At 42.0% G+C, this 60,948-nt stretch overlaps 1 protein-coding gene across 1 annotated transcript; it reads right to left on the minus strand.

The window, feature by feature from the left end:
- Window positions 1-4,542: 4,542 nt before the first annotated feature.
- unm_sa1614 (un-named sa1614) lies at window positions 4,543-60,668 on the minus strand. Its single transcript, XM_039016621.1, has 23 exons — window positions 60,543-60,668; window positions 48,232-48,304; window positions 47,811-47,956; window positions 47,391-47,465; window positions 47,226-47,275; window positions 44,727-44,856; window positions 44,315-44,400; window positions 43,392-43,467; window positions 42,194-42,280; window positions 39,712-39,812; window positions 37,849-37,918; window positions 34,834-34,921; window positions 27,743-27,791; window positions 27,250-27,413; window positions 26,118-26,251; window positions 25,607-25,698; window positions 24,060-24,246; window positions 23,571-23,656; window positions 11,659-11,774; window positions 5,762-5,829; window positions 5,300-5,401; window positions 4,753-4,993; window positions 4,543-4,553 (listed from the first exon to the last, which is right to left on the minus strand). Exons 1-23 carry the CDS (start codon window positions 60,666-60,668, stop codon window positions 4,543-4,545), a joined length of 2,358 nt encoding a protein of 785 aa, XP_038872549.1.
- Between the last annotated feature and the right edge of the window lie 280 nt (window positions 60,669-60,948).

Raw genomic sequence — 60,948 nt, forward strand, 5'->3', positions numbered from 1 at the left:
TCCGTCGGACTGCCAGATGGTGAAGCGTCATTCATCACTCCAGATAACTTATTTCCACTGCTCCAGAGTCCAATGGCGGCGACCTTTACACCATTCCATACATTGTGCATGGTAATCCCAGGCTTGTGTGCGGCTGCTTTGCCATTGAAACCCATTTCATGAAACTCCCGACGAACAGTTCTTGTACCGACATTGCTTCCAAATGCAGTTTGGAACTCGGTAGTGAGTGTTGCAACGGAGCAACAAGATGGCGCCGACAGAGATGACTGTCTCGCTTTGAGTTCTTAGGAAACTATGCAGTATTTTGTTTATGTATTATTTCTTACATTCTTAACCTGTTTGGGCTGCAAGGGGCAGTATTGAGTAGCCAGATAAAAGGTGCCCATTTCAAACGGCCTCGTACTCAATTCTTGCTCGTACAATATGCATATTATTATTACTATTGGATAGAAAACACTCTCTAGTTTCTAAAACCGTTTGAATTATTTCTCTGAGTGAAACAGAAGTCATTCTGCAGCACACTTCCTGACCAGGAAGTGGAAAGTCTGAAACCGAGGCTCTCTTCTACTTCCTGCCTATAAATGGTCATGAGATCTATTAGTATACATGCACGTCATACACCTTCGCCTGGATGTCAAGAGGCTGTGAGAGAAGAAATGAGGTGATTATCTTGGTCTGAGATGGAACACATCATCTTGGAATGACTGTCCCCCATTTTCGGTACTCTGAAGAGCGCGACGTGGACAGTGGGATTGCCTTCTCTTTAGCTGCCGTAATAGGCAAGTACTATCTCCGGCTTTGATTTTATTTGATACATGTCACCATATCATCGTAAAGTATGTTTTTTCAATATAGTTTCATCAGATTATTGAACATTTTTCGGGAGTTTTGCCGTGTTCCGTTCTCTTCCGTTTGTTGACATGGAGAGATTCGCGCCACTTGGCTAGTGTGCATGCTAATTGAAGAGGGAAAGTTGCCGTTCTAAATCCAAACAACGACTGTTCTGGACAAAGGACACCTTGTCCAACATTCTGACGGAAGATCACCAAAAGTAAGAAACATTTTATGATGCTATTTCATATATCTGTCGTGCATGTGAACTGGTCGTCGGCGCCCAAGTGTTTCTGGCTATTGTGGCTACGCTAATATAACGCTACATTTTGTTTTCGCTGTAAAACACTTAATAAATCGGAAATATTGTCTGGAATCACAAGATGCCTGTCTTTCATTTGCTGTACACTATGTATTTTTCAGAAATGTTTTATGATGAGTAATTAGGTATTTGACGTTGGTGTCTGTAAATATTCTGTCTGCTTTCGGTGCAATTTCTGATTGTAGCTGCAATGTAAACTATGATTTATACCTGAAATATGCACATTTTTCTAACAAAACATATGCTATACAATAAATATGTTATCAGACTGTCATCTGATGAAGTTGTTTCTTGGTTAGTGGCTATTTATATCTTTATTTGGTCGAATTTGTGATAGCTACTGATGGAGTAAAAAACTGGTGGAGTAAAAAAAGTGGTGTCTTTTGCTAACGTGGTTAGCTAATAGATTTACATATTGTGTCTTCCCTGTAAAACATTTTAAAAATTGGACATGTTGGCTGGATTCACAAGATGTGTACCTTTCATATGCTGTATTGGACTTGTTAATGTGTGAAAGTTAAATATTTAAAAAATATATATTTTGAATTTCGCACCCTGCACTTGAGCTGGCTGTTGTCATAAGTGTACCGGCGTCGGGCTGCAGCCATAAGAAGTTAACCCAGGAAATCTTAAGTCTTATTACATACAGCCGGGAAGAACTATTGGATATAAGAGCGACATAAACTTAACAACATTATGACCATGAATACGACTTTCCCGAAGTGGATCCTCTGTTTGGACCACCACCAAGGACAATGGATCTAATCCAAGAAGCCGACCCAAAACAACAGCGCCGCAGAAGGGGCAGACGGAGCGGCCTTCTGGTCAGGCTCCGTAGACGTGCACATCGCTCACGAGTATACTACTTGCCAATGTCTAGTCTCTTGACAACAAGGTAGACAAAATTCGAGCAAGGGTTGCCTTCCAGAAGGACATCAGAGATTGTAAAATTCTGTTTCACGGAAACATGGCTCTCTCAGGATAGGTTGTCGGAATCGGTTCAGCCACCGGGTTTCTCCATGCATCGCGCCGACAGAGATAAACCCTCAACACTGGGGCTCCACAAGGGTGCGTGCTCAGCCACCTCCTGTACTCCCTGTTCACCCATGACTGTGTGGCCATGCACGCCTCCAACTCAATCCTCACGTTTGCAGACGACACAACAGTAGTGGGTTTGATTACCAACAACGACGGGACAGCCTACAGGGAGGTGAGGGCACTCTGAGTGTTGTGTCAGGAAAACAACCTCTCACTCAACGTCAACAAAACAAAGGAGATGATCGTGGACTTCAGGAAACAGCAGAGGGAGCACCCCCCTATCCACATTGAAGGGACTGCAGTGGAGAAGGTGGAAAGTTTTAAAGTTCCTCAGCGTACACATCACAGACAAACTGAAATGGTCCATCCACACAGACAGTGTGGTGAAGAAGGTGCAACAGCGCCTCTTCAAAGACAGGAGGCTGAAGAAATTTGGTTTGTCAGCCAAAACCTTTACAGATGCACAATTGAGAGTATCCTGTCGGGCTGTATCACAGCCTGGTACGGCAACTGCACCGCACTCAACCACAAGGCTCTCCAGAGGGTGGTGCGGTCTGCACAACGTATCACCCGGGGCCAAACTACCTGCCCTCCATGGCACCTACAGCACCCGATGTCACAGGAAGGCCAAAAAGATCATCAAGGACAACAAAGGACAACAACAACCCGATCCACTTGCTGTTCACACCGCTACCACCCAGAAGGCGAGGTCAGTACAGGTGTATCAAAGCTGGGACAGAGACTGAAAAACAGCTTCTATCTCAAGGCCATCAGACTGCTAAACAGCAATCACTAACTCAGAGGCTGCTACCTACACTGAGACCCAATCACTGGCCACTTTAATAAATGGATCACTAGTCACTTTAAACAATGCCACTTTAATAATGTTTACATATCTTACATTACTCATAAGAGAGAATACAGTAGACGGCAAACGTCAAAAAAGTGATTGAGTTATTTTATTTGTCACGTGGTTACGCCCATATACAGTGGGGAGAACAAGTATTTGATACACTGCCGATTTTGCAGGTTTTCCTACTACATGTAAGGGTCTGTAATTTAAAACAATCCAGAAAATCACATCTATTTGAGTCAATTGGAGGTGTACCTGTGGATGTATTTCAAGGCCTACCTTCAAACTCAGTGCCTCTTTGCTTGACATCTTGGGAAAATCAAAAGAAATCAGCCAAGACCTCAGAAAATAATTGTTGACCTCCACAAGTCTGGTTCATCCTTGGGAGCAATTTCCAAACGCCTGAAGGGACCACGTTCATCTGTACAAACAATAGAACATAAGTATAAACAGCATGGGACCACGCAGCCGTCATACCGCTCAGGAAGGAGACGCGTTATGTCTCCTAGAGATGAACGTACTTTGGTGCGAAAAGTGCAAATGAATCCCAGAACAACAGCAAAGGATCTTGTGAAGATGCTGAAAGAAACAGGTACAAATGTACCTATATCCACAGTAAAAACGAGTCTTATATCGACATAACCTGAAAGGCCACTCAGCAAGGAAGAAGCCACTGCTCCAAAACCACCATATAAAAGCCAGACTACGGTTTGCAACTGCACATGGGGACAAAGATCGTACTTTTTGGAGAAACGTCCTCTGGTCTGAAAAAAGAAAAATAGAACTGTTTGGCCACAATGACCATCGTTATGTTTGGAGGAAAAAGGGGTGGCTTGCAAGCCGAAGAACACCATTCCAACCGTGAAGCACAGGGGTGGTAACATTATGTTGTGGGGTGCTTTGCTGCAGGAGGGACTGGTGCACTTCACAAAATAAATGGCATCATGAGGAAGGAAAATGATGTGGATATATTGAAGCAACATCTCAAGACATCAGTCAGGAAGTTAAAGCTTGGTCGCAAATGGGTCTTCCAAATGGACAATGACCGGAGCATACTTCCAAAGTTGTGGCAAAATGGTTTAAGGAAAACAAAGTCAAGGTATTGGAGTGGCCATCACAAAGCCCTGACCTCAATCCTTGTGGGAAAAAGCTTGTGGAAGCTTGTGGAAGGCTGTCTGAAACATTTGACCCAAGTTAAACAATTTAAAGGCCATGCTACCAAAAACTAGTTGAGTGTATATGTAAACTTCTGACCCACTGGGAAAGCTGAAAAATAATTCTCTACTATTATTCTGACATTTCACATTCTTAAAATAAAGTGGTGATCCTAACTGACCTAAGACAGGGAATTTTTACTAGGATGAAATGTCAGGAATTGAGAAAAACTGAGTTTAAATGTATTTGGCTAAGGTGTATGTAAACATCCGACTTCAACTGTACTTAAAGGTTGAGACAACACAGTTCTCACACACCCTGGTAAAGGTTGAGTAAACACGGTTCACACCCACCCTGGTAAAAGGCAAACAGGTAGAATAAACTGGGAAAGCAGTCAGAGTTCGTCGAAAGCCATTCCAGCTCTATTTATGCATTTATCTCATCAGAGAGATAAATGCATACATAATTATTAATATGGGATAGATATAGTCCGGTTCTAAATCCTAGAAAACTACAGTCTGGGTTGAAGAAGAGAAGACGGCGTGGGACTCACCTTTGACTCTAGAAGGGAGAGACGGGGCAGGTGAGGAGAGTGGAGCGGGCGGGGGGCTGTCCAAGCTGCGCGTGTGAGAGCATGGACTGGCGTACACCTCCCGCTTCTGATTGTGGGCCAGTGCTAGCCTGCGACCCACACTGAAGAGTCGACCTCCTCCTCGGTCCAGGGTGGAGGAGCTGGTGTGGGTCTGGTACAGATTGAAGGGCCGAGAAGAGCGGCCCTTCTGTACTGGACCTGTCTAAGTAAGTAACAAACAAACCACACTCTCTCGGTCTCGCTCTCTATACTCAGCAGTTATAACAGACAGTAATAATAGACTGCTACAAATAATCTTTCTGACTAACTAACGCCTCAGAATCAGGATCGCAGCAGACAACATAGAGTTGTGAAGGACTGGGTCGTATTGATTAGGGCATGCAACTGAAAACATTTAAAAACATTTAATAACCAAAAAAAGTGTTAATTTACCAAATAGCTCCTCCCTGTTTTACTCAGTTTTTTTCTCCATTTGGTCCCAAATGAACACGACCATAATATTGCTGACCTTGTCATCCAGGTCATCATCACTCTCGTACAGATCATCCTGACGCAGTTGCCACTCGTATTCCACGTGCATGTTGAACTGGTTACTCTGGGACTGGTTGATCTGGTACGCAACACACAACAGGAGAATTGCCATGTGTCAATCATCATGTATCATACTATATAGAAACGCAGCCACTGCCTACCATATATATATATCACATTGGGAATAGCATGAACTTGGACTGTAACAGTCACTGCCTCTGCACTAAGCAATTTACACATTTTTTGTCTAAGCTATGGAAATCAATCTATCAATACAAAATAAATCAAGATTCCTTTGGTGTCCACAGACTAAGGAGAAAAAATATATATTGATAAGGAGGTGCTATGAATAACGAGTGAATTGGTTTAGTAAATTACTTAAAGCGCCTAGTCCTTGAACAGTGTAGCTGTGAGTCAGCTGTAGTCAGGGTGGACTCACCAGCTCCTCACAGTGCGTGTTCTTTAATCTGCTAGCAATATCCAGCCCAGTCTCGCCCACCTCATTCTCTGAGAAACAACAAAAAGCATAGCTGGGATCATCATCAAGCATTAATGGCTGGCACAACAACCACTTGTAGGCAGAGCCACAATATATGAAGCCTTCATTTTCATGTGGCACAACACAACAATGCAATACATTACAACTCCTTTTTATCTCAAATTAGTCCTTTTGGAAGTTTTTCTTGGTAAACCATTCTCGAGATTTTTGTCAGTTGTTGTTGAGCACCCCTCCTTTCTTTTGTTTGCTTAAGGCCCACCTGAACGCTTACCTATTTATTGGCATTTTGACAGTCTATCTGGCCTGACGCCGCTCACAATTTCTGACTAAACATAAAGGAGGATCTACCACTATTGTTGGAATATACTTTAATTAATGAAGAATGACTTAGTTTGCTGAAATCAGAGCTAATACGGCAGAACCTTTATCCTTTACGGATTAATAAGCACAAAACACTTTCCTACCGCACTCCCTGTTTAATGACCTGGCACAAGTACCTGAACGTGCAGAATCCACAAAAAAATATGAGTATTGAGCTCCTAGACATACTATTGACTTAGAAACACATTCAGAGGTGTTTACGGATTCACAAAGCACCAGCTTCTGGCAAAAATTATTAAGAGTTTTTGCGCAAATGAAAACATGTCTTGAATAAATGCTCTTTGGATTTGATGCTGCTCTTCATTGAGAAACCCAAGGCAGAAAAATAAAGAATCTCAATTGACCTCTCGAAATGAAAATCCAACAAAAAGTGGATATAGAGACTTAACACACTCCAATGAGATATCCATATCAAATCACATTTTATTTGTCACATGCGCCAAATACAGCAGGTAGACCTTACCATGAAATGCTTACTTACAAGCCCTTAACCAACAATGCAGTTCAAGAAATAGAGTTAAGAAAATATTTTCTAAGTAAACTAAAGTAAAATATTAAATAAAAAGTAACACAATAAGATTACATAACAATAACGAGGCTATACACAGGGGGTCAACGTAAATAGTCCGGTGGCAATTTTATTAATTGTTCAGCAGTCTTATGGCTTGGGTGTAGAAGCTGTTAAGGAGCTTTTTGGATCCGGCGCTCCGGTACCACTTGCCGTACAGTAGCAGAGAGAACAGTCTATGAATTGGGTGACTGGAGTCTGACAATTTTATGGGCCTTCCTCTGACACCGCCTAGTATATAGGTCCTGGATGGCAGGAAGCTTGGGCACAGTGATGTATTGGGTCGTATGCACTACCCTCTGTGGCGTCTTATGCTCGGATGCCGAGCAGTTGCCATTCCAGGAGGTGATGCAACCGGTCAGGATGTTCTTGATGGTGCAGCTGTAGAACCTTTTGAGGATCTGGGGACCCATGCCAAATCTTTTCAGTCTCCGCCCTCTTCACGACAGTCTTGGTGTGTTTGGACCATGATAGTTTGTTGGTGATGTGGACACCAAGGAACTTGAAAATCTTAACATCGATCGGGCTGTAGTGGAGCGGGTTAATGGGGGCCTGATTGACCCTCCTTTTCCTGTAATCCAAGATCATCTCCTTTGTCTTGCTGGGACAGACTGATATTCTGCAAAAGGTACAGGGATTGGACTGCTGAGGACTGGGGTAAAGTCATTTTCTCTGATTAATCCCCTTTCCCATTGTTTGAGGCATCCGGAAAAAAGCTTGTCCGGAGAAGACAAGGTGAGCGCTACCATCAGTCCTGTGTCATGCCAACAGTAAAGCATCCTAAGACCATTCATGTGTGGGGTTGCTTCTCAGCCAAGGAATAAAGAATGCCATGAATAAAGAATGGTACCAACACATCCTCCGAGAACAACTTCTCCCAACCATCCAGGAACAGTTTGGTGATGAACAATGCCTTTTCCAGCATGATGGAGCACCTTGCCATAAGGCAAAAGTGATAACTAAGTGGCTCGGGGGAACAAAACATTGATATTTTGGGTCCATGGCCAGGAAACTCCCCAGACCTTAATCGCATTGAGAACTTGTGGTCAATGCTCAAGAGGCGGGTGGACAAACAAAAACCCACAAATTCGGACTAACTCCAAGCATTGATTATGCAAGAATGGGCTGCCAGTCAGGATGTGGCCCAGAAGTTAATTGACAGCATGCCAGGGCGGATTGCAGGTCTTGAAAAAGAAGGGTCAACACTGCAAATATTGACTCTTTGCATCAACTTCATGTAATTGTCAATAAAAGCCTTAGAGATTTATGAAATGCTTGTAATTATACTTCAGTATTCCATAGTAACATCTGACAAAAATATCTAAAGACACTGAGGCAGCAGACGTTGTGAAAATGTATATTTGTGTCATTCTCAAAACTTTTGGCCACGGCTGTATTTTACAGTCCCTGGTGTCTCTCGAAGGAGATTCTCACCTTGAGCTTGTCTACTTTATTGTCCAGGGCCTGACCATTAGCGAGTAATATACTGGTAAGCGTTGGATGGGATGCACGCCTCCTGAATCAGAGTCTTAGAGCAGTCTCTGGGATAAGTGGAATTGCCTTGGGGGGTACGAATAAAGGGTCCAATTCAGGAAAGTCATATTTCTTGTAGAAATTCTGGGGAGTTACAGCCGCTCTCATCTCCAAAAGTTCTTTCTGGCTGTAAGTAATAGTGCAAAGGATGTTCTGAGCTGATAATGTGAGAAATAACACTTAGACATGGTCGCCCTGTTCATGTCTCCTATCAGTGCCATTTTGTTAGGTTCGGCCCTCTCAAGTCTCGTAGATCAATGCACTGCTCTCTTTTCGTTTATAAGGCCATCTTGTGCAAACTTCAGCCATACCAAACTCCATTGTTAAATTACAGATATACGAGTCACCAGACCCGATCACAGGGATGGCGAACGCTGGAGATCCCTTCGATTCCACTGACGGTAGATCTGCATTCAGTTTTTTTGCACCTTACGTGTGGAATGATCTCCAAATGCCTTAAGGGCATTTCAGACAGGGCATTTCATAGATAAGGAATTTCAGACACAGCCCAACATTAAAGATCCTTCAAAGTCAACTCTGATTTATCTTGTTTTAACGAATACACCAGAGAAATATGTTTCTACTGGTTTCTTCGCCCAAGATATTAGTGACCATTGACCAGTTGTTTGTGTCAGAGAGCCTTGTGTCATCACAAAGAGGAACTTTAAAAACTTTAGTGAACAGGATTTTTTTTACATTATCTTTTTTTAATGACCCGGATTGTATTTCAGCTATCCCTGAACCAGATTTAGCACTCAGCCTTTTTGCAGATGTTTTCTATGCTATTGTGGATAATTATGCTCCCTTCAAATAATGAAGGGTTAAAGGTAGATCAAATGCCTGGTACACTCCAGAATTATCAGAAGTCATTCATAAAAGAGATGATGCTTGGGTCAAGGCCAAGGCTAAATCTGATTATGTAACCGCTCTTTCGGATTGTAATGGGAACCCGGCAAAATTCTGGAAAACTGTCAAATCCCTAAAGGGTTCTACTTCTTCCTCTCTGCCACAAGACATTAATTCAGACACAAAAAATTGCTATCATTGATGTATTTAATCACCATTTTATTTCAGCGAGCTCTCTTTTTGAAATAACTTCTAAGTCTATTCACAATGATACCGGGCTGGATTTTGATAGGGGAAACTTGCTGAATGATAAGATAAAAGCTTTTCAAAGCTTCTTTTAGGCTATTTACAGAAGAAAAAAAGTCCTGGATGCTTTGCTAGCAATAGACAACAAGAAATCCACAGGGCTAACCAATTGGATCCATGTTCGCTGGATCCATTCATTGTGGGCTCAATAACCCTTTTGAAAATCTTTTGATACTGTTTAACATTTTATTAAATAAGTTGTCCTCGATAGGCCTGAGCTCCGACACATGTTCATGGTTATCTTAGTGGCAGAACTCAGGACATCGTGATTGATGGGGTTAAGTCAGAATTTCTTGAAGCACATAAAGGTGTTCCGCAGGGTTCGATACTAGAACATGTTCTTTTCATTATTTATATAAATGTTATTGGTCAATCTGTAAAAAAAATATATATAATCTAAATGCGGCTGATACTATTATGTACGTAATTGCCACATCTGCTCACCTGGCTGTGACAAGATCACAGTCCGATTTTGCAGTTGTGCAGGAAGTCCTTACTGATTTAAAAACTCGTACTTAATTCGGGCAAAATACATGTTGTTTTCAAGTTCTGTTAAGATTGTCTCAATTGCATTCTCTTTACTCATCGGATGGTTAAATAATCGAACAAGTTGCTGCAAACAAATACCTTGGTATTTTTCGTTTAAAAAAAACATACAACAGCTTGTTAATAAACTAAGATTTAACGTGGGCCTTCTTTTTTATAGAAACAGATCTGGTCTCTCTCTAGTCAGCAGGAAGCAGATTGTGCAGTCAACCTTTCTACCTGTTCTTGATTATGGTGATACTATTTCTAAAAGTGCAGCTGCCTCTACTTAAACCCTTGGATGCACTTTTTCATAGCGCCCTTCGTTTTATCACAGGAGACCGTTTTATTACTCGTCACTGTATTCTTTACCAAAAGGTTGGTTGGACCTCTGAAGTCACGTAGATTACAAAGCCCTGCTCCACAAACTTCTGACTTTAAAATGACAAGTTATCAAACCTGTTCACAGGGTTGGTTAACTCTGGAGACTCCTTTGGTGTCTACAGAGTGACACGGAACCCAAATCGGTCGTGCGCTATCCTGCATAAATGTATTGTGTCCCCCCACACCAAACACGATCATGACACACAGGTTAAAATATCAAAACAAACTCAACCAATAACATTAATTTGGGGACAGGTCGAAAAGCATTATACATTTATGGTAATTTAGCTAGCTAGCTTGCACTTGCAAGCTAATTTGTCCTATTTAGATAGCTTGCTGTTGCTAGCTAATTTGTCCTGGGATATAAACAATGAGTTGTTATTTTACCTGAAATGCACAAGGTCCTCTACTCCGACAATTAATCCACACATAACACGGTCAACCAAATCGTTTCTAGTTTTCTTCTCTGGACTTTATATTGCGATTGGCAACTTTCATAAATTAGGTTTATTACCGCCACCGACCTCGTTCGTCTTTCAGTCACCCACGTGGGTATAACCAATGAGGTGATGGCACGTGGGTACCTGCTTCTATAATCCAATGAGGAGATGGGAGAGGCGGGACTTGCAGCGCGATATGTGACACAAATAGAACTGACTTCTATTTTAGCCCTTGGCAACGCAGACGCTCGTTGGCGCGTGCGAGCAGTGTGGGTGCAATAATTGAATAATATAGATTTCTAAATGTATTTTGCAGCGCACGCGACGTGAGCGGTATAGTCAGCCTGTGAGGTAAATCAGCCTTTAAATTTCTTGCACCTTATGTGAGGAATGATCTACAATACACTTTAAAATTTGAAGAATTGGTGCCTCTAGGGCATTTCAGATGGTTGTTAGGGGACTTTTTTACTGAAGAATGTCTGTTTTTTATGATTGTGTTTTGCGTGTATTGTATATATGAATGTGTAGTTTGACGTGTATATTGTATTTTGATGTGTATTGTGTTATACAGGGCTCATCTAAAAGGGACCTTAAAATGTTAAATAAAATCCTTGAGGCTTTTTAAAAAGAAGATCAATTAAGAGAAGATTAATTCACAGTAAAAAAAAAAAAAATCACAGTCCCATTGACATCAATGCATGACATGGACTACAGTCAAAGTGAATTATGCCTCACACAGAGAAGCATAGATAGAACATGGATAGACATTGAATAGAGAAGGCATTTCTGATCTCAGGAGAGGACCACTAGGGTGCAAGCCTGGTCTTTAGCAAGGGACGACTCATAACACTCACTGTTATGTATGTTGGCCTTGGCTCGGAGAAGCAATTTAAGACACTCTGTTCTGTTGTGCAGACAACAGTAATGCAACGCACTGTTTCCCCTGGCAGTCTGGACATCCAGATTGTTGCTGTAATAAAATCAAAACACAACACAGTTATACTCATACAATACACTGGGATATAAACCTTTGACATGTTAGACTGACTAAGAAGAACACAGGAGCCACTGTCTGACAAATCCATGATGAATAACAACTATCTACTCGGCATGTTTGGCCAGCATCCTTGACATGGTACCATAACTTAGAAGACATGCAGTACATCTAATCTATGCGCCAGTCTTATCTGGTGTCCTGTGTGAACTTAAGTACTTCTCTCTCGCTCGCCCTGAGCCAATGCCTACCTGGCTACCTGACCTGATGACTCTTGTTCTGCCTGCGGCTATGGAACCCTGACCTGTTCACCGGACGTGATACCTGGTCCCGAACCTGCTGTTTTTGACCCACTCACTCCCTCTCCCTCCCCACCTGTTGTCTCAACCTCTAAATGCCAACTGACATTTACTCCTTGCAACCAATATAATGTTATATACTGTATATGGGGATACAACCAACCCATCTCTGCAGATTTAGCTGCGAAGAGACAATCATTAGATCACTTGTTTTGGTACTGCACATATGTTGCTTGTTTTTGGTCGCAGGTGGCAAAAAAATTGCAATATTTACTTGGATTTAACTCTGAAACTCTGAACTCAGAAGCACTGCCAGGTGAATTTGAAATGTCATAGTCAAATCGATCAATAATATAATAATACTCTTAACAAAAAATGTCTATCTTTAATTTACAATCTGTAGAAACTATGAGAATAGAAACGTTCAGAACTTTTGTGAAACATCACAGCACAGTTGAAAATACACTATATATACACACAAAAGTATGTGGACACCCCAGGAGAACGCTATCTGCCCGAATGCATAGTGCCAACTGTAAAGTTCGGTGGAGGAGGAATAATGGTCTGGGGCAGATTTTCATGGTTCGGGCTAGGCCCCTAAGTTCCAGTGAAGGGAAATCTTAATGCTACGGCATACAATGACCTTCTAGATGATTCTGTGCTTCCAACTTTGTGGCAACGGTTTGGGGAAGGCCCTTTCCCGTTTCAGCATGACAATGCCCCTGTGCACAAAGTGAGGTCCATACGGAAATTGTTTGTCGAGATCGGTGTGGAAGAATTTGGCTGGCCTGCACAGGGCCCTGACCTCAACCCCATTGAACACCTTTGGGATGAATTGGAACACCGACTGCGAGCCAGGCCTAATCGCCCAACATCAGTGCTCAACCTCACTAATGCTCTTGCGGCTGAATGGAAGCAAGTCCCCGCAGCAATGTTACAAAATCTAGTGGAAATCCTTACACCAGTTATAGCAAAGGGGGGGACCAACTCCATATTAATGCCCATGATTTTGAAATGAGATGTTCGATGAGTAGGTGTCCACATACTTTTGGTCATGTAGTCTATATGGCTGCTAGAAATCATAACTGGATGGTCTTCAGAGATAGATGGAGGCTGGGACAAAAACACAAACAAAAGATAACTAATATAAAATATACTGTCCTTAAAATGTATATAGTACGTATAAGCTGGAAGTAGACGCCTAAGTATTGTTGTCCATTAGTTTACTACAATTAGGGTTTGTGGTTGTTTTATGACAAAATTGCACAATTTAGTGGCTTTTTATTGTCCCTAGCACAAGGTGCACCTGTGTAATGATCATGCCGTTTAATCAGCTTCCTGATATGCCACACCTGTCATGTGAATGGATTATCTTGGCAAAGGAGAAATGCTCACTAACAGGGATGTAAACAAATGTGTACACAACATTTTTAAGAAATAATAATAACAATGGAACATTTCTGGGATTTTTTATTTCAGCTCATGAAACATGGGACCAACACTTTACATGTTGCGTTTATATTTTTGTTCAGTGTATATTTACAAAAAAATATGTAGTGTGTGTGTTGGGGTGTCAGTTAAGTATGTGTGAGTTTTTGCATAGAGTCCGGTGTGTGTGCATAGTCAGTGCAAGAGAAGTAGTTCAAAAAGGGTCAATGCAGGTAGTCTGGGTAGCCATTGGATTATCTATGGCAGTCTTATGGCTTGGGGGTAAAAGCTGTTCAGGGTCCTGTTGGTTCCAAACTTGGTGCACTGGTACTGCTTGCTGTGCGGTAGCAGAGAGAAAAGTCTATGGTTTGGGTGACTGGAATCTTTTACCATTTTTTATCTTTCCTCAGACACCGCCTGGTATAGAGGGGTCCAGTGATGTACTGAGCCACAATCACCACCCTCTGTAGTGGCTTGCAGTCGGGTGCGGTAATGGAGCCAGTCAAGATGCTCTCAATGGTGCAGCTGTAGAACTTTTTTAGGATCTGACGGTCCATGCCAAATCTTTTCAGCCTCCTGAGGGGGGAAGAAGCGCTGTCGTCCCCTCTTCACAACTGTGGGTGTGTGTGGACCAGGTTAATTCCTTAGTGATGTGAACACCAAGGAACTTGAAGCTCTCGACCCAATCCACTACAGCCCCATTGATGTGGATGGCGGCGTGCTCGCCCATCCATTTCCTGTAGTCCACAATCAGCTCCTTTGTCTTGCTGACGCTGAGGGCAAGGTTATGGCCTGGCACAACACGGTCAGGTCTCTGACCTCCTCCATATAGGCTGCCTCATTGTCATTGGTGATCAGTCCAACCACCGGCGTATCGTCAGCAAACTTGAGGATGGCGTTGAAGTCGTGCATGGCCACGCAGTCGTTGGTAAACAGGGAGTACAGGAGGGGACTAAGTACACACCCCTGAGGGCGGCCCGTAAGGAAGACCAGGATCTAGTTGCAGGGGAGGTGTTCACTCCCAGGTTTCTGAGCTTGGTGATGAGCTTGGAGGGGACTATGGTGTTGAATGCTGAGCTGTAGTCAATGAACAGCATTCTTACATAGATATTCATTTTGCCCAGGTGGGTGAGGGCAATGTGAAGTGCTATTAAGATTGCATCATCTGTGGTTCTGTTTGGGAGTTATGCAAATTGAAGTGGGTCCAGGGTGTCTGGGATGATGGTGTTGATGTGAGCCATGACCAGCCTTTCAAACCATTTCATGGCTATAGATGTGAGTTCTACGGGGCGATAGTCATTTAGGGAGGATACCTTGGTGTTTTGGGGCACGGAGACTATGCTTGAAACAAGTGAGCCAGCTCATGGCTGGGTCCCCCTTTGTAATCCGTGATAGTTTGCAAGCCCTGCCACATCCATCATGCGGCAGAGTAGGATTCAATCTTAGTCCTGTATTGACGCTTTGCCTGTTTGATGGTTCGACGGAGGTCGTAATGGGATTACTTATAAATATCCAGATTAGGGTCCTGACCTCAACCCCATTGAACACCTTTGGGATGAATTGGAAGTGAGGTTGAGCACTGAGATTGAGCACTGAGGCCTGGCCGAATGCGAGCCACTAATGCTCTTGCGGCTGAATGGAAGCAAGTCACCGCAGCAATGTTCCAACATCTAGTGGAAAGCCTTACCAGTTATAGCAACAAAGGGTAAAACGGATTTTATAAAATGTAGAGAAACGCCCCCTCTGAATGTGCATTTTCTTGTTTGCTTATGGCCTTACACAGCTCGTTGAGTGAGGGGGAGAGGTTTGTATGCGTCTCTGTGTGTGGAGTAAAGGTGGTCTAGATTTTTTTGGCCCCTCTGGTAGCACATTTAACATGCTGGCAGAAATGATGTAAAACAGATTTAAGTTTTTATGCATTAAAGTCCCCGGCCACTAGGAGCGCCGCCTCTGGATGAGCATTTTCTTGTTTGCTTATGGCTGTATACAGCTCATTGAGCGCGGTGTTAGTGCCAGCATCGGTTTGTGGTAGTAAATAGACAGCTACGAAGAATATGGATGAAAACTCTCTCGGTAAATAGTATGGTCTGCAGCTTATCATGAGATACTCTACCTCAGGCGAGCAAAACCTCGAGACTTCTTTAGATATCGTGCACCAGCTGTTGTTTACAAATATACATAGACTGCCACCCATTGTCTTACCAGAAGCTGCTGTTCTATCCTACCGATGCAGTGTATAGCACACCAGATGAATGTTATTCATGTCGTCGTTCAGGCACGACTCGGTGACACGTCAGATATTAAAGTTTTTAATGTCCATTTGTTAAGATATATGTGCTTGTAGTTCGTCTATTTTATTTTCCAATGATTGTATGTTGGTTAATAGGACTGATGATAAAGGCAAATTACCCACTCGCCGCCGGATCCTTTCATTCTTGAAGAAGATGGTGCCGACAGAGATGGTCGCTTCGCGTTCTTAGGAAACTACGCAGTATTTTGTTTTTTATGTATTATTTCTTACACTGTTACCCCAGGAAATCTTAAGTCTTATTACATACAGCCGGGAAGAACTATTGGATATAAGAGCAACGTCAAATTACCAACATTACGACCAGGAATACGTCTTTCCCGAAGCGGATCCTCTGTTTGGACCACCACCCAGGACAATGGATCGGATCGCAGTAGGCAACCCAAAACAACGGCGCCGCAGAAGGGGCAGACGTATACTACTATATACTACTCGCCAATGTTGACACGGTAGACGAAATTCGAGCAAGGGTTGCCTTCCAGAGAGACATCAGAGATTGGTAACATTCTCTGTTTCACGGAAACATGGCTCACTCGGGATATGTTATCATATCGGTACAGCCACCCGGTTTCTTCACGCATCGCGCCGACAGAAACAAACATCTCTCTGGTAAGAAGAAGGGCCGGGGTGATCATATGCCTTATGATTAGTGAGTTGTGGTGTGATCCTAACAACATACAATAACTCAAGTCCTTTTGTTCACCTGACCTAGAATTCCTTACAATCAAATGCCGACCACATTATCTACCAAGAGAATTCTCTTCGATTATAATCATAGCCCTGTATATCCCCCCCACCAAGCAGAGACCTCGACCGCCCTGAAAGAACTTCATTGGACTCTATGTAAACTGGAAACCATATATCCTGAGGCTGCATTTATTATAGCTGGGGATTTTAACAAAGCTAATCTGAAAACAAGGCTCCCTAAATTGTATCAGCATATCGAATGCGCGACCCGGGCTGGCAGCGTTCTGGATCATTGCTACTCTAACTTCCGCGACGCATACAAAGCCCTCCCTCGCCCTCCTTTCGGCAAATCTGACCACGACTCCATTTTGTTGATCCCAGCCTATAGACAGAAACTAAAACAGGAAATGCCTGTGCTCAGGTCTGTTCAACACTGGTCGTTCCACGCTTCAAGATTGCTTCAATCACGTGGACTGGGATATGTTCTGGATAGCCTCAGACAACATTGGCCGTGCTGCTGCTCCAGTTTCAACTGTTCTGCCTGCGGCTATGGAACCCTGACCTGTTCACTGTGATTACTATTATTTGACCATGCTGGTCATTTATGAACATTTGAACATCTTGGCCATGTTCTGTTATAATCTCCACTCGGCACAGCCAGAAGAGGACTGGCCACTCCTCATAGCCTGGTTCCTCTAGGTTTCTTCCTAGGTTTTGGCCTTTCTAGGGAGTTTTTCCTAGCCACCGTGCTTCTACACCTGCATTGCTTGCTGTTTGGGGTTTTAGGCTGGGTTTCTGTACAGCACTTTGATATATCAGCTGATGTAAGAAGGGCTATATAAATACATTTGATTTGATGTATACACTGATTCACAGACTACAGACTACAAAAAGAAAACCAGCCCCTTCGAGGACACCGACATCTTGCTCCCAGACAAATTAAACAACTTCTTTGCTCGCTTTGAGGACAATACAGTGCCACAGACACGGCCCGCTAACAAAACCTGCGGGCTCTCCTTCACCGTGGCCAATGTGAGTAAAACATTTAAACATATTAACCCTCGCAAGGCTGCAGGCCCAGACGGCATCCCTAGCCGCATCCTCAGAGCATGCCCAGACCAGCTGGCTGGTGTGTTTGCGGACATATTCCATCAATCCCTATACCAGTCTGCTGTTCCCACATGCTTCAAGAGGGCCACCATTGTTCCTGTTCCCAAAAAAGCTAAGGTAACTGAGCTAAACGACTATCGCCTCGTAGCACTCACTTCTGTCATCATGAAGTGCTTTGAGAGACTAGTCAAGGATCATATCACCTCCACCCTAACTGACACCCTAGAACCACTCCAATTTGCTTACCGCTCCAATAGGTCCACAGACGACGCAATTGCAATCACACTGCCCTAACCCATCTGGACAAGAGGAATACCTATGTAAGAATGCTGTTCATTGACTACAGTTCAGCATTTACCACCATAGTACCCTCCAAACTCGTCATTAAGCTCGAGACCCTGGGTCTCGACCCCGCCCTGTGCAACTGGGTCCTGGACTTCCTGACGGGCCGCCCCCAGGTGGAGAGGGTAGGAAACAACATCTCCACTTCACTGATCCTCAAAACAGGGGCCCCACAAGGGTGGGTGCTCAGACCCTTCCTGTACTCCCTGTTTACTGATGACTGCGCGGCCCTGCACGCCTCCAACTCAATCAAGTTTGCAGACGACACAACATTAGTAGGCTTGATTACCAACAACGACGAGACAGCCTATAGGGAGGAGGTGAGAGCCCTCGGAGTGTGGTGTCAGGAAAGCAACCTCCCACCCAACGTCAACAAAACAAAGGAGATGATCGTGGACTTCAGGAAACAGCAGAGGGAAAATGCAAATTAATTACTTAAAAATCATACAATGTGATTTTTTGGATTTTTGTTTTAGATTCCGTTTCACAGTTGAAGTGTATCTATGCTAAAAATTACAGACCTCTACATCCTTTGTAAGTAGGAAAACCTGCAAAATCGGCAGTGTATCAAATACTTGTTCTCCCCACTGTATATACTGTATTTTATACCATCTATTGCATCTTTCCTATGCTGCTCGGTCATTGCTCATCCATATATGCATGTGTGTACATATTCTTATTCCATTCCTTTACTTAGACTTGTGTGTATTAGGTAGTTGTTGTGGAATTGTTAGATTACCTGTTAGATATTGCTGCACTGTTGGAACTAGAAGCACAAGCATTTCGCTATCTTCGCAATAACGTCTGCTAACCATGTATGTGACCAATACATTTTTATTTGATTTGAGATGCCGGGAGATGACGCTGGTCGTAGTTCATGTGGGGTCGAACGACATCAGAAGGGCTAGCTCGGAACATCTGAAAATGTATTTTAAAGAACTGACTTTAGCATTTAAAGACTCCAAAAAACGGCCAATCATTTCAAGTTCAGTACCATCGTTGGGCCGAGGGTGTGAAAGATTCAGCAGGCTACTGCCATTACACATCTGGCTAACTGTACTGTAGCTCTGCTGGAATCACTTTAATAGATAACTTTGACACCTTCTGGAAACAGAAGGTACTCTACAGCAGGTACTCTACCAGGGGTACGCGCACAAGTTGTTCTGCTTCTACACAAGCATATCCAATGCTGGCATCAGTAATTCTACATTTGTTGTTAGCCCAGCTAGCATTGACACTGACAGTTGTGAATCTGATGCAGCCGAAGAGCTACTGCCCCCTTAAATGGGAAAGCACCGAACAACAGACAGGGACGATGGAACATCGAAGGGGCGCAAATATGATGAGAACTACATTGATTTGGGGTTCACTCATATTGGGAGTAGTGCCTTTCCTCAGCCACAGTGCGTTATATGTGCAAAAGTACTATCTCACAAGTCGATTAAACCTTCACTCTTGCGCAGACATTTAGAAACAAAACATGCCAATTTGAAAAATAAGCCACAGAAGTTTTTTGAGTGAGAATTAAGACGACTTTTGAGTAGTAAGACATTTATAAAAGCAACAGATTAATAAGAAGGGGCTAGAAGCGTCTTATATGGTGAGCTACCGAGTTGCTAGGACAGGCTAGCCCCATACTATTGTGGAGGACTTAATTCTTCCTGCTACCGCGGATATGGCTGGGACAATGCTAGGGGAAAAGGCCCCAAAAAAACACAGACAACGCCTTCGTCAAACAACACTGTTTCACGACGCATCAGTGACATGGCAGGAGATGTTTTGAAACAATTACTGCTTCGCATACAAGCCAGTGAATTCTATGCGTTACAGCTGGATGAGTCAGACGTGGTGGGCCTGGCACGTTTATGTGGGGTCAATTAAGGAAGACATCCTCTTCTGCAAACCACTGGAAAACAGGACAACAGGAGAGGATATTTTTTTAAAGTACTGGACATCTTTGTGACATTAAATGGACTTTGGTGGTCAAGATGTGTTGGTATCTGTACTGATTGTGCAAAAGCCATGACAGGGAAACATAGTGGAGTGGTAATGCGCGTGCGTGCAAGCAGTTGCTCCCGACGACACTTGGGTACACTGCAGCATCCACCGAGAGGCGCTTGCTGCCAAGGGAATACCTGACAACTTGAAAGACGTTTTGGACACTACAGTGAAAATGGTTAACTTTGTTAAAGCAGCGACCATGTAACGCTTTTACAACATACAGAAGTGCACTGGTTATCAAGGGGCAAAGTATTGACCTTTTTTTTTTTTTAATTGAGAGACGACCTTAAAGTTCTCTTTACTGACCATAATTTTCACTTGTCTGACCACTTGCATGATGACGAGTTTCTTACACGACTGGCCTATCTGTTTGATGTTTTTTATCACCTGAATGATCTGAATCTAGGATTACAGGGACTCTCCGCAACTATATTTATTCAATGTGTGGGACAAAATTGAGGCTATGATTAAGAAGTTGGAGCTCTACTCTGTCTGCATAGCGCACAGGTCTTTCCATCATTGTATGATTTTGTGTGTGAAAATGAACTCAAGCTTACGGACAATGTCAAATGTGATATAGCGAAGCACCTGAGTGAGTTGGGTGTGCAATTATGCAGGTACTTTCCCGAAATGGATGACACAAGCAACTGGATTCGTTTTCCCTTTCATGCCCTGCCTCTAGTCCACCTACCGATATCTGAACAAGAGCGCCTCATCGAAAATGCAACAAGGGGTTCTGTGAAAATTGAATTAAAATCAGAAGCCACTGGCAGATTTCTGGATTGGGCTGCGCTCAGAGTATCCTGCCTTGGCTATGTGAGAGTGGATTCTCAGCCCTCACTAGCATGAAAACTAAATACAGGCACAGACTGTGTGTGGGAAATGATTTGACTCAGACTCTCCAATACAACCCAACATTGCAGAGTTACGAGCATCCTTTCAAGCACACCCTACTCATTAACCTGTGGTGAGTTATTCACAATTTTCGATGAACAAATAAGGTTTTATATGTAAGATGGTTAAATAAAAGAGCAAAATTATTGATATTATTATTATATTATTTGTGCCCTGGTCCTATAAGAGCTCTGTCACTTCCCACAAGCCGGGTTGTGACAAAAACTCACACTCAATCTTGTGTTTAATAAATGTATCATATTGTGTGTGTGTGGCAGGCTTACAATGATGGCAAAAAACAACATTTATGAGTGCGCTGACCCTGGTGGTAGAGGGGGTATGCAGCTGGAGGTTGAATGTTTGAAGGGGTACGGGACTATAAAAAGTTTGGGATCCACTGCTCTACAGGAATGACGGAGTCCATCCTAATCATCTTGGCTCCTGGAACTCTGTCCACGCATTTCAAAGCAGCGTTGAAACAATGACCCAAGACCAGCTCAGCTAATCCCTACCATTGTGACAATGAGTCGTCATAATGCGGCATCAAATGTAAATTATCCTAGGGGCTTTGCCAGACACAACGTAAGTAACTTAATTTATGTCCCTCTAATTGCCCTGAATACCTCTGTTGATCAAACAGCTATTGTATGCAGTAATCATGAGCCTATGAACCAGAATTATACGGTTTGCACTGAGGCGGTGTGCCCTAGTAGGAAGACCACTGTGTGCAGCTCACCCTGCACTATCAGCTCCAATATAAGTAACACGAGCAAGTCTACTTCTGATAAGCTTCCCAGTAAAGCATTAAAAACAATCAAGCAACCCAGAAAAGTGCAAGAAAACAGCCCATATTAACATACGCAACCTGATAAACAAGGTCCATGAAGTCAATAACTTGCTTGTAACAGATGACATTCATATTCTGACTATCTCTGAAACTCACTTAGATAATACCTTTGATGATAGTGGTAGCAATACACGGTTATAACATCTACCGAAAAGACGGAAATTCCAACGGGGGCAGTGTTGCGGTCTATATTCAGAACCACATTCCTGTAAAGCATGTGAAATATTGTTGAAGTAATAGGACTACAGGTTCATCTGCCTCACCTTAAGCTCATTCGTGTGGGAAGCTGCTGTAGACCACCAAGTGCTAACAGTCAGTATATGAATAATATCTGTGAAATGCATGTGTAATCAGCGGAGAATAATATTTTCTGGGTGATTTAAATATTGATTGGCTCTCATCAAGCTGCCCACGCAAGAAAAAACTACAAACAATAACCAGTACCTGCAACCTGGTTCAGGCTGTCAGTCAACCTACCAGTGTATTTACAAACAGCACAGGAATGAGATCATCAACATGTATTGATCACATCTTTAATAATGCTGCAGAAATTTCCTTTAAAGCAGTATCCAAATCCATAGGATGTAGTGATCACAATATAGTAGCCATATCTATGAAAACCAAAGTTCCAAAGGCTGGGCCTAATATAGTGTATAAGAGGTCATACAGTAAGTTTTGTAGCGATTCACATGTTGAAGATGTAAAGAATATTTGCTGGTCTGTGGTGTGTAATGAAGAGCAACCAGACACTGCACTTGACACTTTTATGAAATTGATTATTCCACTTGGCAACAAACACTGACACTACACATCCAAGTATATCTGACAAAATTATGAAAGACAGGAAATATACTTTTGAATTCAGTAAAATCCATGTGGAATAGGTAAAAAAATGATTGTGGTCTATCAACAATGACAAGCCACCGGGGTCTGCCAATCTGGATGGAAAATTACTGAGGATAATAGCAGACGATATTGCCACTCCTATTTGCCACATCTTCAATTTTAGCCTACTAGAACGTGTGCGCCCTCAGGCCTGGAGGAAAGCTAAAGTAATTCTGCTACCCAAGAATAGTAAAGCCCCCTTTACTGACTCAAATAGCCAACCAATTAGCCTGTTACCAACCCTTAGTAAACTTCTGGAAAAAATTGTATTTGACCAGATACACTGCTATTACAGTAAACAAATTGACAATACATTTTCAGCATGCTTATAGAAAATGACATTCAACAAGCACAACACTTACACAAATGACTGATGATTGGCTGAGAGACATTGATGATAAAATGATTGTGGGGGCTGTCTTGTTACTTCAGTGCAGCTTTTGACATTATCGATCATAGTCCGCTGCTGGAAAAACATATGTGTTATGGCTTTACACCCCCTGCTATATTGTGGATAAAGAGTGGCAGCTATCAAGATACCTGCCCAGCGTTATCCAATGAGGTTGCAGGGCGGGCCCAACAGCTCAGTGGAAACAGCAGAGAGTAAGAGAGAGAGAGAGAGCAATGACGTGGCGCACATATCAGCACATATGTGACGTAGTACGCAATTTTTGGGGGGCCACCTTTGGCTCGTGGGTGCTACTTTCAGAACTACTGTCTACAAAGTATACAAAAGTACCAGAGAATCTCTTTAAAGCCACAACAAACATCATGCAAGAGTTCAGAGCACAGTTAACAGTTTAGAATTAACAAAGGGCAAGGGCCACATTGGATGGGATTGTCCCTTTGAGCTATAGGAATATAGAGACATTACTAATGGCATTCTTCCGTTTCCTTTTTCATGCATTACAGCTCTCTTGACTGTCCCTTGAAATAAAAAATCTGTATTAATGCTGCATAAAATGACTTACCAGTTGTGAACAAGAAAGTCCACAATGTGAAGCGAGGTCCTATCAGCCAGCAGGATAGCCAGGTGGAGTGCAGTTTCCCCATTCTCCTACAAACATGGGAGGGTTGAGTTATGGTTATGTTAAGAGTCCGGCGCCCTGTCCAGAACCAATCCCTATCCCCTACCCCCTTGACACAGAGGGAAGGACAGGCGTAAGCAATGTGGCTAAAATTCCACCTAGCCTATCAGAGGACAGGATGGAGCTATCACCATATATGTAAACCTATCAAATACTTTCAGAACTCCACAGGTGTCTTGGGGGTTGTTTCTGGACAGGGCCTGGGTCTACATGCACAGGGGTATGGAGTAAGGTTTTGTCTCGGGTGATGGTTAGTCATTGTGTAAGTATACTTACAGTATGTACCTACACAGGGCTGGCTAAAGGCTGGATGAGGTCAGTGTTAGGTACTAAGTTTATCAGGTTAGAGTTTAGATTAGTCATTGGGTCTACCTGCACAGGGTTGGCCAGAGGTTGGCTGAGGTCCAGTCTCACGGCATAGAGCTGGAGCAGGCTGAAGATGTCTCGGCTGCACACCGCCTCCTGTAAATTCCTTCTCAAAGTGGAAAAGGAGCTGCTGCTGTGTTGGGCAAACTGACACTCCATGTACTTACACAGGATGAAGTCCTTACGCACCATCCTAATGATACAGAGAGGCAGGGAGGACGCACTCATTACACGATACAGATGGGTATTGCAATTAGGAAATCAGAGCCATATGAAGAGTAAAAAAACAGCCATTCATACATTTCAATGAGAGATATAGTAGGCTACTATGATCAACATCTAAGACAAACAGTAAGTCTGTTTTTTATTTTATTTAACTAGGCAAGTCAGTTAAGAACTAAGAACAAATTCCTATTTACAATGACGGCCTACCCCGGCCAAACCCTAACCCCGACGACGCTGGGCCAATTGTGCGCCACCCTATGGGATTGCTAATCCCGGCCGGTTGTGATACAGCCTGAAATCGAACCAGGGTCTGTAGTGACGCCTCTGGCACTGAGATGCAGTGCCTTAGACCACTGTGCCACACGGGAGCCCCTGTTGAAACTACTATTTCCTAAAAGCACTGAAAGAATGACATTTTCAGTTCATGGGTACATTCACTCATGCAAATATGAACTGAACATCAGTGTGTGAGTCACAATTCTGCCATTAATGTTAAAACTAGCAGGGTCAGGGTCTCCAAGGTCAGTACTTGCATAGGGCCTACACCAGGTCCTTGTTCTGTCAGCAAATTGCTTAATCTGTCCCTGTGTAGCCCAATCTCTGGCCCTTGCTCTGAACAAGTAGCAGTGGCTGTGTTCTCTGTGTGATAAAAGTCCACTGGGGAAACATTAAGGTTACAGTGAGAAGTGGCTCCAGCTGTTCTGATGCAGTGAGAATGTGGCTGTGACAGGCTACCATGACAAAAGCAGCCAATGCCATTTGGTGAGAGAACATACCGTCAACTTGCTGATTTCTCCCCATATAAAAACGCTTGGCGGCACTGAGGGGGGGGGGGGAAGTGTCACTCTCTTAATGGAAATGGATTGTGCTTATGGCGCACGTCCACATGTAACAAGGCTGTAGTTATGCTTTTCTTACACACAGTAACCACTAGACAGGACCTTACTAATAAGGGGTTCACAGACATGTCAAGCATTTTTATGTTATCCCAACACACTGTCCCATCTTAATTATTTTCTCATAGTTTGAAATAGTAAATATCAAAATACAATTAGAATATATTTTTGACAGTGAGCTTTTCAACACAGCACACTATTAAATCTCAATGCATGCTCCAAAACGTAATGTATTTATAAAAATGTAATGTATAAAATGTTCCACGAGTTATCTTTTAAAGGAGTTCGGAGGAATAAGATTAGGCTTAACTTTGATATAGCCATCTCTAAAGTCCCATAGCAAGCTGAGCAGTTCTAGGGAATCATACAGCTGTAGGTGATTGGCTGCAGTTTGAGGACTGGGGAGTAATTCCAGCCCTGCTCGTCACTCACATGTCACTTTCTGCCGTGGGTTTCAGTGAGGGACTCAGGACATTGGCTTCCACTATCTCATTGAAGCCTGAATTGCCCATGTTCTTTGCCAGCTTAAAAAGAGAAGGGGGGGAAAAAATCATGAAAAACCATTCACAATAGAGTTGAGAGGAGCTTGACCAACTACTAAAACTGATTTCACATCAAACACTGAAGCATACAGGACACTGATCCAGTTGGTGACAATCACTGAGTTATTGTTGAATAGATTTTTTTTTAAATCAATAACTTATTTGTCCTCAAAGCATGCAATTAATGCCATGTCTGCTGCATATTTAATTGCATTTAAATCACTATTGTTACATTCTACCTCATCACAAATTGAGGAGAAAATGAACACCCTTGGGGAACTATTCTAACCGTTTATTCTGAGAGTACTTTTCAAATTCACCCTTTACCTAGTCTTACCCTTCATATGGTATTCTTAACATTCATAGTTGTTTTGTCCAACTAAAGATTCAGAGGCACTCACCATTAGCTCTGAGGTACCCAGCTTGTCCAGGGAAAGGGACTTGATCCGGGAGTAGTGCACGCCCATCTCTCTGTGTATCCCAGAGCACTCGATACATGTCAGAATGCCCAGGTTTGTGGAGATCCAGGTTGGGTCTAAAGAGAGACGTGGGCATAGTTTATAGTATGCCGACAGTATAAGGTTTGTCATTTGCAAAACGATGCCTTGTGGAAGACAGTTGCACGCTAACACTTGTGAGAAACCATTTACAGTGTTTCTCCAAGGTTATTTTTTCTGGTCAGGGTGCAAAGGCCCATGAAGCAACACCAACATTTTCAATCCAAACAAATAGAGGTCAGTTCTTAAGCAGGGTCAACAGAGCTAGGTGCACATTGCACCATACACAAAAGAATTGTGTTTGACCAGATACAATGCTATTTTACAGTAAACAAATTGACAAACGAATTTCAGCATGCTTATAGGGAAGGACACTCAACAAGCACAGCACTTACACAAATGACTGATGATTGGCTGAGAGAAATTGATGATAAAATGATTGTGGGGGCTGTCTTGTTAGATTTCAGTGCAGCTTTTGACATTATTGATCATAGTCTACTGCTGGAAAAACGTATGTGTTAAAGCTTTACACCCCCTCTATAATGAGGATAAAGAGTTACTTATCTAACAGAACACAGAGGGTGTTCTTTAATGGAAGACTATCAAATATAATCCAGTTAGAATCAGGAATTCCCCATGGTAGTTGTTTAGGCCCCTTGCTTTTTTCAATTTTTACTAACAACATGCCACTGACTTTGAACAAAGCCAGAGTTTCTGAAATGACCGACACTCAACAAAGAGCAGGGGCCTGTGAGGGCACACAGTGTGTTGTGTAATGTTTTAAAATTGTATAAACTGCCCTAATGGGGATCCATAATAAATAGAAATACATTGCACCCTAACTGCTGGGAACCAAACTCCTCTGACAAATCTAATCTTCCTCTGACAGCACACCAGAGCTGGGGTCAATTGCATTTCAATTGAGGAAGTAAACTCCTGTTTGAGAAATTGTACTTTCAGTTTACTTTCCCAATTGACTGATTTGAAATAGAACTGACACCTAACCGGCTGCAGCACATTGTAGGCATGGTCTGACCTGGCGCCCCACAGTCACAGCACATGTTGTTGCCGGGCATGCGGCGGATATCCTCGGTAATGGCTCTGGTCAGGTCCTCGACACTGTTGTCTCCACTGGACTTCCGCTCATCCAGAGCCACGTTAAGGGCTTTCTGCTTACTGTTGGTCAGCACTGATATCCACCTGCATGATAAAAAGAAGAGGGAAAGTAAAAGGTCTATTCCATAGTCCCAGTCGGTATTAGATAGAATGTCACGGCCCGCTTGCCTGTGAGGAAAACAACCTGTGGTTACCTAGGCCCAGAACAAAAAATATGGGAGTTGCAGCGATGAGACAAGGCTGTAACTATCAATTGGATACCACGAACTTGGGGAGAAAAAAAACGGGGTAAAAATTCGAATAACTTTTTTAAAGACCAGCGAGCAACTGCGGCCCCTTACGATGAGTTAAGATTTTTTGTGGACCCCACCCCCAACAAAGTTGCCTGTCCCTGCTATAGAAAGGTTACTCACGCAACACACACTGGCTCGTCATCAGCAAGAAAGTGATATGTGCGATTATCTAGAACACAAGAGAAAATACGTTAAATCAGAATGTCTGCATCCAAAGAACATGTTTCACATTTAAATGAAAGGAGCTCTCATCAAATCAAATGTTATTGGTCACATACACATATTTAGCAGAAGTTATTGGAGGTGTAGTGAAATGCTTAAGTTCCTAGCTCCAAAAGTACAGTAATATCTAAAAAGTAAAATAATAGAATTAAGAAATATATAAATATTAGGATGAGCAACGGAGTGGCATTGACTAAAATACAATAGAATAGAATACAGTATACGCATATGAAATGAGTTAAGCAGTGTCTAAACATTATTAAAGTGACTAGTGTTCCATCATTTAAGTGGCCAGTGACTCCATGTCTACGTACAGATGAAGTCAGAAGTTTACAAACACTTAGGTTAGAGTCATTAAAACTCGTTTTTCAACAACTCCACAAATTTCTTGTTAACAAACTATAGTTTTGGCAAGTCGGTTAAGACATCTACTTTGTGCATGACACAAGTAATTATTCCAATAATTGTTTATAGACAGATTAATTCACTGTATCACAATTCCAGTGGGTCAGAAGTTTACATACACTAAGTTGACTGTGCCTTTAAACAGCTTGGAAAATTCCAGAATATGATGTCATGGCTTTAGAAGCTTCTGATAGCCTAATTGACATAATTTGAGTCAATTGGAGGTGTACCTGTGGATGTATTTCAAGGCCTACCTTCAAACTCAGTGCCTCTTTGCTTGACAACATGGGAAAATCAAAAGAGATCAGCCAAGACCTCAGAAGAAAAACATTTAGACTTCTACAAGTCTGGTTCATCATTGGGAGCAATTTCCAAATGCCTGAAGGTACCACATTCATCTGCACAAACACCATGGGACCAGGCAGCCGTCATACCGCTCAGGAAGGAGACGCGTTCTGTCTCCTAGAGATGAACGTACGTTGGTGCGAAAAGTGCAAATCAATCCCAGAACAACCGCAAAGGACATTGTGAAGATGCTGGAGGAAACAGCTACAAAAGTATCTATATACACAATAAAACAAGTCCTATATCGACATAACCTGAAAGGCCTCTCAGCAAGGAAGAAGCCACTGCTCCAAAACCGCCATAAAAAGCCAGACTACGGATTGCAACTGCACATGGGGACAAAGATCGTACTTTTTGGAGAAATGTCCTCTGGTCTGATGAAACAAAAATTGAACTGTTTGGCCATAATGACCATCATTATGTTTGGAGGAAAAAGGGGGAGGCTTGCAAGCTGAAGAACACCATCCCAACCATGAAGCACAGGGGTGGCAGCATCATGTTGTGGGGTGCTTTGCTGCAGGAGGAACTGGTGCACTTCACAAAATAGATGGCATCATGAGGCAGAAAATGATGTGGATATATTGAAGCAACATTGAAAGACATCAGTCAGGAAGTTAAAGCTTGGTCGCAAATGGGTCTTCCAATTGGACAATGACCCCAAGCATACTTCTAAAGTTGTGGCAAAATGGCTTAAGGACAACAAAGTCAAGGTATTGGAGTGGCCATCACAAAGCCCTGACCTCAATCCTATAGAACATTTGTGGGCAGAACTGAAAAAGCGTGTGCGAGCAAGAAGGCCTACAAACCTGACTCAGTTACACCAGCTTTGTCAGGTGAATGGGCTAAAATTCACCCAACTTATTGTGGGAAGCTTGTGGAAGGCTAACCGAAACGTTTGACCCAAGTTTAACAATTTAAAGGCAATACTACCAAATACTAATTGAGTGTATGTAAACTTCTGACCCACTGGGAATGTGATGAAAGAAATAAAAGCTGAAAGAAATAATTCTCTACTATTATTCTGACATTTCACATTCTTAAAATAAAGTGGTCATCCTAACTGACCTAAGACAGGGAATTTTTACTAGGATGAAATGTCAGGAATTGTGAAAAACTGAGTTTAAATGTATTTGACTAAGGTGTATGTAAACCTCCAACTTCAACTGTATATAGGGCAGCAGCCTCTAAGGTGCAGGGTTGAGTAACCGGGTGGTAGCCGGCTAGTGATGGCTATTTAACAGTTTGACGGCCTTGAGAAAGAAGTGGTTTTTCAGTCACTCGGTCCCAGCTTTGATGCACTTGTACTGACCTAGCCTTCTGAATGAAAGCGGGGTGCAGGTGTTGCTCGGGTGGTTGATGTCCTTGATTATATTTTTGGCCTTCCTGTGATATCGGGTGCTGTAGGTGTCCTGGAGGGCAGGCAGGATGCTCTCCATTGTGCATCAGTAAAAGTGTGTGAGGGTCATAGGGGACAAGCCAAATTTCTTCAGCCTCCTGAGGTTGAAAAGGCACTGTTGCGCCTTCTTCACCACACTGTCTGTGTGGGTGGACCATTTCAGATAGTCAAATCAAATGTGATTTTCCTGGCACCACTCTCCCAGGTCCCTCACCTCCTCCCTGTAGGCGGTCTCGTCATTGTTGGTAATCAGGCCTACTATGGTTGTGTTGTCTGCAAACTTAATGATTGAGTTGGAGGCGCGTGACCACTAGGGATGAAACGGTTACCAGTTTCACGATAATCCACAGTAAAATTCCTGACGATTAGTATTACCGTTTCAAATTTTTATTATCATTAAAAAACGTGTTTGATTACCACGGTTTGAAAAACTCCCGGTAAATACTGTCCAGCATCAACCAAAGTTAGCAACAGTTTGACGCCGGCGCAGCATGCAATGTGGGTTTTGTGTGAAAACATGGAGGAAGGCAGTGACAGCGTTCGGGAGATTTTTCAGCCTTCTTAGAGAGGACCAAATCTGAAGTGTGGTCCTATTTTGGGTTTTACATTAGTGCAGAGGAAAAGTTAATCGAAGATGGTAACTCTGTCTGCAGGGTTACCAAATGTGCTGGTTGATAAGATACCTGTATTTATGGGAAAGATGTTTGAAAAGGGTATTTTGTTCTTAAATTATATTGTAAATTGTAATGGTAGAGTTATGACCTTCATGGAGTTATCAGAGTTGTACGGGAAGGTCTGCTCAATCCAAGAGTACAACCAATTGATTACAGCATTGCCCCAAAAATGGAAGAGGCGGGTGGCAGCGGGAGGAGGTAGTGAACTGGTCTGTCTGCACAATATAAAGGATCAAAAACTGGCAGATGAATAAAAATAGCATAAAAAGGAATGTATACCAGTTTCATTTGAGGACCAGGATGTTGACAACTGTGCCATACAGATTGCAAAATAGTTGGGAAGAGATTTTTGATGTACCGATTCCATGGTACAGGGTGTATGAGTTGATATATAAAACAACGCAAGACTTCGTGCTTTTCAGCTGAAAATATTATATAGAATTCTTGCCACCAACAAAATGTTGAATATTTGGGGCATAAAATCATCGAAGCTCTGCAGATTTTGTTGTGAGGATACAGAATCAATAGACCATTTATTTTGGTATTGCCCTCAGGTAGCCTGTTTCTTGTCTCAGGTTCAGGAATGGCTGAAAATGCATTGATCTAAAATTGACCCTAGAAATAGTACTGTTAGGAGATCTGGAGAGACCGGGTCAGTCAATTACTAATACTCTTAGTAAAAGTATTTATTTTCAACACGGAATCTGTAGATTCTAGTCGATTAGATAAATTGAAATTGTACGTTAAACATCATAGCATAGTTGAAAGATGTGTTGCGTAGAAACACGAAGTGGGTGGCCAGCAGAGATAGATGGGATGGGCTGAGGGAAGGTATGTGGAATTTGAGACAAGTGGGCGTGGAGTTGCTGTGTGAGAGAGAGATGGTCAAAAGATAAAGGGAAAAAAAGTCAAAATAAAACATTACAAAAGTACATTTGAATGACACTAAGTGGCAGGGTTTTTACAACTAATGCCGGTTTGCCAGAGGCTGATGCCTTGCAGGTGTGTGTACACATGCATATACACACACTCTCATTCAAATAAACACATACAAGAACACACACATACATGTAATAGTGCCAGACATGCACACAAACATATACAGTTGGCATTGCTGTTACAATTTCAGTTGTCCTTTGTTTTAAATGTATAATTTTGTTGAATTATTTTGCATTGTTGTTTGCTGTGGGTTGTTGGGGGTGGGGAATGGTATTAATTGTATTAGGGGTTTTTTTTCCGGGGGGGGGCGACTGTGGGAGGGGTCTCGAATGGTTGAGGGACAGCTATTGGGGAACTGTGGGGGGATCTTGGAGGGTTCGGGTTTCACAAGACTGTGATCGTGGAAAAGGAAACTACGACATATATTTTATATCACTATCATGCACACGCACCCTCACACATAAGGATGGCTCTGTTGCGGAAAGACTGATACATGTTTGATAGTGTCTTGATGCTGTATTGTTTGTCCTTCATGTTCTAATACTTTCCTTGTGTTTTTTTGTAATAAATAATAAAATAATAATAAAAAGTCTGCAGAACAAGCAAAAAAAAGAAAACGCTGTGAAAAGGGGCAACACATCAAATCTCTTGAGTCATCTTCATGACCTCCACTTTATAGCGAATGCAAGGTAAGTTAACTTTTAGCTCAATGCATGATGTGGGGACTTCAGAATGGGGGAAAATGTCATGGATTGTCTGTCTAACTTGCGAATAGCTTGTCAATAATGTAAACTGAAGCTTTAAGTGTTACCTTCTCTTGTAAAAACACTACACGTTGTTCTGCTGCTCTACGCGTCGTGTGTCTGAGGACTCATTGGCCCATTGCACACGATAACACGTTATGTAGTTTAGTCACCCAACCAACATATTTTGTTCATTTAAAATCTGTCAGTCGTCGACTTGGTTGTAAAAGTGTTCCAACAGGAGAAACACTATAGACTCCTATACAAGACTCCCATATTTATGTCAATTGTTGGGTTCATTGCAATTACTATCACTGTCTTAAGACTAATTTGTATTTATGTAAATTGTGCATGGGGTCATTACATATGTTCAAATGCAACAGAGAAGATAGACTGTGTGGGTGGGTGGGTAAGTGAATAATAATGTAACACATTATTGTGTTATAACATAATAATAATACATTTGCTATTCCCTTGTTTACAGAGCAGGCAAACCCAGTGATGCTACTGGTCCCTCTACAGTTGTGACACAGACACTTGAGCAAGCATTTAAAAGACAGGCTGTTTATGCACCCACATCAAAAAAAATGCTCAGGACCTCACTGCAGCCCTTTCATATTACATTGCAAAGGACATGATGCCATTTCAAATTGTTGAGAGGCCTGGCTTTCTGAGGTTGATGAAGGTTGCCATGCCTCACTACAAAGTGAGTGCTGCTCATTTTATTTGTTGTTTGTTTACTTGATTTGCTTACTTAAGGTTGTGTTCATTTAAACCTGCACTAGGGAAACTTACCTCTCATGGCCACATGGTGCCATCTTTAATGTTAATGTTATTATTTTAATGTTTATGCACACAAAAAGTGCATAGTGCTGCTAATTTTATTTGTTGTTTGCTGGTTTTCAATATAAAACTTGGTGAAATGATTTCAGTGTGTGTATCAGTACTTTTTGATCATTTCCAGCACATTCTAACAATACCGTGATAATACTGATAACCGTGATACTTTTGGTATCTATAATCATGATATGAAATTTTCATACCGTTTCATCTCTAGTGTCCACGCAGTCATGGGAGTACAGGAGGGGGCTGAGTACGAACCCTTGTGGGGGGCCTGTGTTGAGGATCAGGGAAGTGGAGGTGTTGTATCCTGTCTTCACCAGCTGGGGTCGGCCCGTCAGGAAGTCCAGGACTCAGTTGCACAGGGCGGGGTTCAGGACCAGGGCCCCGAGCATCAACACTATGGTGTTGAAGGCTGAGCTATAGTCAATGAACAGCATTCTTACACAGGTATTCCTCTTGTCAAGGTGGAATAGGGCAGTGTGCAGTGCAATGGCGATTGCATCATCTGTGGATGTATCTAGGGTGTCAGGCAAGGTAGAGGTGATATGATCCTTAACTAGCCTCTCAAAGCACTTCATGATAACAGAAGTGAGTGCTAAGGGGCGACGGTCATTTATTTCAGTTACCTTTGCTTTCTTGGGTAAAGGGACAATGGTGAACATCTTGAAGCAAGTGGGGACAGCAGACTGGGATAGGGAGAGATTGAATATGTCCGTAAACACTCCAGCCAGCTGGTCTGTGCATGCTCTGAGGAGGCGGCTAGGGATGCCGTCTGGGCCGGCAGCCTTGCGAGGGTTAACACGCTTAAACGTCTTACTCACATCGGCCACGGAGAACGAGAGCTCACAGTCCTTGGGAGCGGGTCGCGTTGATGGCACTGTGTTATCCTCAAAGCGGGCGAAGAAGGTGTTTAGCTTGTCTGGGTGCAAGATATTATCCACGATGTGGCTGGTTTTCCCTTTGTAGTCCGTGATTGTCTGTAGACCTTGTCACATACCTCTCGTGTTTGAGCCGTTGAATTGCGACTCCACTGTCTCTGTACTGACGTCTTGCCTGTGTGATTGCCTTACGGAGGGAATAACTACACTGTTTGTATTCAACCATATTCCCAGTCACCAGGCCATGGTTAAGTATGGTGGTTTGCGCTTTCAGTTTAGCGCCAATGCTGCCATTTATTCACAGTTTCTGGTTTGGGTAGGTTTTAATAGTCACAGTGGGAACAACATCCCCTATACACTTCCTGATGAACTATGTCACTGTGTCTGTGTATACATCAATATTATTATCCGAGGCTACCCGGAACATAGCAAAGTCTGCATGACAAAGTGTATGTGTGTGTGTGTGTGTGTGTGTGTGTGTGTGTGTGTGTGTGTGTGTGTGTGTGTGTGTGTGTGTGTGTGTGTGTGTGTGTGTGTGTTTTATATGGCATACGCAATAATTATGACCTGAACTCATAATGAAAATAGGCAATGGTTGACAGGCATGATTATTTCAAACAGCGATGTTCCCAAATTATTTGGACTAAAACATTTTATTGAATTTTGGTTGTTAGACTAACAGAGGAGAACAAATTACAGATGCAAATTAGACCGGAAAGTTACATTGTACGTATATTTTCAATCCTGGTTAGGGAGGCTGACTTACGAGAAATGAGGTCAAAGCACTTCTTGTCCTCCAGACTGGGCTTGACTTGGCAGGTGAGCAGGTTGAGTTTGGTTGGTGGTTTGTTGGGCTGAGGAAAGGATAGCATGGTTACTTCCAGGGAAGTCCCTCCTGCAGACGACAATTATGTATGCCATTGCCCCAACTGTTGACCAAGCTATGTTAATGCTGAAATCTGACTTTGTTACCTTACAGAAAGCCCTAGTTGGTTTAAAATGTGTACTTAATGCAGGCAAGACTAAATACATGTTCTCAAGTTCTCGCACTGCTCTTTTTCACCAGGGTCTCTTTAGTATCATCTCTATCTCCTTGTCAATTCTGTTTTGCTTTGACAGGAGTGCAAGACACCGTTCTCTAATAGAACATGGTGATGATTAAACATGAGGTTTATTGTTATTTTCAGCAATTAAAGTGACCAACAGTTTAAAAAAAACACTGCTTTCAATGACATTCAAATTCTGTTTCATGGCTGGAAATTGTGAACACTATAAGAGCAGGAAAGGGCAACGGGCGGACCGCGGCCCACATTTTGAAGGATATACAGATGAGCTAGTTAAAAAGCTAAGAATTAAAGTGGGCTTCTTTTTAAGAAATAGATTTTGCCTCTCCCTAAATAGCAGGAAGACTAACTTGAACAGTGAACTTTTCTGCCATTTCTTGATTATGGTGACACCATTTACCAGATTGCAGCAGCCACTACTCTTAAACCTTTGGATACTGTCTACCATAGCAGCATTCGTTTGATCACTGGTGACAGTTTTAATACTCACCACTGCATTGTGTATCAAAAGGTTGGCTGGTCTTCATTAAAGGCCCGTAGATCAATTCATTACTCTCTTTTTGTTTACAAAGCCATACTACCCAAGCTTCCAACTTTCCTAACTTCGTTGCTAACATCTAAAAGAACCAAAGCAATCCTGCGAGCGGGTTAACTCGAGGTCCCTCTGATCTCAACCAATTAAGGTAAATCATCTTTTAGTTTTAGCCTCTCAGCCGATTGCGGACAGTCTGAGCACTGATGGAGGGATTGCGCGTTCCTGGTGTAACTCGGGCAGTTGTTGTTGCCATCCTGTACCTGTCCCGCAGGTGTGATGTTTGGATGTACCGATCCTGTGCAGGTTTTGTTACACGTGGTCTGCCACTGCGAGGACGATCAGCTATCCGTCCTGTCTCCCTGTAGCGCTGTCTTAGGCGTCTCACAGTACGGACATAGGAATTTATTGCCCTGGCCACATCTTCATGCCTCCTTGAGGCATGCATAAGGCACATTTACGCAGATGAGCAGGGACCCAGGGCATCTTTCTTTTGGTGTTTTTCAGAGTCCGTAGAGAGGCCTCTTTAGGGTCCTAAGTTTTCATAACTGTGACATTAATTGCCTACAGTCTAAGCTGTTAGTGTCTTAATGACCGTTCCACAGGTGCAAGTTCATTAATTATTTATGGTTCATTGAAGAAGCATGGGAAACAGTATTTAAACCCATTACAATGAAGATCTGTGAAGTGATTTGGATTTTTACGAATTATATGTGAAAGACAGGGTCCTGAAAAAGGGACGTTTATTTTTTGCTGAGTTTAGCTAGCTGCTAAGAGGACGTCATGTCATTGGAGTGGGTGAGTGACTGACTTTTTCTCCTCATATCGTTTTTCGGTGGCTAAACAGCTAATGATGCACGTGTCATTTGATTAGCTAGCAAGAAATGTGAATCGCATTGCTAGCTAGCTATGCTGAACGACTCATATCCAGTTAGCTTATCTCATGTGTCGTAAATTCACTCTTGCTAGCTATCTACTCCGATTTCAGAGCACTCTCGTCTGAGTGTGCCATAGCGCAGAATAACTGATGAATTTACGAACACGCAAGTTCTGCTGAATATGACCGGCATCAGTAAACGTAGCCAAGTTAGTCACAAACGCTCTGCATAACATGTAAACAGCCTAACCCGCTCTGTTTGGGCGAGTAAAATGGTCATTGAGGTGTCCTCGTTTGTGTATGAAATTAGATAGCTAGCCAACTTTAGCCAGTTCGCTTGAGTGAGACAACGCATGCATTGACAGGCAAGCTGCAGAAGGACGAGCAGGCTTTTCTCCATCGTTTATCCAGTGCAATTCTGACAGCCAACTAGCTGAAAAAGTTTGAGAGGGCTTATCTAAAATGTTCCTTCGTTTGATTTTAGCTCATCTTCCTCTGGCTAGCATTAGTTGATCTTGTTGATGTGCATATAAGGAAAGATAGCATACTTTTTTATGGTTGTTTGATAAATAGGACTGCAAAATTCCCAAATGTAAGAGGACTCCCGTGGTATTTAGCTACATATTTGCAGAAATCCACTCAAGTGTATTTTGTGGCTTTTGCCGAATGCATTGTAATGATCTAAAGTCGGATGTTGCAACTGCCTGTAAACACATAGTCCAGTTCAAAGAGAATGATGGCATGCCCTTGTTGCAAACAGCTTGTTTGCATATAGGCCTACTGTACCTCTGATTGGCTATGGCGCATCGGTCTGCGTAGACTCTGGTTCTGGACGAGACAGATGTCTTTATTAGGTGTTATTTACTTACTGCAGTGTCAATTGTCCAAATTCCCACTCTATGTTGCTATAGAATTTTCACAAATGCCTTAGAATGTTTAGGAATTACTTATACTAAGAATTTATGAAAACACGTGAAAATGACCATATCTAAGTGTTTGCTTGTCAGAAAATGCAACAAAAACAAAATTGTCATATACTTCCTGCTGGTGTATATGACCAGATTTGTATAATAGTTAATGTTGCTAAAATGCTGTCAGTTGCACTTTAAGCATTAAAGTTGCACTTTATTTTAGGGTACAGAAATCGGCAGGTATTTACTAAGAGATGACATGGTAGAATGGTTATCACGTAGGTTATTACTATCACGTTTGATTCTTTGGGATTCATTAAAAAAGCCACACCAGGCACTATTTGGTACCAGGTTATCATCAATTGTGTCAGAAGATAATCCACAACACTGAACTCACAGTTCCATGTGCAATAGTTAGGTAGCAGTTCTGCACCGTGCAATTCCTCTTCTGCCACATCTTTCTCAACCTGCACGGAACAAATACCAAGAGTGAACATTTTTCAGCCTACAAACTGACTGAGGTACTGTGCTGTAATTGTACGGAAGCTCAAATGAAATTCTCACTATACACATAGTAATACTACATCCGTCTAGTATAAATAGGATTTCACTTGTATAGTGGAAAGAAAGTATGTGAACCCTTTGGAAATACCTGGATTTCTGCATAAATTGGTTATAAATTGTGATTTAATCTTCATCTATGTCACAACAATAGACAAACACAGTGTGCTTAAACTAAGAACACTCAAATTATTGTATTTGTCTTGTCTATATTGAATACATCATTTAAACATTCAGTGTAGGTTGGGAAAAGTATGTGAACCACTAGGCGAATGACTTCAAAAGTTAATTGGAGTCAGCTAACCTGGAGTCCAATCAATGAGACGAGATTGGAGATGATGGTTAGAGCTGCCCTGCCCTATAAAAAACTCACAAAATTTGAGTTTGCTATTCACAAGAAGCATTGCCTGATGTGAACCATGCCTCAAACAAAAGAGATCTCAGAAGACCTAAGATTAAGAATTGTAGACTTATATAAAGCTGGAAAGGGTTACAAAAGAATCTCTAAAAGCCTTGATGTTCATCAGTCCACGGTAAGACAAATTGTCTACAAATGGAGAAAGTTCAGCACTGTTGCTACTCTCCCTAGGAATGGCTGTCCTGCAAAGATGACTGCAAGAGCACAGCGCAGAATGCTCAATGAGGTTAAGAAGAATCCTAGTGTCAGCTAAAGACAGAAATCTCTGGAACACGCTAACATCTCTGTTGATGAGTCTACGATACGTAAAACACTAAACAAGAACGGTGTTCATGGGAGGACACCACAGAAGAAGCCACTGCTGTCCAAAAAATACATTGCTGCATGTCTGAAGTTCGCAAAATGTTCCACAGCGCTACTGGTCAAATATTCTGTGGACAGATGAAACTAAAATTGAGTTGTTTGGAAGGAAGGAACACACAACACTATGTGTGGAGAAAAAAAGGCACTGCACACCAACATAAAAACCTCCCCCAACGGTAAAGTATGATGAAGGGAGCATCATGGTTTGGGGCTGCTTTGCTGCATCAGGGGCTGGACATCTTAGTATCATCGACAGAAAAATGAATGCAAAAGTTCAGCAAGACATTTTGCAGGAGAATGTAAGGCTATCTGTCCGCCTATTGAAGCTCAACAGAAGTTGGGTGACGCAACAGGACAACGACCCAAAACACAGAAGTAAATCAACAACAGAATGGCTTCAACAGAAGAAAATACACCTTCTGGAGTGGCCCAGTCAGAGTACTGACCTCAACCCGATTGAGATGCTGTGACATGACCTCAAGAGAGCAGTTCACATCCCAAAAATATTGCTGAACTGAAACAGTTTTGTAAAGAGGAATGGTCCACAGTTCCTCCTGACCGTTGTGCAGGTCTGTTCCGCCAACTACAGAAAACATTTGGTTGAGGTTATTGCTGCCAAAAGGAGGGTCAACCAGTTATTAAATCCAAGGGTTCACATACTTTTTCCACCCAGCACTGTGAATGTTTACACGGTGTGTTCAATAAAGACATGAAAATGTATAATTGTTTGTGTGTTATTAGTTTAAGCACATTGTGTTTGTCTATTGTAGTGACTTAAAATGTTATCTGATCTTCATCTATGACAAATTTATGCAGAAATCCAGGTAATGCGAAAGGGTTCACATACTTTTTCTTGCCACTGTAGGTATGACAATTCTGCTTGGGATAATGACTTTCACACAGATAAAGTGTTCATACCCGTCACTTCTCTTGTAGAGGTATCCCGCTTTCTCTGTGCCATAATGTTTGTTGCCTTGCAGCTGGTGCATGCTGTAGAATGTCTGCTTGCTCAAGGAGTCCTGGGTTTGACAAAGAGATGGAGGTCATTTACAAGATTCCCTACCACGTCATCCATTATTTTCTATAATTTACAGAGCGTCACCATTTATCCCTTTACAAGCATTTCGCTACACCTGCAATAACATCTGCATGTGACCAATAAACATTTATTTTATTTGACATATTCCATATTAACATATCATGACTCAAGTTTCGATATCTAGATCCTGTGACTCAAGCAGTGAGGAACACGGAAAGCAGAAATGTGATGTGACAAACAAGACAGATTAACGTATGCATGCAAGTACAGTAGTAGCTGAGTGGTAGGTCAGACAGACAATCTCTTCTTGTCATATACCACTAAGATCAGCCATAACATCATAACATATACAAATCAAAAGTAAAAAAAAAAAATTAAAAAAAAAAAGGGTTATTCATAAAAAGTACAAATAGCCCTTGAATGTAAAAATGTTTGCTTGTTGCACAAGGACTGAATAGAACCACCACAGGTCTACAGTGCATTTCGAAGTATTCAAACCTGATGACTTTTTCCACATTTTGTTATGTTACAGCCTTATTCTAAAATTGATCAAATATTATTTTTTTCTCATCAATCTACACACAATAGCCCATAATGAAAGCAAAAAAATGTTTTTTAGAAATGTTTGCAAATGTATTTATTTTTAATTTTAAAAATGAAATAACTTATTGTCAAAAGTATTCAGACCATTTGCTATGAGACTCAAAATTGAGCTCAGGGTCATCCTGTTTCCATTGATCATCCTTGAGATGTTTCTACAACTTGATTGGAGTCCACCTGTGGTAAATTCAATTGATTGGACATGATTTGGAAAAACACACACCGGTCTGTATAAGGTCCCACAGTTGACAGTGCATGTCAGAGCAAAAACCAAGCCATAAGGTCAAAGGAATTGTCCGTAGAGCTCCGAGACAGGATTGTGTCAAGGCACAGATCTGGGGAAGGGTACCGAAACAATTCTGCAGCATTGAAGGTCCCCAAGAACACAGTGGCCTCCATCATTCTTAAATTAAAGAAGTTTGGAACCACCAAGACTCTTCCTAGAGCTGGCCACCTGGCCAAACTGAGCAATCGGGGGAGGTGGTGGTACCCATGACAGACCTCCAGAGTTCCTCTGTGGAGATGGGAGAAACTTCCAGAAGGACAACCATCTCCGCAGCACTCCACCAATCAGGCATTTATGGTAGAGTGCCCAGACGGAAGCCACTCCTCAGTATGCATTTGACAGGCACATGACACCCCACTTGGAGTTTGCCAAAAGGCACCTAAAGGACTCAGACCATTAGAAACAAGATTCGCTGGTCTGATGAAAGCAAGATTGAATTGTTTGGCCTCAATGCAAAGCGTCACATCTGGAGGAAAACTGGCACAATCCCTACTGTGAAGCATGTTGGTAGCAGCATCATGTTGTGGGGATGTTTTTAAGAGGCAGGGACTGGGAGACTAGTCAGGATCGAGGGAAAAATTAACAGAGCAAAGTACAGAGATCCTTGATGAAAACCTGCTACCAGAGCGCTCAGGACCTCAGACTGGTTCACCTTCCAACAGGACAACGACCCTAAGCATACAGCCAAGACAACGCAGGAGTGGCTTTGGGACAAGTCTCTGAATGTCCTTGAATGGCCAAGCCAGAGCCCAGACTTGAACACCTCTGGAGAGACCTGAAAATAGCTTTGCAGCGACGCTCCCCATCCAACCTGACAGAGCTTGAGAGGATCTGCAGGGAAGAATGTGAGAAACTCTCCAAATACAGGTGTGCCAAGCTTGTAGAGTCATACCCAAGACGATTTGAGGCTGTAATCGCTGTCAAAGGAGTAAAGGGTCTGAATACTTATGTAAATGTCTAATTTCCGTTTTTATACATTTACAAAAGTTTCTAAACACCTGTTTTTGCTTTGTCATTATGGGGTATTGTGTGTAGATTAATGAGGGGGGAGAAAACAATCATACATTTTAGAATAAGGCTGTTACATAACAAAATTAGGAAAAAGTCAAATGGTCTGAATACTTTCCGAATGCACTGCATTTCCAGGTTTTTGGTTATTAACTTAATTTTTTAGCATATGCAAGTACTGTACATATCAAGTAAATCAAATTCAACTTATTCTCCTTGACTGGACGACTTGCAGGATTGAAATAAAACCACAATGTTAATACTTCTATATAATGAATTACAACATCCACATTTAGTGAGATTCTACTCACCCCATATGAGCATGGAAGATAAATGCTTTACTCAAGAAGCATTTAAAAATATATATATTACTCTTAAACAACCTCAAATGTCACATTTTTTACATAGACAGGCACATTTAGAATTTCAATCAAACATATATGTATGGTGTGTGTGTGTACCCTCACCTCTTTGAGCTCAGGCTGCAGTGAGGGCCGGAGCTGGTCTCTCAGAGAGCAGAGTTGTCTCTTCTCCTCGTCCTGTCTGTGTTTGATCTGGACAGAGACAGAGCACATTCAATAATACCCTCATCATCACCACCCAACACACACACACTCTAGACCTCCCATACACACACTCCACCCACCCCTCACATCCTTTCCCTCCAAACACATTCCAGGTCGCACAAATTGATTGCGTGAATGGCTACTTCAAGACAATCTCAGCATTGCAGAAATGTTGAGTATAAAAATCTTCCTTTAATACCCAATGGTTGTGAAAATGTATTGCTTAAACCCATCCAAACGTTTCAGCTCTACAGCAGTGTTAGGGGGTAGGAGCTAGAGACTAGGGGTAAAACATTTGTAATTTAGCCCAAGGAAATCTGCCAGAGGCATTACAGGTGTTACGACAGCAAAAGTCCTCATAGCCCTTCACCGTGCAGGATAGAGTAGTCAAACAGAGCACGTTTGGTCGTTTACTGGCTCACTATGATCTACACGAACAACCATTGTGCAGTGTCTACTCTGATGGATTTGATCCAGTTGGTTGTTGATCAAAGGGTACTGTCTGTGTGAGCTGTAGGGTGGGGAGTGTTCAGAATGCAGATGCCCTGCTTCAGTCACAGGTGCAAGTTTTCTGCCCATAGCGCAGCGTGAATGGCTCTCTGAATAGAGCGGTAGTGGTTTGAGGCTAACTGAGCTGATTATCTCTATCTACTCTAAATGTGAGTAAAGGGCTAACAGCGTGGGCTGTTTATCTCAATAGAATCTTAATGGAACCCAACAGCTGGGAGAGAGGACAGTCACTGACTACTGATGACAGGGGTAAAAAAATTAACAGTTCAGATTATATCTTTTATATGGTTTCTGGAGAGAATCCTTACATCTGTTCAAGGCGGGTTTGTAGCAAAACCAAAATCAATCAGTTGTGTGGGGGATGGTTGCAACAGAAAAGCAAAACCGCAGTTGATTGCAAACTGCTCATTCTGAGACTGCAGTAGGTGGTGTTTGTAGTGAACATCACCTTTGCAAGTTGCCATTTGATCGAACACCAGAATGTGCAGGGCTCATCTGTGAAAGAGACCGTGGTCTCAACATACTCCCTGCTTAAATAAAGGTTAAATAAAATGAATTAGACACACATTCATTGTGGAATGCCACTCACAGTGCCCAGCGCTCCTGTGAGCTCGTCAATATACTGCTTGAGCTTCTCTGTGGCCACCAGGCACTCCTGAAAGAAACTGACAAAAGGAAATATCAGTTTATTGCCACATTGTGTGTGTATGTGAGAGTATGTGTGAGTGTATGTGAGAATGAGTGAATGAGTGTTTGGATGTGTTGCAGGATGGGCTAGCATGTTTCCCGATTCTGGTCACATATGATGGCGCATGGCGGCCATAGAGGGGAGGGAGAGTCAGTCACAGAGGATATTGTGTTTAACATCTAACTGATGTGTTTGGCACACGCAATTGAAGCTCTACTGAAAAATGAGTTCTACAATAGGCTGGTTCTCATCTGGTTATCTGTATATGATCATGCCATCATACTGCTACTGCATGACCCTCGGGCAAATCTAAAACCGCAACCATTATGTCAACTCATTTCGCAACCACTTATCTTGTTCAAAAGCATTTTTTTTTTTATAAATCACCCTTTCCTCAATATAATGCATCAATACGTGTATCAACCCTCTGGAGTCCAAGCCTGAATTTCCCCAACAGGTTTTATTATATCATAATCTAGATAAACCATAAGTGTTATGTATTTTATAAAACATTTTGAGCTAGCACAGTAATACAGTATGTGGGACGGACATTATTTACATATTTCAATAAGATATAAAGTCATATGATTGAAAAAGTTACTGGCTTTTTCAGGAAAGCAGAAGTAAGATCATTAGGCAATAGCTTTTTTTCAATGTACTTACAGTACAGTATACAATCACTCCACTCTCCCCATTATTTTTACCACCTAAGGTTCTCCTTTTGCTCAATAAACCTCAGAGCAACAGAGAGACACACTCACGTTTAGCTGAGAAGTTAATTTCTCCCCCTGACTTTTAGTTAGACAGAGACCACATTGCCTTACTTGCACTGGGAGTGATAGTGCTTGATGAGATTCTGAAGCAGGTCGACACCTTTCTTAGTCTTGATTTCGTTCACTTTGATGAGGTACTACAAGAAACACAGAGGAGAAGCAAACGTTTCTTTTGGTTGAGTTACTCATCCATTGAATTAGCCAATGTGTCCGTCGAGCAATCGTTAAGAAAGAGAAACTACAGATTCCAATGGAAGACCTTGGAGCTATTCAGAAAGGTTTCATATCTGAAACTCTACGTCATTACGGGATAAGAGGTCAAACCCTGAGGTAACACCCCATTCTCAGAAGGCACAAATGTTGGCCAAAGCTCAAAGCCAGAACTGTTAATCAGATGTCAAAACTTTGAGACTCCCCCATATAATTTGAATAAGAACCCCTCTATACAGTAGATCCCGCTCACCTCACACATCTGTAGCTGGAACATCCTGCGCTCCTTCTCCAGCTCCTCTGCGATCTCTCCCCCGCTCACCTCTGTGCGCACCATGCCGTACTGCTTGGCCAGCTCCCGCTTCTCCTTTTCGATCTTGGTGCTGAGTGATACAATATAATAGTAGTTCCTCTCAGGTCAGTCAAAGAGATAAACACACTGGTACCGCTCATTACGGTTGGTTGATTCATACAGTTGAGAGAATTGGACAAAATTGCTATTCTAAACTCAGCTTAAAAAGAAACGTCCTCTCACTGTCAACTGCGTTTATTTTCAGCAAACTTAACATGTGTAAATATTTGTATGAACATAACAAGATTCAACAACTGAGACAAACTGAACAAGTTCCACAGACATGTGATTAACAGAAATAGAATAATGTGTCCCTGAACAAAGGGGGGGGGTCAAAATCAAAAGTAACAGTCAGGATCTGGTGTGGCCAACAGCTGCATTAAGTACTGCAGTGCCTCCTCATGGACTGCACCAGATGTGCCAGTTCTTGCTGTGAGATGTTACCCCACTCTTCCACCAAGGCACCTGCAAGTTCCCAGACATTTCTGGGGGGGAATGGCCCTAGCCCTCAACCTCCGATCCAACAGGTCCCAGACGTGCTTCAATGGGATTGAGATCCGGGCTCTTTGCTGGCCATGGCTGAACACTGACATTCCTGTCTTGCAGGAAATCACGCTCAGAACGAGCAGTATGGCTGGTGGCATTGTCATGCCAGCATGAGCCTGCAGGAAGGGTACCGCATGAGGGAAGAGGATGTCTTCCCTGTAACGCACAGCGTTAAGATTGCCTGCAATGACAACAAGCTCAGTCCGATGATGCTGTGACACACCGCCCCAGACCATGACAGACCCTCCACCTCCAAATCGATCCCGATCCAGAGTACAGGCCTCGGTGTAATGCTCATTCCTTCGACGATAAACGCGAATCCGACTATCACCTGGTGAGACAGGGCGACGTTGTTGCCGGTGACGTCTGGTGAGGACCTGCCTTACAACAGGCCTACAAGCCCTCAGTCCAGCCTTTCTCAGCCTATTGCGGACAGTCTGAGCACTGATGGAGGGATTGTGCGTTCCTGGTGTAACTCGGGCAGTTGTTGTTGCTATCCTGTACCTGTCCCCGCAGGTGTTATGTTTGGATGTACCGATCCTGTGCAGGTGTTGTTACACGTGGTCTGCCACTACGAGGACGATCAGCTGTCCGTCCTGTCTCCCTGTAGCGCTGTCTTAGGCGTCTCACAGTACGGGCATTGCAATTTACTGCCCTGGCCACATCTGTAGTCCTCATGCCTCCTTGCAGCATGCCTAAGGCACATTCACGCAGATGAGTAGGGACCCTGGGTATCTTTCTTTTGGTGTTTTTCAGAGTCAGTAGAAAGGCCTCTTTAGTGTCCCGAGTTTTCATAACTGTGACCTTAATTGCCTACCGTCTGTAAGCTGTTAGTGTCTTAACGACCGTTCCACAGGTGCATGTTTATGGTTCATTGAACAAGCATGGGAAACAGTGTTTAAACCCTTTACAATGAAGATCTGTGAAGTTACTTGGATATTTACGAAATATCTTTGAAAGACAGGGTCCTGAAAAGGGGAAGTTTAATTTTTTGCTGAGTTTCTATGTTTGCGATCATACCGTAGGGAAGAACGTGATATTGATAAGGGATACTGATTATATTTCACATGAGAAATAGCATGACTACTATTAATGCAAAAAATCATATGAATGGTAAATCATTATGTAATGGTTAATATTACGTAATGGTGCTGGGCTGTACAGTATTGTTGTCATATGATGTTTTTGAGGTCATTTGCATCGAAAATCACAAGATTGGATTCAGGCCTTGGGGAAAACGAGACTGTGGGGAGCTTGAACAGGAATGGCTTGTAATAAGAGCATATAGAGAATCATTCAAATGATGCACGGATCAACCACTGTTTCCAGTACAGGGGATGTGAATGTGGTGTCAAGGGCAGCTGTACCTCTGACCCCGTTAGTGGGAACAGACACACGGACGAATAAAAACCCACCATGGACAAATTGCCCGACTGAAAACAGCCCCACAGAGTACAGTAATTCAAAAATGGTTGCTATGACACTTAAAACCTTCTTTAAATAGGAACAGGTCCATTTTGTCTTGTTGGTGGAGAGTGTGAGGATATAACTTCTGTCTCTTGGACCAAATTTGTGACATGAACAATAACTCTTGCACCACAAATCAAAACAATATCCTCCAGCCCATTGGCCTGGCAATAAACCAGCCTGTTGTGTCTACTTAATTAAAACAGCTATACAGAAGAAGAAAAAAATACAGCAATATTTCAGTTGACTGTAGGAAGTATGAATGCAATGCATTGTTTTGATATGGAGCAAATGCATCATTTGGCACTGGTGTGAAAATGTAAAAGCCAGGTAAAATCATTGGTCCCTCACCAGGACCATTTAGCTGTTGGGCAGATGTACACTCACAATTTATTTTCGTAGTCCCGCCATGCTTTGTCAAACGGCTTTTTCAAATCCTGACGGAGAAGAGAACAGAAATGTTGCATTATTTTAAAGTGGTCATCACAAATAAGCAATACGACAATGATATTTGAGGTAGGCAAGATCAGCTATTTGACATTTTAGACTTACCCCTTTGACCTCTTTCAGGTCTCCTTTTACTAGAGAGTCCAGGAAGAAGTTGATGTTGTGCAGCATGCTCTTTAACTGATGGGAAGACACACTCAGTTCACGTCCAGTTGTGGTGGGTTACAATACGCACAATGTCACACTGTCACTGAGGAGCTTTGAAGTAGACACAACAGAAACACATTCTAACTGATTATTCAAGTTTGAGAAGTTGTTGTTTTTTTACACAAAAGAGGTTTACGTCAGAACTTTGAATGAGACAAAGTACCACAGATACTATCACAGAGAGCTGAAAGAGGACTGAAACAAAAAGCAACGCACATTATCTGCCAAGTGAGTTCTCTTCTCGCCTAATGAGATGTCTGACCTTTTTTAATCGTTTTTTTGTTTGTTTATACTCTCGAAAGCAATCTTCTCTCTCACCAAGTTCTTTATTGGCGTCAACAGCTCTTTGGAAAATTCAGCAAACTTAGTGAAGGCAGAGGCCACTTCCTTCTCTCCATTGGAGCGGAAATTCACAACCAGTTTCTCCATGGAACTGATGTACAGCTCCAGATGGGAGATATGGTCTATAAGGGGGAAAGGGACGATACGTTTAGCACACATACATAACAGCAGATGACAGGTTTCACTAGATCAGTGTTAACAGGCCCACATGATTCCTACACGGTACTCTAGGTAACGGCTACCATTTGTGCTATAGATCTTGGATAAAAGGTGCTATTATGTGTGCTGCAAATCACATAGAATAATAGGCACAATTGGCACTTGTTTTGCACTGTTCCCCAGTTCTATTAAAAGTACCAAACAAAATGATGATTTATTCAATATGATTGTGTTTTACCTTGACCTGAAGCATACTTGGCTTTCGCAGCTTTCTTCATTTTCTGCAAGACTGTTCTGTCACAGTCCAAAGCCTGTAAAACATATACAAAACAATAATTTAGGGCTTGGCCAGAATTGTATTTTATGTTTCTGAAAACAGTTCTAAATATATGTTTTATGAGTAGTACATGACCATAGCATGGCAACAAATTAATTCTTAGTGGATTTAATGGGCTTTCTCTATTCTGATTGGTTCTCAACCAAACTAGGCTAAAATTGACAGTGAAGTAGTCCAATGTGTCGAATTTTCATTTATTTAGTAACTGTATCAAAATATAATTATAAATAGTATTGTAAAAATTCATAACGGTATGTGTATCCATACTGGTACACCTTGAGGGGCGGTTTCCCAGATACATATTAAGATTAGTTTTAGACTAAAAAACACTTTAAAATGGATATTCTCCGTTGAGCTTGCTTATTAGTCCAGGACTTGGCTTTATTCTGTGTCCGGGAAACCACCCCAAAAAGTATAGTGCACGATTTTGGTAATTAAGCCCCTTTTCTACTTACCCATGGTATCCATGAGCTCATCTGACTATCTTTATGTCTCTGCATGCTTTGAAGGAAGTTGAAGGTAGTTTCACGAGCCATTGCTAACTACCATTAGCGCAATGACTGGAAGTCTACCTGAACAGCTAGCATGCTCATGAAACTAATTTCAACTTCCTTCAAAGCATGCAGAGACAAAGCCAAAAATGGCCTTACATGCCAAAATCTCGCACTATCCCTTTAAAATAAGATATATCGCCCAGCCCTACAAGAATTCACTGCTCTTTTCCCCTTTTAACCATGCATTTCACCATATATAAGCCCAACAATAAACCAGCACAGCTAATCTTAAAACTTTGTTCTTTGATGTGCATGGCTTGATGATTGATCGCATCCATAAAAAAGTGGTGACTTGTGAAGAGGCTTCTGAATAAAAGGCTATGGTCAATGAAACATGTTTCTACCGTTGCTTTTCTGCTCTACACAGAAAAATACAACCAATAAAGAGGCAATTCAACATGTCAAAGCCTAATTCAGAAAACCAAACACATATTAGACTGTATAAGACTGACCCAAACAAAAACGTACACTAAGAATGTGACATAGTATGGTGTGTGTAGTATGTTATTGTTTAAGGTAAAACAATTCACCCAAAGACATATTTTTGAGTCTGATACATCATGTTGTGGCAGCAGTTATAACACTTACAGTAGAAACTCTTAAGAATACCACAATGATGTGCCATCATGCAAATTTAATCAACATCATATTCATATGGTTGAACAAAATCCGTTAATTTACAAAGCTCTCACTGTTACATAACACTAGCCTAATTATGCTTGATTAAATGGAGCATATGCTAAAATCTATGTTCATGTCCGTAATATAGGCCCCTCTTCACACTCGTGCACACAAACACACACAGAGAGAGATAGAAATGTGTGATGTGAAGAGCACTGGGGGTTTGGTGTGCCCTTGCAAAGAATGGCCCCATCACTGCTATTCATCACAAGGCAATTTTGGAGCACATAAGCGAGCAAGGCAAGATAAATGGTAGTTGGGAGTTTTTAACAATGAGGTATGCGAATGAGGCTGGCGGTGTAGAAAGATATTTATATAGCCTCATTTACACCTAGTGCTAGCATGCGTCCTTTGTCCTGATCTTATCGTTGCATCTACACATGGTAGTAAAAAGTGTCTCATCTGTCCACTGTGGGAGGGACCAGATATCTGGTCCCTCCCTTTATGCAAATTATTCGACCGCTACTCCTTCAAAATAACATGTATTTATTTATTTTAAGAAACATATGCCATAAGTCAACGGTGTCACCTGATAATGACTTTAGAAGGTAGAGTAATGATGATTTAAATGGTTTCACTGTTCAGGTCTGTCTATACTCCGGAGGTGATCAGAAAGATCTGATCACAATGAGTCTTTTAATCGTATATACTTGTCAAACAATGCATAATGTGGACACGATCAGGAAAAAGGATGCATGTTAGACCAAGGTATAGACAGGGCTTAAAATAAAAAAAGGTAGCTAAGTAGACAATTTAAATCGGTACAGAGTCAATGTGCGAGTAGGTCAATGTACATGTAGGTAGTGACTATGCATAGATGATAACAGAATAGCAGCAGTGTAAAAGGGGGGGGCAATGCAAATAGTCTGGGTAGCCATTTGATTAGCTGTTCAGGAGTCTTATGGCTGGGGGGGTAGAAGCTGTTTAGAAGCCTCCTGGACCGAGACTTGGCGCTCCGGTAAAACTTGCCGTGCAGTAGCAGAAGGAACAGTCTATGACTAGGGTGGCTGGAGTCTGACTATTTTTAGGGCCTTCCTCTGACACCGCCTGGTATAGAGGTCCTGGATGGCAGGATGCTTGACCCCAGTGATGTACTGGGCCGTTCACACTACCCTCTGTAGTGCCTTGCGGTCGGAGGCCGAGCAGTTGCCATACCAGGCAGTGATGCAACCAGTCAGGATGCTCTCGATGGTGCAGCTGTAGAACCTTTTGAGGATGTGAGGACCCATGCCAAACCTTTTCAGTCTCCTGAAGGGGAATAGGTTTTGTTGTGCCCTTTTCAAATAGGAATTTGTCTTGGTGTGCTTGGACCATGATAGTTTGTTGGTGATGTGGAAACCAAGGAACTTGAAGCACTCAACCTGCTCCACTGCAGGCCCGTCGATGAGAATGGGGGCATGCTCGGTCCTCCTTTTCCTGTAGTCCACAATCATCTCCTTTGTCTTGATCACGTTGAGGGAGAGGTTGTTGTCCTGGCACCACACGGCCAGGTCTCTGACCTCCTCCCTATAGGCTGTCTCGTCAATGTCGGTGATCAGGCCTACCACTGCTGTGTCATCGGCTAACTTAATGATGGTGTTGGAGTCCTGCCTGGCCGTGCAGTCATGAGTGAACAGGGAGTACAGGAGGGGACTGAGCACGCACCCCTGAGGGGCCAATGTGTTACCTCCCCTTACCACCTGGGGGCGGCCCGTCAGGAAGTCCAGGTTCTAGTTGCAGAGGGAGGTGTTTAGTCCCAGGGTCCTTAGCTTATTGATGAGCTTTGAAGGCACTATGGTGTTGAACGCTGAGCTGTAGTCAATGAACAGCATTCTCACATAGGTGTTCCTTTCATCCAGGTGGGAAAGGGCAGTGTTGAGTGCAATAGAGATTGCATCATCTGTGGATCTGTTGGGGTGGTATGCAAATTGGAGTGGGTCTAGAGTTTCTGGGAAAATGGTGTTGATGTGAGCCATGACCAGCCTTTCGAAGTACTTCATGGCTAAAGACGTCAATTAAGCAGGTTACCTTAGAGTGGCTGAACAACGACTCTATCAACATACAGCTGGCTGGTTATACGCTGTACCGGCAGGATAGAACAGCGGCATCTGACAAGGGGCGGCGGACTATGTCTCAAGCAATTGCTCGCCTGAGGTAGAGTATCTCATGATAAGCTGTAGACCACACTATCTACCTAGAGAGTTTATCTGTATTTTTCATAGCTGTTTACATACCACCACAGTCTGAGGCTGGCACTAAAACAGCATTTGATGAGCTGTATTCTGCCATAAGCAAACAAGACAACGCTCACCCAGAGGTGGCGCTCCTAGTAGCCGGGGACTATAATGCAGGGAAAAACTTAAATCTGTTTTACCAAACTTCTATCAGCATGTTAAATGTGCAACCAGAGGGAAAAAAACCTCTGGACCACCTTTACTCCGCACACAGAGACGCATACAGAGCTCTTCCTTGCCCTCCATTTGACAAATCTGACCATAATTCTATCCTCCTAATTCCTGTTTACTGGGGATGGGCGGTATACTGTTTTTTTTATGATATACCGGTTTTGATGCAGGGACCGGTTTGGGTTTTTACTTTACCTTCACTACCGATATTTGAATGTTTGGTTTGTTAAATGTGATACGCCATGTGTAATGTTAATTTTTATAGTTTACTTCGCTTGGAGTCATCTCACTCTGCTCTTTCTCTCTGTGCCTCTGTAACAGTATAACTTTAGTCCGTCCCTTCGCCCCAACCAGGGCGCGAACCAGGGACCCTCTGCACACATCAACAACCATCACCCACGAAGCATCGTTACCCATCGCTCCACAAAAGCCGCGGCCCTTTCAGAGCAAGGGGAACCAAAGGTCTCAAAGCGAGTGACGTCACCGACTGAAACGCTATTAGCGCGCACCACCGCTAACTAGCTAGCCATTTCACATCGGTTACACCTCTTTCCACACAGACCTAGCCTAGCCCTGTCACTCAAGAAGCGAATTCAATGTTCCTCAACCACGAGACAATTGCGTTCAGTCTGCATGGTCAATGCAGCACATGCAATAATGTTGATGACAACAATGCTGTTTTCACTTAGCTTCTTAATATAAATGACACTATTCGTTTGTGTTTCTTACATCAGCAAACAGCTAGTTTGTCTTTTCTTAGCAAGTTGCCTTAAATCTTGTGAGACGCTAATGCTAATAGCTAGCTAACTAGCTAATACATGTACTGAGTAAGAGCAAACATAGCTAGCTAATACAACCTAAATCAGGATGTTGTTGGTGTAACAGTATCTTCTAAATCTTCTAAAGAGGAATATGCAAAGCAAGAATATGTTAGCTACAAGAAGTAGCTAAGAGAAAACATGCAATGTAGCCAAAGCTTATAGGGTCCCCTAGGAAACACGTATCAACAATTAAGTTCCTACCCGGTCACAATAACACCTCCCTGGCATTTTAATTCGTTGTCATCTCAAACAACACTGTATTCAAAGTGCCCACTGTTATATTCTAACTATATAATTAGAATAGTCATTCTGTTTTAAATCGTGTTTGATGCACTCTGTAAGTGAAATTTTTGCATTTTAATTTGTTGTCATCTCAAACAACACTGTATTCAAAGTGCCCACTGTTATATTCTAACTATATAATTAGAATAGTCATTCTGTTTTAAATCGTGTTTGATGCACTCTGTAAGTGAAATTTTTGCATTTTAATTCGTTGTCATCTCAAACAACACTGTATTCAAAGTGCCCACTGTTATATTCTAACTATATAATTAGAATAGTCATTCTGTTTCCATGATTCCAACAGTTTTGCTCTAATTCCCAAGCCAAATCGCAATTGCAACATTTGGTTAAACATAAATCCTAGATTATTTGCCCATATCGTGCACCCCTACGTGGCAGTGTGGAAATTATCTCAATTGAGCAGTGGTACTACTTAAGTAAAAATACTTCCGAGTACTACTTAAGTCGTTTTTTTGGTGTCTGTACTTTACCTTTTTTTTGACAACTTTTACTTTACTACATTCCTAAAGAAAATACTGTACTTTGTCACATTTTCCCTGACACCTAAAAGTACTCATTACATTTTGAATGCTTAGAAGGACAGGAAAAAGGTCCAATTCACGCACTTATCAAGAGAACATCCCTGGTCATCTACTGCCTCTGATATTGAGGACTCACTAAACACAAATGCTTTGTTTGTAAATTATGTCGGAGTGTGTGCCCTTGGCTATCCGTAAATAAAAAATAAGAAAATTAAATGGTGCCATCTGCTTTGCTTAGGAATTTGAAATGATTTATACTTTTACTTTTGATACTTAAGTATATTTAAAACCAAATACTTTGACTTTTACTCAAGTAGTATTTTACTGGGTGACTTTCACTTTTACTTGAGTAATTTTCTATTAACATATAATGATCATATAATGATAAAAGTGCTGAAATTTGTTCTGGTTTTAGTTGAATTGAACAGTATAAAACAAATCACAATGGAGAAATACTCATTGAAATCACTAAGAATGTATGTGTTGCCACCCTAGGATCACTCATTACTAATGAAGCAAATGTAGAACTTCTATTATTCAAAAACTAAAAAATACCATCAAAAACAGTCATACCGTCCATTTATTTTTTAATACCGTGATATAATATTTTGGCCATATCGCCCAACCCTACTGCTTACAAGCAAAAATTAAAGCAGGAAGCACCAGTGACTAGATAAATAAAAAAAAGTGGTCAGATGAAGTAGATGCAAGCACAAACTGGAATATGTTCCAGGATTCCTCCAATGGTATTGAGGAGTACACCACATAAGTCATTGGCTTCCTCAATAAGTGCATCGACCATGTCATCGACCACAGTGACCGTACGTACATACCCCAACCAGAAGCCATGGACTACAGGCAACATTCGCACTGAGCTAAAAGGGTAGAGCTGCCGCTTTCAAGGTGTGGGACTCTAACCCGGAAGCTTATAAGAAATCCCGCTATGCCCTCTGATGAACCATAAAACACGCAAAACGTCAATACAAGATTAAGATCAAATCGTACTACACCAGCTCTGACGCTCATCGGGTATATTTGTATTTATTATGGATCCCCATTAGCCAAGGCACCAGCTACTCTTCCTGGTGTCCATCAAAATTAAGATAGTTTATACAACTTTTTTTTTTTTTTTTAAATACAATACATAAAATCAAAGTTTATTTGTCATTCACAGATTTCACAACACACTGTGTGCCCTCAGGCCCCTACACCACCACTACCACATATCTACAGTACTAAATCCCTTTGTATGTATAGTGCGTATGTTATCGTGTGTATGCATGTGTCTGTGCCAATGTTTGTGCTGCTTCACAGTCCCTGCTGTTCCATAAGGTCTTTTTTTTATCTGTTATTTTTAAATCTAATTTTACTGCTTGCGTCAGATACTCGATGTGGAATAGAGTTCCATGTAGTCATGGCTCTATGTAATACTGTGTGCCTCCCATAGTCTGCTCTGTAGTTGGACTGTGAAGAGACCTCTTGTGACATGTCTTGTGGGGTATGCATGGATGTCTGAGCTGTGTGCCAGTAGTTTAGACAGACAGCTCGGTGCATTCAACATGTCAATCTCTCTAATAAATAAAAGTAGGGATGAAGTCAATCTCTCCTCCACTTCAAGCCAGGAGAGATTGACATGCATATTATTAATATTAGCACTCCGTGTACATCCAAGGGCCAGCCGTGCTTCCCTGTTCTGAGCCAAATGCAATTTTCCTAAGTCTTTTTTTATGGCACCTGACCACACGACTTAACAGTAGTCAAGGTGCTACAAAACTAGGGCCTGTAGGACCTGCCTTGTTGATAGTGTTATTAAGGCGGCAGCGCATCGCTTTATTATAGACATACTTCTCCCCATCTTAGCTACTACTGCATCAATATATTTTGACCACAGTTTACAATCTAGGGTTACTCCAAGCAGTTTGGTCATCTCAACTTGCTCAATTTCCACATTATTTATTACAAGATTTAGTAGAGGTTTAGGGTTTAGTGAGTGTTTTGTTCCAAATACAATGCTTTTAGTTTTAGAAATATTTAGGGCTAACTTATTCCTTGCCACCCACTCTGAAACTGCAGCTCTTTGTTGAGTGTTGCTGTCATTTCAGTCGCTGTAGTAGCTGACGTGGGTAGTGTTGAGTCATCCGCATACATACACAACACTCTAGCTTTACTCATGTCGTTAGTAAAAAATGTAAAAGCAAGGGGCCTAAACAGCTACCATGGGGAATTCCTGATTCTAACTGGATTATATTTGAGAGGCTTCCATTAAAGAACACCCTCTGTGTTCTGTTAGACAAGTTACTCTTTATCCATATTATAGCAGGGGGTGTAAAACCCTAACACATAAATTTTTCCAGCAGCAGACTATGATTGATAATGTCAAAAGCTGCACTGAAGTCTAACAAAACAACTCCCACAATCATTTTATCATCAATTTCTCTCAGCCAATCAGTCATTTGTGTAAGTGCTGTGCTTGTCGAGTGTCCTTCCCTATAAGCATGCTGAAATTCTGTTGTCAATTTGTTTACTGTGAAATAGCATTGCCCAGATATTAAACTTCTGGAAAAATTGTCTAAGTGTTGGTAACAGGCTGATTGGTCGGCTATTTGAGCCAGTAGAGGGCTTTACTATTCTTGGGTGGCGGAATGACTTTAGCTTCCCTCCAGGCCTGAGGGCACACGCTCTCTAGGAGGCTTAAATTGAATATGTGGCATATAGGAGTGGCAATATCATCTGCTCTTATCCTCAGTAATATTCCATCCAGATTGTCAGACCCCGGGGGCTTGTCATTGTTGATAGCCAATTCTTTTCACCTCTTCCACACTGATTTTACAGAATTCAAAAGTACAATTCTTGTCTTTCATAATTTGGTACGATATACTTGGATGTGTAGTGTCAGTGTTTGTTGCTGGCATGTCATCACTACGCTTATCTTGCCAATGAAAAAGTCAAAGTAGTTTGCAATATCAGTGGGCTTTGTAATGAACGAGCCATCTGATTCAACGAATGAAGGAGGCTTTTTTCCCAAAAATTTAATTTAAGGTGCCACAAAGCTTCTTTATATAACGTATCTTTGTTTCATAGTGTAGATCATTTTTATTTTTATTTAGTTTAGTCACATGATTTCTTAATTTGAAGTACGTTTGCCAAGCAGTTAGGCTGCCAGACTTAATTGCCATACCTTTTGCCTCATCCCTCTCAACAATACAATATCTGAATTCCTCATAAATCCAAGGGAATTTAACCGTTTTTACAGTCATTTTCTTAATGGGTGCGTGCTTATTAGTAACTGGAATAAGTGGTTTCATAAATGCGTCAAGTGTCTGGTTGCTCCTCATTACACACCACAGACCAGCAAATATTCTTTACATCATCAACATATGTATCACTACAAAACGTATTGTATGACCTCTTATATACGATATTAGGCCCAGCCTTTGGAATTCTGGTTTTCCTAGATATGGCTATTATATTGTGATCACTACATCCTATGGATTTGGATACTACTTTAAAGCAAATGTCTACAGCATTAGTAAAGAAGTGATCAATACATGTTGACGATTTAATTCCTGTGCTGTTTGGAACTACCCTGGTAGGTTGACTGAAAGCCTGATCCAGGTTGCAGGCACTGGTTACAGGCTGACAGCGCTAGCTGTGCCACCAGAGACTCTGGGATCGCGCCCAGGCTCTGTCGCAGCCGGCGACAGAGCGAAGAACAATTGGCCTAGCGTCGTCCGGGTTAGGGAGGGTTTGGCCGGTAGGGATATCCTTGTCTCATCGTGCACCAGCGACTCCTGTGGCGGGCCAGGCGCAGTGCACGCTAACCAAGGTCGCCAGGTGCACGGTGTTTCCTCCGACACATTGGTGCGGCTGGCTTCCGGGTTGGATGCACGCTGTGTTAAGAAGCAGTGCGGCTTGGTTGGGTTGTTTCGGAGGACGCGTGGCTTTCGACCTTCGTCTCTCCCGAGCCCGTACGGGAGTTATAGCGATGAGACAAGATAGTAACTACTAACAATTGGATACCACGAAAAAGAGGGGGGTCAATTTTTTTTTAAAGAGCTGCAGTTAGTTTCAGAATGGGTGGCAAGGAATAAGTTCGTCCTAAATATTTTAAAAACTAAAAGCATTCACTAAACCCTAAACCTAAACTAAATATTGTAATGAATAATGTGAAATTATGCAAGTAGAGGTGATTAACTTCTTTATGATAGCATTTTCACTTTTGGATGAATTGTGTTCCCATAGTGAACTGCCTCCTACTCTGTCCCAGATGCTAATATATGCATATTATTATTGGATAGAAAACACTCTGAAGTTTCTAAAACTGTTTGAATGATGTCTGTGAGTAAAACAGAACTCATATGGCAGGCAAAAACCTTAGAAAAAATCCAAACAGGAAGTGAGAATTCTGAGACTGGTCAATGTTCAACTCATCGCCTATTCAATTCCCTGTAAGATATGGATCTGTTTGCACTTCCTACACCTTCCACTAGATGTCAACAGTCTGTAGAACGTGGAATGAAGCCTCTAGTGTGATGTGGGGCCGGATGGGAGGTGTTTCAATCATTGGTCTGGCAGAATGCCAGTTCCTGGTCACGCGCGTTCCAAACAATATCGTCTTGCTTTCCATAACTTCTATAGACACAAAGGAATTCTCCGGTTGGAACGTTATTGGATAGTTATGATAACATCCTGAAGATTGATTCTCTACTTAGTTTGACCAGTTTATTCGACCTGTTATAGAACTATTTGAAGTTTTCGTCCCAGTTCTCCTGCATCTGCGCGAGCGTTTGGACATGTGCACTAAACATGCTAGCAAAAGTAGCTACTTAGACATAAGTAATGGACATTATCAAACAAAACAACGATTTATTGTGGAACTAGGATTCCTGGGAGTGCATTCTGATGAAGATGATCAAAGGTAAGGGAATATTTATGATGTAATTTCGTATTTCTGTTGACTCCAACATGGCGGAGAAATTTTGTTATTTTTGAGCGCCGTCTCAGATTATTGCATGGTGTGCTTTTTACGTAAAGTTTTTTTGAAATCTGACACAGCGGTTGCATTAAGAACAAGTGTATCTTTAATTCTGTGTAAAACATGTATCTTTCATCAAAGTTTATGATGAGTATTTCTGTTATTTGACGTGGCTCTCTGCAATTTCTCCGGATATTTTGGAGGCATTTCTGAACATGGCGCCAATGTAAACCGAGATTTGTGGATATAAATATGCACATTATCGAACAAAACATAAATGTATTGTGTAACATGATGTCCTATGAGTGTCATCTGATGAAGATCATCAAAGGTTAGTGATTAATTTTAACTCTATTTCTGCTTTTTGTGACTACTATCTTTTGCTGGGAAAATGGCTGTGTTTTTCTGTGGCTATGTACTGAGCTAACAATCGTTTGGTGTGCTTTCGCCGTAAATCCTTTTTTGAAATCAGACATGTCGGCTGGATTCACAACATGTGTAGCTTTAATTTGGTGTCTTTCATGTGCGATTTCATAACAGATTGATTTTTATAGTAATATATTTGAATTTGGCGTGCTACATTTTTTCTGGCTTTTGGCCAACTGGGACGCTACCGTCCCACATATCCCAGAGAAGTTAAACTACTGGCACACAGCTCAGACACCCATTGCACAATTGGACCAGCGCCGTCCAGGTTAGGGGAGGGTTTGGCTGACTGACGCATGCAAGCGGACTTTTGTCGCCAGTTGTACGGCGTTTCATCCACCAACACATTGGTGTCGGCTGGCTTCCGGGTTAAGTGAACAGTGTGTCAAGAAGCAGTGTGGCTTGGCAGGGTCGTGTTTCGGAGGACACGTGGCTCTCAACCTTCGCCTCTCTCGAGTCCGTACGGGAGTTGCAGCAATGGAACAAGACTAACTACCAATTGGATATTATGAAACTGGGGAGAAAAAGGGGTAAAAGTTAAAAAAATTAAAACATTACCTCTGAGGTATCTGGGATGTCAAATACGGCTGGTCAAAAACAGCTGTCCAGCATTTATGATCATGGATAGATATACAGTAGGCCTACACTAAATAATGGTTTTAAAATTATGGATTAAGCATCTTAATCTTTAAAAGAAAAGCCCGATTTTTTTATTTATATATATATATATTGCTATATGGGCCTTGATAGCCTCCTATTATGAGAAGTAGCTTGAATCAAAATCATAAAAACTGCAGTGTAAATTATGACTATTATAAAGATAACTTTATTGAATTGATATCTAGGATAGAAAAATGGAGTAGACAAAGTTGTGTTGTCATTTTTCTATGCCATGGGCGTATTTGTCTAAATGGTTAATTTCATCACTTTCCTAACGAATCGACTGTGCTACAGCAGTCGATTTACTGTTGAGTATAGTGGTAAAATTACGTTCTCAGTCCAACAATAAAACCAGTGACAATGGATTCAAAGGCAACATAAATAGGACGTTTTGCCTGCACACCATCAAATAATAGTAGTGGTTATTATTATGGTTATTGATATAGAATACATTTGAATGTTTTTCCTCGCGTTCCATACAATGAGCACGAGCGCCACAATCTGATAAACAAAGGACATCACCTCAATGTAGATGCTTTTACGCATATTGGTGAAATCTAATGCAACATTGAGCCTTTTCGTGACAAAAACCATGCTTATGTATTGTGGAATTAAATCAATCCATGAACAAACGAGAAAAAAGATGCGGCCGACACAAAGAAAGCCGTCAGGCGCTTTGTCTACTACCCCAGTCCATAGATTGAGCGATAACGTCAGTTGGTTGATGCCTGAATTGTATAGCACACCTTTGTGCTGGGCACGTTACGTTACCTTGGCAAGCCTCCCAAAAACTCCCATTCGTTTCTGTATCGAAGTGACGTGAAAAGAGTGTTTCTCAAATGATTACAGGTTATGACAGCCATAATGTACAGAAACGATTAACTTACCTCCTCGATGTTGTCTACTGCGTTTCTACAACTTGACATTTTGGTGGTGAAGGACGAGGTTGTAGGAGAGCTATAGTCCTCCAAGGTCTCGGCGATAAACCCGTCGACAGAGATAAACTCCGGCATTTTGATCTTAAAAAGAGCACGGAATTTAATTTTAAAAATGTAAATGAATTCACAACGTGATAGACTAAACATGCGGCGTTTAATAGGCTAAGTAAGTCGTGTTATTGTTTATCCTTTCGACAACCCATCTAAAATCCATACTACATTCGAAAGGAGGGAGGAACCGAGGCTACTCTCCTGTGCGCGTGCATCATCGTCAGACTCGCACTGATGGCATGGATGCGCGCATGCCCGAACACGCACCTTCAATAATTGCATTTTTTGGTGGAGAAAAATTCAC

Source organism: Salvelinus namaycush, chromosome 20 (assembly GCF_016432855.1).
Source record: "Salvelinus namaycush isolate Seneca chromosome 20, SaNama_1.0, whole genome shotgun sequence".
NCBI classification, from domain to species: Eukaryota; Metazoa; Chordata; class Actinopteri; order Salmoniformes; family Salmonidae; genus Salvelinus; species Salvelinus namaycush.

What these genes read in the sequence shown, in the direction of transcription:
- unm_sa1614 (XM_039016621.1), bottom strand. Translation starts at nt 60,668, where the DNA reads ATGCCGGAGTTTATCTCTGTCGACGGGTTTATCGCCGAGACCTTGGAG. An exon ending in ACCTGAAAGAGGTCAAAGGG is followed by an intron (nt 47,276 to 47,390) that starts GTAAGTCTAAAA and finishes CTTCTCCGTCAG; the next exon opens with GATTTGAAAAAGCCGTTTGA. An exon ending in GTGCTTTGACCTCATTTCTC is followed by an intron (nt 27,792 to 34,833) that starts GTAAGTCAGCCT and finishes CTTGTGTTCTAG; the next exon opens with ATAATCGCACATATCACTTT.